This window comes from Mesocricetus auratus, unplaced genomic scaffold (genome assembly GCF_017639785.1).
Source record: "Mesocricetus auratus isolate SY011 unplaced genomic scaffold, BCM_Maur_2.0 Super-Scaffold_100027, whole genome shotgun sequence".
Lineage (NCBI taxonomy): Eukaryota > Metazoa > Chordata > Mammalia > Rodentia > Cricetidae > Mesocricetus > Mesocricetus auratus.
In genome coordinates this window covers 23,028,127-23,092,620 of record NW_024429208.1, presented here as the reverse complement: position 1 = coordinate 23,092,620, position 64,494 = coordinate 23,028,127, and the positions used below count along the sequence as shown (strand labels likewise).

The window sequence follows — 64,494 nt, the reverse complement described above, 5'->3', positions numbered from 1 at the left end:
TGCCTCCCGAGTGCTGGGATTAAAGGCGTGTGCCACCAATGCCCAGCCAGCCTCTAGATCTTTAATTAATTTGTATTACATATATGTATATATATTTATAGTTATATGTATAATTTCATCTTTCATGATTTCTTTGCAATCTTTTTCTCTTTCTATTGGCTTGAAGTGTATGTGTGCCAGGCGTTGGTGGCACACCCCTTTAATCCCAGCACTGGGGAGGCAAAGGCAGGTGAATCTTTGTGACTTCAAGGCCAGCCTGGTCTACAGAGCGAGTTCCAGGAAAACACAGTGAAGTGTATGTGTCTGTGTCTTTTTGTTGTTTGGGTTTTGGGTTTTGATTTTTTGTTTGTCTGTTTGTTTTTGGAGTCAGGTCAAGTAGCAATTCACTTGCCTCCCCCTGCCAAGTGCTAAGATTACAGACTTGCCCTGCCACACCCAGTTCCTTTGGGATTTCTGTTGGGAGTGTTTGAAAGCAACCACAGACCTCACAGCAGCTCACAGACCCCACATCAGGCTGTGAGGGACATGACACACACCATTCCAGAAGCAAAGCATAAGAGGGCAGCCAACATGTCCCACCAAACCTGACCTTGACCCTGGACTAAGTTCCCTAGGGTGGCATCGCCTGCTCCCTTCTTTACTGTTCCCAGCAATTCATTACCAGAAATCAAACAATCTCCCTCCCCCTCTCCCTCCCCTCCCCTCTCCCTCCCCCTCCCTCCCCCTCTCCTTCTCCCTCCCCTCCTCCTCTCCCTCCCTCTCCCTCTCCCTCTGCCTCCCCTCCCCTCTCCCTCCCTCCCCCTCTCCCTCTCCCTCCCCCTCTCCCTCTCCTTGTCTCTCTCTTTCCCTCCTTTTGAAACAGAGTCTCATGTAGCCCAACCTAACCACCCCTGGCTCCACCTCCCAAGTGCTGGGATTACAGGTGTGTACCTGTATACCTGACTTGCCCAAGTCAGTGTCTTCAGTCCAGTGGCTGGAAGCTATGTTCTTGAAGGGGTGATGCTTACAACCTTCCTTCTGCTTTGCCAGCTTGCAGACACCTAGCAGAGGCGGGGACAACTCCCAGGCCTGTCATCCCCCAAACAACCTTAACCACACTGCAGCCCCACATTCACATTCAGTGGAATCAGGACCCTGTGGGAAAGCAGACCCCTATAGGCACTCACAATCCTGCAAGCAGGAGCAGGGTTCAACCATTCTTCCCCTGTCTCAGTCATTAGTGGAAGCCATGGGTGGGTGGGGATGGTGTTGACTGATTGGGAACCACTGGGCCAAAGGACACTGAGCCCTCTTCTGGCTATATCCAGCTAATACAACTTAGCTACGCTGCACCCCAGGTGTGTAAGTCTGAATTCACTGGCAGAGATGGGGCAATGACGCCGGCTCCTCTGAGCCTAAGGCTGCCTTGGCCAAGGCTCAGACAGCTTCCCAGGCCTGAAATGACATGGCTACGATTGCACCTGCCGCCCACCTCCAGCATGGAGCAGGAACTGTGAAGTCAGGCCAGATACCCTGAAGCAGGTTAGCTCACCTCCCGAACCTCATTTTCCATGTCTACTCAAAGAAGAGAACATGGAGCAGGGCGTTGGTGGCGCACGCCTTTAATCCCAGCACTCGGGAGGCAGAGGCAGGCGGATCTCTGTGAGTTCGAGGCCAGCCTGGTCTACTGAGCGAGTTCCAGGACAGCCTCCAAAACAATACAGAGAAACCCTGTCTCGAAAAACAAAAAAAACAAAAAAAAAAAAAAAAAGAAGAGAACATGGAAGGCATGGCACAGTGAGCTCCCCATGTCTCTGCCTGTTCCTCTGCCCCCTTCTCCCCCCTCCCCACATAGCCCTCCCTCTACTGAGGGGAAGATGGGGCCAGGCTTGAAAAAGCCATATCAGGTTTCTAGAGATCCAAGTTCCAGCCCAACCCCTACCTCCCTGGGACTAGACTGGGCAGACAAGGGGAGCTGGCCTCAGTCTGCTCATCTATGCAATAGGAACGATCATGCTTGCCTGGTGCCCTTCTCCATCTATGAAGGGAGGGGTAGATACCCATTTGGAGGTAGGTGACAAACTTCAGGTGACTTAGAGGCATTGCTGGAATGGGCCCATGGGTCTACTTTCATGGAACCTTGGGCCAGGAGGACAGTTGGAGAAGATCTCCCCACTTCACCCCAGAAGCCCCATCCCCTTGAGATGCCCCGTCTTCCTTCCCTGGGTGGTAGACTGCGTAGTGGCCGTGTCAGTGCTAAGGCCGACTCTGTTAGTGTCTTCATTATACAAGTGTATAAATTGAGACGATGGAAGTTGAGGAATTTGCCCGCATCCCCCAGTCCACTGGTGCAGTTATGTTCAGCCACACAAACACTGCTTTGGTTTGTTTCCTCTTAGTGACTGGAGCTGATGTCTTTCAACGTCAGGGTGGTCTTCATTCTTCCTGTCAATGAATCTGACAGTCACTTTCAACTCTCTCTCTCTCTCTCTCTCTCTCTCTCTCTCTCTCACACACACACACACACACACACACACACACACACACACACACACCACACACACCATCATCACCACCAGCACCAGGAGTTTCAGTAGATCAGCTTTCAAATATTTGAGAAATACCACACCATATTCGGGTCCCCCAGGCCCCCCAGCTAAACACCCTGACTTTCAAAGTCTGTGGGAACTTTGGGAACCTTGAGTTCTGAGTTCTTTTCCTACATCCCCTGCAGGATTCCTTCCCAAGATGGTCAAGAAAGGGGCCTTTGTCTCTCCACCCATCCCCTCCCTCACCACTGGGCGCTGACTCCTGGCTCTAACCTCACACCTAACTGGCACTTTACATTAGGACATTGTGGCAGGACCTTGAGTCCCTCCCACCTGCCTCCCAGCCTGTCACCTGCTCCCCCCACCACACACACACACACACACACACACACACACACACACACACACACTTCTGCTCTGGGGAGGGTAGAGCACTGGGTTGTGTCAAGTGGGAAGCCTAGGAGTGCTGCTGTCTGAGGTCCTGTGGGAGAGACAGGCCAGGCCAGGTGGGAGTGGCAGTCAGAACCAGGAGGGAGGGATGGAACACCCCCCACACACACACACCCCGCAGGAAGCTCTAGGACCTTGTAGACTTGCAAAGGGTAAGTTCTGTCACTTCCTCTCCCAGGGTACCTCCCCACCCTACAAAGCCTCCTCATGTTATCACATAATGCTGTGGAGTTTCCATTTGAGGGGATGGGAGGCTTCTAGACAATGGTCACCCAGGAGCCTTAGAAATGCAGTTGGTGCTGTGTATGAATCAGTTAAAAATACTGGAAGGGCTGCAGAGACAGCAGTTAGGAAGCACTGTCTGCTCTTCCAGAGAGCCTGGGCTCAATCTCCAGCACCCACAAGGCAGCTAACAACTGTCTGTAATTCCACTCCCAGGGGATCTGATACCTTCTTCTAGGCTTTGGGGACATTTGGCACACATTTGGTGCACAGACATACGTGCCCCAAGACATACAAATAGGTAAAATATTCATATACATAAAATAATGCCAGCATTTGGGATGCAGAGGCAGGCAAATTGCTGTGAGTTCGAGGCCAGCCTGGTCTACAGAGCGAGTGCCAGGACAGGCTCCAGAGCTACGCAGAGAAACCCTATCTCAAAAAACCAAAGAAAATAAAAAAAGTATTTCCTGGAAGTCAGATGTGTAAGTGCACACCTGTAAACCCAGCAGCTCAGAGACAAAGGCAGGAGGACCAGGATTTTGAGATCACCCTCAACTAAATAGTAAGTTCGAGGTCAGCCTGAGTAATATGAGATCCTGTCTCAACAGCAAATACTTAGTTGGTGTTTGGGACTATAGCTGTAATTCAGTAGGTAGATTGCTTATCTAAGAGCTGGGTTCAATGCTCAAAACTGAATAAAAATGAGCATAGTATGAACACCTGCCTGTAATACCAGCACTTGGGAGGTAGAGGCAGAGGATCAGAAGTTCAAGGCCATCCCCAGCAAGTTTCACATAGCAAGTTTGAGGCCAGCTGGGGCTATGTGAAACCCTGTCTCAATATATATCTGGGTGATCTGGGTGTGGTGTGATATTACACACCTTTAATTCCAGCACTTGAGAGGCAAAGGCAAGCAGATCTCTGTGAATTGGAAGCCAGTCTGGTCTACAGAGTGAGTTCTAGGACAGCTAAGGCTATAAAGTGAGACCCTGTCTTAAGAGAGAGAGAGAGAGAGAGAGAGAGAGAGAGAGAGAGAGAGAGAGAGAGAGTGCAAGCACTTAGTACCACTCACCTACAAACTCAGCACTCAGAAAACTGAGGCAAGAGGATTGCAAGTTCCAGGCTAGCTAATAAGACTCAATGTCAGAAACCAGCCAACAAACAGTTATAGAAATAGACTGTATGCTTTATTTTATTGCTTTAAAATTTTTTCATTGATTTGTTTGTTTATTTACTTTACTTTAGTTCAATTCTCCCTCCAGCCCCCAACCCCACACATACAAGGGTCTCACTGTGCAGCACTGGCTGGCCTCAAAGCTCAAAGTCCCATAGCAACCACTGACTCAGGTCATGCCACTGTGCCCAGCCTAATCCCTTCCCTTCCCTTCCATTGTGTGTGTGTGTGTGTGTGTGTGTGTGTGTGTGTGTGTGTGTGTGTGTGAGAGAGAGAGAGAGAGAGAGAGAGAGAGAGAGATACATGCCTACACTTAGTTTTTGTTTGTTTTAACACATCACAGTGCTTCTCTAGTTTTCTGAGATTTTAAAATTTAACTGTAGGTGTTCTGCCTATATATATGTATGTATACCATGTGTGTGTGCGCACACTCGGTGCCCAGGGAGGACAGAAGGGGACACTGGATCCCCTGGAACTGGAAGTACAGACAGTTATGAGATGTCAAGGGAATGCTGGGAATTTAACTTGAGTCCTTTGGAAGAGCAACCAGTACTCTTAACTGCTGAACCATCCCTCCATCCCCATGTTATGAATTTTTTATGTATACATATATTTGGCCAATTTGAGGATAGCACTCATACAAAGCAAGTCTGGGGAGAGCAAGATGGTAAATGTGCTTGCTGCCAAGCCTGATGACCTGAGTTCCATTCCTGGGACCAAGAGTAGAAGAAAACCAACTCCTGCAAAGCATCCTTTGATTCCCATGTGCATGCAAGCACGCACACACACAAATAAAATTCAAGAATTAAAAATTTAAAAAAAGCATTCAGCCAGGTATGGTGTTGCACACCTTTAGTCCCAGCCTTAAGAAGGCAGAGGCAGGATCTGCCTGGATCTCTGTGAGTTCAAAGCCAGCCTGGTCTGCAGAGTGAGTTCCAAAACAGCCAGCAAGAGCTACACAGAGAAACCCTGTCTCAAAACACCAAAAAATAAAAATAGTCATTGAGCTATACCTCCAGCCCTGTTACACATCCTTTTACCACAGTTGAAACAAACAAACAAAAAAGACAACCCACAAAATGGAGGAAAATAATTGTCAAAAACCCCCAAAAACAAAAGTAGTACTCCCCCAAAAGAAGCCCCAGGGGTCCTGAGGTCTGGCTCTGAGTCAGGCAGACCAGCAGAGGTGGAGACCCCACACAGCGTGGGAAAGCAGGGGGATTCTGCAAGTTCTCCAGCTGCTCTCTTCCAGCTGCCCCCATAGCAACCCTGGGTCCGGGGTGGGGGCAGGCCAAGAAACCCTGATCTCAACTCCAACTCAAGAGACCAGAGCTGGACTGTGGGGGTGGTGTGGAGAGCAGGGTGGCTTCAAAGCCAGTGCCAGGGCCCCCAGGCTGCTCTCTGCAGAAAGTGCAGGCCGGTGGGAATCTGGCAGGGTTCCAGCATGCTCTTGACCCTCTCTCCTACAGCTCCCCAAGCCTGCAGGAGCCCCATCCTACCGGGCCCACCTCGGACTAACCCTTCTAAAGCCGGGGGCGTGGTCCTCAATCCCTCCTTCGGGTGCAGAGATGTCGCGAAAGGAGGCGTGCGTTGGAGTCTGACAGGGAACTAACTGCAGCCTGCGACTTTAGCCCGTGACTACCTACACTCAGCTGCAAAAAGGGTACAGTAATGCCCATTTCGAGTTAGGTTGAGGATCACAGCAAAAAGAAGGCTACTCATATAGCATTCATGGAGCGGCTTAACTAGCATGAATGAGACCCTAGGTTCGATCAAACCCTGGTATCAGACCTGTCCTCCCAGCCGCCGTCACTCCCTCCCCCACCTAGGCATTATTTTGTCACCCCATTACCCGCTAAGTGTCATTTCTTTTAGTCCCTTAAGCCAGCCAGGTGTACCCCTCCTTCTGGGTCTCTGCACTTGCAAGTCTCTCTTCCTAGAAGTCCTTCCTCAGATCCCTCTTCATTCCGGTGAGATGTTTGCCTAGATGTCACTTCCTTAAAAAGGTCTTCCCTGTCCCCAAAGTCATCCCTCTGCCCCTCCCTATTGCACCACACTATGGAACCCCCAGCTGTTGCCCAGTATTGTCCTTGTTTGACAGGCTCCCCTGATCTAAGTCTCCCTCGAGAAGGGTGTGAGCTTGAGGGCAAACCTTGACCGTCCAGGTTTAAGCATGTTTCCATGCAGGGCTGAGGCTACTAACTAAACATTGTGCACAAGCAGGTCGTCACCAGAGAGTCATCAGAACTGCACTCTCCTCAGGGTGACAATGAAGGAGTTCAATATTTATTTTTGTTTTCCACCTCCCCCAAAAAAACATTCAAGAGAGGCCTACTATGTGCCTGGACAATCAGAAGCCTTGAGGGGTGCACCATGGGGCAGGAGAGGAAAGGGCCAGGGACCCTGCTCAGGACATACTCAGGGCTGGCTCCACCTCTGAGTTCCTAGGGTCAATGCCCCAGTATGGACTCTAGGGGTGGTGAGGGAGGCAGCTGGGCTGCAGGAGGCTGGGCCTTAGCAGCAACCCACCCCCTTCTAAAAAAAAATCCGAGAGCTCCAGCCAAAGCCAGGCACCTGTTGCCCGGGCAATTGTTCCAAGTCATTGGGCACCGGATGCAAGAGGCACAGAGCCAGGAGGTGACAGGCATCTGTCATGCCCCCTTTGTTGTGAGGGAGGCGCCTTGGTCCATGGAAGCTGCAGGCTGCAGAGCCAAGTGTTGTGGGGTTTTTGGTGTTGTTTGTTTGTTTTGTTTTATTTTGGTTTTGAAACATAGTCTCTTGTAGCTCAGACTGGCTTCAAACTTGCTATGTAGCCAAGGGTGACTTTGAACTCCTGTTTCTCCTGTCTCCTGCCTCCCAAGTATTAAGATTCCAGGTATATCTCACCCAGTTTGTTTTTGCACCATTGTGTGTTTTCGTGTATGTGCAATTACCATACACAACTGTGTGCAATGGTGTCCAGTACAACAGGGGGCAGCTTCTCCTGGAGATGGGTTGGGGGTTACGGTAAGGGGAAGGATTGTGTGGTGACAAAAGCCCTCCTTCACTGAGCACTATGTCTATAGGTTACCCTCAATTCTTTTCAGTTATTTTGCTTTGTTTCATTGAAATGAGTCTTGTGATGTTGCCCAGGCTGGCCTTGAACTCATGGCATCCCTCTTGCCCTAGTGCTGGAATTATGGGTACAAGCTACCACACCTGGCTGCCATGGATTTCTTCATTCCGTGTCACATAAGTCCTAAGATGTATGAGCTGTTTCCATTTCACGGAAGAGGCAAACAAAAGAGGTCAGGGAAGAAACTTCCAGAAAGTCTCCTAATTAAGAAGCCATGGAGCCAAGATCAGAGCTTGGGCTCAGCACCAGGAGCTATGTCTCTGCTGCTCATGTGGCCAGAACTCTTCACAGTGCCCAGGAAGATGGACACAGGTGACAGTGACATAGGTTTCCCTGGGCTCTGCGCTAGAGATGTGCAGAAATAACCTGGGGAAAGTCCCAAGAAAGCAAGAATGGTACAGGGGGCTTTCCAGGGCAGGAGAGCAGAAGAGGGGAGCCTGGGTCAGCACCTGCTATTTGGCTCTCAGCTGGACCCTGGCCTGGGGAAGGGCTGTTTTCTGCTAAGGACTAATGTGGAGACCAGGCCTGGGAAACCACCTGGTAGACCACCTCCTCTCTTTACAAAGGTATCCTTGAGCCCACTATGAGCCTGGCACCACGCTAGGCACAGGGGATTCTGGACTATACAGATGGTAAACAGGAGTGCCCTTGTGGGACCTACGACATCATACTTAAGGGATAAGGGCTATTTAGCGCGGGGAAGGAGGAGGCAGGAAACTGCCGTGAGCTCAAGACAAAGCAAGAGCACTGAACTAAAGGTCAAGATGTGGAGGCAAACTCGGTGGCTGAGAAGCTGGGAGGGATCCAAGCCAAGGAGGACCAGAACCAGCTTAGAAACAGTTTCCACCATCTAAGCCAGGGAAGCCCTGGGTAGGCGCGGACAGGAGAATAAAATGGAGTGAGGGATAACCCTCATGAGGGAGACGGAAAGTGTGAGGAGGCAGCAGGGTCAGCCACTTGGCAACGAAGGAAAATGTAGCAGCATTCAGGGGGGCTGAGGCTCAGGCTGTGAAGCATGGGGTGCTGCCAGGGCATAGTGGTGTGTCCAACAACAGGGCTGTGGGGCCAGAGGAAGATGTGGAAGACGTGGGCGAAGCTTTCTAGAACTTTCTTTGGTCCCCTCCACATGCACTCCAGTTTCTGCCATCATCCGTGTAATTTCTACCCCTTCAGCAGATGAGGGAAACAGTGCCCCAGAGAGGCCAGGGTCACACGTACTCTTTGCCCAAGTCTGCTCCGTGCCAGCAGACTGTTTACAACAAGGCTCAGGAGCCAAGGACTATGCCAAGGTCCCAAGGGTTCCTTGGCCACCCTTTCTTCCCCTACCTGGCCTTCAATATCCAGCTCGGCAATTCCTAGGGAACAACAACAACAAAAAAAAGACAAAGCCGGCAAACAGTGCTCTGATGTGAACTCACTTCAACTTGCTCATCATCAATCGGAAAAGACCACATAAAACATGCCCCCCCCAAGCAAAGCGTTGGTGGCGCATGCCTTTAATCCCAGCACTCGGGAGGCAGAGGCAGGCGGATCTCTGTGAGTTCGAGGCCAGCCTGGTCTACAGATTGAGTTCCAGGATAGCCTCCAAAACAATACAGAGAAACCCTGTCTCGAAAAAAACCAAACCAAAACAAAACAAAACAAAACAAAAACATGCCCTCCCATAAGCAATTTGCTAGTTTTAAATTGCATATACTCTGTATGTCCTAAATAAATTACATGTACTCTGTGTGCTATGATGACATCTCCAGCTGCCCCATGCCCAGGATGTGAACTGTCCTCTCATTCAGAGTAGCCACACAGTAGAGCTAGCCTTCCCTTGGGCCGCCTAGGAGCCATCTCAGGTCAACCATCATCATTGCAGTGTTTGTGTTCATGTAACTGTTGTTAGCCATTTCCTTTTTTTTTTTTTAAGATTTATTTATTTATTTATTATGAATACAATATCCTGCCTCCATGTATGTCTGCACGCCAGGAGAGGGCACCAGGTCTCATTACAGATGGTTCTGAGCCACCATGTGGTTGCTGGGAATTGAACTCAGGACCTCTGGAAGAGCAAACAGTGCTCTTAACCTCTGAGCCATCTCTCCAGCCCTAGCCATTTCCTTTTTAAGACAGGCTATGTATCCCTGGCTGGCCTGCAACTTGTAGGGGTCCTCAGCCCTTACAAGGCAAGGATTGCAAGGGGCCCTCTCAAGGCAGGGATTGCAAGCATGTAATCAGCTCTGTGTAGGGTGTGTGTGTATACAGTTACACAGTCTCACTAGCTCAGGCTAGCCTCAAACTCATTATCCTTCTACCCCAGCCTCTTGAGTACTAGGTTTATAGGCACCTACCACCATAGCTAGCTGAAGTAACCCTCATCAAACACAGCATGTTGGCTCAGGTCTATAATCCCAGCACTAGGGATCCTGGAAGGGGGTCAGGGGGGCTGTTACCATCTAGACTACATAGTGAAATACCTGTCCAGACAAAACAAACCACAAAACCAAAATAAATAAGTAAGTAAAAATCAGGTGATACTTATTTTACTTAATGCAATTAATGCCCTATCCTTATTATTATTATGTGTACAAAATTCTGACTTCAGGTATGCATGCCTGCAAGCCAGAAGAGGACATCTGATCTCATTAGATGATGGTTGTGAGTCACCGAGGGGTGCTGGGAATTGAACTCAGGACCTTTGAAAGAGCAGTCAGTGCTCTTAACCTCTGAGCCATCTCTCCAGCCCCTTAATGTCCTGTCTTGTCACTAGTCATTCTTATGAATTGATTACTGTGCCTAATTTATGTATTTTTGGGTTTTTTGAGACAGGGTCTCACTGGCCTGGAATTTGCTATGTAGACCAGGCTGGCCTGGAACTCAGAGGTCTGCCTGGTCTGCCTCCTTAGTGCTGGGACTAAAGGTATGCACCACCAAGTACGCTTTAATTTACAATTATTTTAGCCAGGCAGTGTCGACACACACCTTTAATCCCAGCACTAGGTAGGCAGAGACAGGCAGATCTCTGTGAGTTCAAGACCAGCCTGGTCTACAGTGAGTTCCAAGACAGCCAATGCTACACAGAGAAACCCTGTGTCAATAAAAACAAACAAACAAACAAACAAAAACCTTATCATGTAAATGTATTGTTGTTATGACTTTATTATTTTGTGTGTATGGCTGTTTTGCCTGAATGCAGTGCCCCTGGAGGCCAGAAGAGGGCATTGGATCCTCTGAGACTATCACATATCCCACACTAGTCTTCAAGTTGCTGTGTAGTGGAGGATGAGCTTACACTTTGGATAGCTTCTGCCTCCAGTTCCTGAGTGCTGGGATCACAAAAGTGCGCCACTACACCCAGTCTTTCATGTAGTACCAATGTGACCTGGGGCAGGAACTGAAGCAGTGGGGTCCTCAGTGTGAGATGAGAATGAGTTCTGTTTGTTTCTGCTGAAGCAGCAGCATGCCTCTGTCGCCAAAACAGTTACATCATCGCCTGTCCCCAGGTGCCTTTCCACCGTCAGCTGTGTGACATGTGCACCCCTCAAAAGTGCCTGCCAGCTGAGCGGTGGTGGCGCACGCCTTTAATCCCAGCACTCGGGAGGCAGAGCAGAGGCAGGCGGATCTCTGTGAGTTCCAGACCAGTCTGGTCTACAAGAGCAAGTTCCAGGACAGCCTCCAAAGCCACAGAGAAACCCTGTCTCGAACTGCCCCCAAAAAAGTGCCCGCCAGGAACAGCTGGCTTGTTTGCCTCTGGCTCCTCTCTTGCTTCTTCCTCTTGTCTCTTCCCTGTTCTGTTTTCTTTGTGGCATACCTTGACAGAGCCTCCCCCCAAAGGTACCCACTTCGACTTTGGTTTTTCGTCCTTTCAAGCGCACCTCCAGAGAGCGGCATTGACTTTTACCAATGTCAGGATGAGAAAGGGACATGGGTCCCAAGCATCAGAAGCTGGCTTCATTGTGGGTTTTTTTTTTCTTTTGCTGTTGTTTTGTTTTTGATGATTTATTTTTATTTTATTTGCATTGGTGTTTTTTGGGGCACGTATGTCTCTGTGAGGGTATCAGATCCTTTGGAATTGAAGTTATAAAAACACGTTACAGCCAAACATGGGTCCTCTGGAAGAACAGTCAGTGCTCTTAACCACTGAGTCATCTCTCCAGCCCCTGGCTTCACTGTTGTTTAAGAGAATCTCACTGAGATATGGGCCCCCCACATCTGACAGCGAGGCTTCGTTGTGGTATGAGAGAGTTTGAATATGTATAGTGACTAGCCTGGAGCTCACTATGTTAGACCAGAGATCCTCCTGCCTCTGCCTCCTGAGTTCTGGGTCTAAAGGCATGTGCCACCACAGCTGGCTTCTGACAAGCTCCTCTTTAGTTGTGCTTGGAGAGGACACAGGTTTGGCACAGCCCCATCTCACCTAATCCCCAGGTATCCAGAAGCAGCTAGAAGCCCTAGAATAAAGGAAGGACGGCTGGTGTGACTGACTGGAGTGAGAATAGATTCTCACTTCCAGGGAATTAGTTCGTCTCTTAGGTACTTCCTGCCCCATCCAAAGCCCCTGGGCTAATCGCATTAGCTCTCCTGGGCTTCCCTGCATTCTCAGCCTGGTATGTGCACCTCTCCTTTGAAGTCTGGGGCCCTTTGATGTGAGTGGATGTGAATGGAGGATGCTGGAGATCCTGTGACCCCTGTGGTCACTGGCCCACAGAGCAGGAGCTCTGGGAGCCTGAGCTGCAGGTGCCCCCTCCCTGCCTGGGGTGAGCCAGCGTGGGCTTTGGAGTCAGGAAGCTGAACGCTAGCACTAGCAGCAGCAGTGCGTGACCTTTGGTCGGTCACACAGCCTCTGAGCCTGGGACCCTTCCCTTTCAAAAGAGGACCATGGAAACTATAGAAACACCTAGGGGGTGGGGGTGGGGCAAACGAGGAGGGAGAGACAGAGAGAGCTCCCAGCTCACCTGGTCAAGAAAGAGCAAGATTCTCTGAAAGATAAATCCTCCTGTGTTCCTGGCAGCCCCAAATGAGACCTCCTTCCAAAGACCTTCGATGACTTTGGAGCTTTAGTCAAAATATTCTCTTGATCATATTTTTCTTTGAGAATTATAAACAAACACACTAATAGCACCATTCTAGTTGTTTCCATTTTTGACAGCTTTAGGAACTTGTTTAATTTTTGGTTTTTGCTTTTGGGATCCTAGATGTCCTGGGACTTGCTATGTAGTCCACTGCGCTGGCCTTGAGCTTGTGAGCCCCTGCCTCTGTCTCCCAAGGGCTGGAATTATTGACATGAGCTACCATGCCCAGCTTTATTGATTTTTTTGTTTGGTTGGGGAGTTTTGTCTGTATTTAGAATAGCATCTTGCCTCGTAGCCCTGGCTGGCCTCAAATTTGCAGCAATCCTCCTGCCTCTACCTCCCAAGTTGTCTTCTGACTGCCACGCTTGGACCTTAGCACACACATGTCCTAACACATATACATACAAATATAAATAAATTAAAAAACAAAATTACTGGGCTGGAGTGGTAGTTCCGCAGTAATGTGCTTCAGTAGCACTCGTGAGGCACAGGTTCAATCCCCAGGACTGGTTTTACAAAAAAAAAAAAAAATCAGCCAGGTGGTGGCGGTGGCCACGCTCCCCTTTAATCCCAGCACTCTGACAGGCAGAGGCAGGTGGATCTCTGTGAGTTTGAGGATAGCCTGGTCTAGATAGTGAGCTCCAGGATAGCCTGAGCTACACAGTGAGACTCTATTCCCCCACCCCCCCAAAAAAAACAGGGTCTTGCTTCATAGATCTGAATGGCCTGGAACCCCCTACATAGCGCAGGCTAGGCTTAAACCCATGACAATCCTCCTGCCTCAGCCCCTAAGTGATGAGATTTTAGGCACCGGCCATCATATGACTCTGTCTTTTCTCTTTCTGTTTGTGTTTTGGTTTAGGTTTTGAGACAAGGTCTTGTGGCTCAGTCTAGTCCTAATCTTACTATGTAACAAAGGATGGGCTTCAATCCCCGATCCTCCCGCCTCCACTTTGAAGTGCTGGAGTTGTAGGTGTGGGCCACCATGCCTGGTTTGCCTCTGCTCTTAGTAGGTGCCTTAACTGATCCTTATCATAAAGCAATTTGGGGGACAGTCAGCACCTTTGACCCAGAAACAGTTCTGATGTTATTACACCCCTCCACAGACACCAGAGAGAGACGGGAGGAAAGCATTGCTCAGCCCAGGGCTCGGAGCTGAATCATCAAACCTCACCTCACCTTCTTCACTGTGACTTCCTCCCAGGGACCAGGGGAGGTGGGAGGCAGGAGACAGAGGCTGTGGGAATCTCAGTAGCTTCAGGGTGGGAGGAGAAGTCCTCCTGGTGGTCTGGGTGTTTGTTTCACAAAATCCTCACACCCCCTGGGGGTTCCCGGGGCCAAGGGAGCCTTCACCTCCTGACCCTGTGGGAAGCACTCAGCTGGGCTCCTGCTGGAGAGGGCCCAGGTTGAGTAGTTACACGGGAACTTAAGGTCTGCCTGGGCCCTGGGGCTGGACCAGCTCAATCCAATCACTCAGGTCAAGATGACGTCAGCCCAGTTCAGAAACAGCAGCCATCAGCCTCCTGGAAAGTGGGCATTGAATGAGCTGTGCATGAGGAAGGCATAGTAATGGGCCATGAGTCCAGATACAGTCACATCTAGACAGATGTCCCCTGCTGTGTACCTACAAGAGTGAGGAGAGTGGTGACCTGGGGCTTGTGTCGATTTGGCAGCCACAGCACCAAGAAGCACCTTCCCAGTCTTCACCCCTTCCCACTTTGAGTCCCACGGCCACGCCCAGTGCAGGCATTGGGTAACAAGTATTCATTCAACAAACACACCCTGAATCCTTTTATGTATCAGAAATAGGCCAGGGGCTATTGATGCGCTGGGCTGGGGGCTGGGGGGGGGGAGGCAGCCAAAGAGGAACAAATGGCAACATACAAAATGAGTTTGTTACTGCTGTGGAGTGCCCTGAAGACAATGAAGAGAATGCTACCAACCAGGAAGTTCCTTAGTTGGAGTGTATGAATGAAGGCCTCCTCGGGACTGTGTGGGGACATGCTAGCTCCTGGCCTGTGTTTACAACACCGGAGGACTCAGGGCCCATCCCAGCATCCTTAAGTGACCTGCCTTGGTTTCTCTGTCTGTAACATGGCAGTCAACACCCATCACTTCCTAGGACTAATACAGGAGAGGTCGACACTTAGCATGCTTCTAGTGCAGCCAACCAGGGCCATGGACATACAACCTAGGTGGTAGCCACCACGGGGGACATGAATAGTGCCACGGGCCATCCAAACCCTCCTGAATCTCCACTTCCTGATTCCGGATCTTTCTCAAATCTAATATGCACCAGAGTTTAACATCGTTTGTCTTTTTTTGTTTGTTTGTTTTTTCTAGACAAGGTTTCTCTGTGTTATTTTGGAGGCTGTCCTGGAACTCGCTCTGTAGACCAGGCTGGCCTCGAACTCATAGAGATCCGCCTGCCTCTGCCTCCTGAGTGCTGGGATTAAAAGGGTGAGCCACCAACACCGGCATCTTTTTTTTTAAACAATTTATTTAACTTTTATTTTATGTGCATTGGCGTCAGATCCCCTAGAACTGGAGTTATAGACAGCTGTGAGCTGCCATATGGGTGCTGGGAATTGAACCCAGGTCCATCAGGATGAACAAGCAGTGCTCTTAACCACTGAACTATATCTCCAGCTCCATCATTTGTCTTTTTTAAAAGATTTTTTATTTGTTTGTTTGTTCATTTTTTTTTTCAAGACAGCATTTCTTTGTGCAGTCTTGGCTATCCTTGAATTCGCTCTGTAGACCAGGCTGGACTCAAAATCAGAGATTCGCTTGCCTCTAATCTCGAGTGCTGGGATTAAAGGTGTGCAGCGTCACCGCCACTGCCGCCTATGGCTTCTTTGTCATTTTTGATCACGTGCATCACATGTGTTTGTATGGGGATCTGTGCGGGTTAGTGCAGCACCCTTGGAAGCCAGAAGAGTGAGGCAGATCCCTGCAACTGGAGTTACAGGTAAGCTGCCTGACCTGACCTGGGTGCTTGGAACCGAACTTAGGGACTCCATAAAAGTAGTGCATGGCCTTCACCGCTGAGCCCTCTCTCCAGTCCCAAGTCCTTTGTCTTGAGGGACAAGCAAATAGTTTTTTTTTAATTTTTATTTGTCTATTTATTTTTATTGACCTATACATTTTCCCCACTCCCTTTCCCTCCTCCCCTCTCCTCTTCTATCCTCCCCCACCCCCTGTGCTCCTAATTTACTTAGGAGATTTTGTCTTTTCCCCCTTCCTAGGTGAATCCATGTATGTCTCTCTTAGGGTCCTCTTTGTTACCTAGGTTCTCTGGGGTTGTGTCCTGTAGGCTGATTTATGTCCAATATCCACTTATGAGTGAGTACATACTATATTTGTCTTTCTGGGTCTGAGTTACCTCACTCAGGATAGCTTTTTCTAGTTCTGCCCATTTGCCTGCAAATTTCAAGATGTCATTGTTTTTTTACCGTTGACCGTTGAGTACTACTCCATTGTGTAAATGTACCAGGGTAAATAGGTTTAGTCGGTTAGGAAGGGAAGGGACTTAGGCACACTGACTAAACAGACCAACAGTGACCGGTCAGCTACAGGGAATTTTGCCACGGTGAAATGAGGGTTCAGATCTTCCCATTTCTCCACTGAAGCAAAACAGAAATCTACCTTCTGCAAAATTTCAGTGATTTTCAGCCCGATGCTATGGCTCACACCTAGGATCTCAGCACTCGAGAAGTTGAGGCAGGAGGATTGTGGATGAACTATGACCCCAGGTACACAGTGAGTTCCAGAACAGACTGCTTTGTATATATAGTCCCAGGCCCTGTCTCAAAAAGGAAAAGAAAGAAGAGGAAGGATTTTCTTCCTTTACTGACTTAGTAAAGACACTTTGAAACATAACTGGAGCATGGCAGATAAAACACTGCTCTCGGCCAGCTAGCTTCAGGCACAGTTTGCCATCTCCACTCACCAAGTGCCAGGTCCTTTGTTCTGCATTCACACCATGTGCCAGGCCCTGCCATCAGAAGCTGCTGCCATCTCAAGGACTTGCCTCCTGAACAAAGACACAGGGTCTAGTGCTGAAGGACAGGGTATGTGGAGGAAGGAGTAGGGGACAGTGACTCTGCAGCTGGATTCTGAGAAACAAATAAGAATGCATTCATATGTTTTACATACCACTTGGTTTTTTGAGGTAGAATCTTGCTAGGTTTCTCAGGCTAGCCTTGAACTCATAACAATCCTTCAGTTTCAAGCCCCCAAGAACCGGAATTACAGGTGTAACCCATTACACCTATTTATTCAACGAACTAACTATAACTAGTAAAGACAGGTCTTACCAGAGCCTAGGCTGGTTTCAAAGTTCCTTTGTAAGCTGAGGATGACCTTGAACTTCTCATTCTCCCACTTGTACCTCCTGAGTGCTGTGATTATACCAAACCTGGCTTCTGTGGTCTTGGGAATCAAATTCAGGGCTTCACGTATGATAGGCAAGCCTACGAATTCGTTTTGACAAGAGGTCCCACCATGTCACCCGGGCTTGTCTCCTACGCAGATCACCTCCGCCTTTTGCCAGCCTTCTAAGTAGTAGAGACTATTGCTGGGAGCCCCTATGAACTGATAATAGCAGTGTTTTGTGTAGCTAAAGAGGCAAAATTACTTCAGGGGAAACAAAACAAAACAAAAAGAAGCTGTGAGCATCAGGGAAGGGCGGCTGTTTCTGAGGGGCTGGAGCACACTTCGGGAGAGGTGGGAGGCTGGAGGGGAGGACTGTGAGCTACAGCTTCAGAGAAGGAGCTGTCAGTACCTCAAGAACTCAGAGAACCACCTGAGCGCAGCAGGGGCCTGGAGCTCTCAGTTCTGGGTATCAGGCTCACAGAGCAGCGGTACAGGAAACAGACGAGTGGGACATACTTAAAGTGCAAGCGAGAAACAACGTTGGGACCCCTGCCCCCAGCACCCCAGTCCTCCCCCAAAGCTCCCCAACCACCCAGCCCACTGCCATTCGTGGAGCTCATTCATTTCAGGTCACTGAAAGTCATGAATGGACGGGGGCTACAGCAGGGCATCGGAAAGTGTCCTGCTTCTTGAGAACGCCATCTGGTGGCTGCCATGGATACATGGAGAACTGATGGAAGATGCTTGCTTGCTGGCTTGCCTCATTTATTTATTTTTTGAGATAGGGCCTTACTATGTAGACCTGGAAGGCCTGGGACTCAGCGCCGCCTGTGGCAGCCTCCTGAATGCTGGGGTCAAAGGCACCTGCCACCAGGCTGGCTGGATGACGCTTTATTTAGGAGCTTTATTGTATAGCTGGAAACTGTATTTTGAAGAGGATTTCCCCCTTGCACACACCAAGCAAGCACTCTAGTGTTGATCCACAACCCCGATCCATTTTCTATTTAAATTTTGAGACAGGGTCTCTCACTAAGCTGCCCAAGCAGGCCTTGAACTCATGATCCTCCAGTAGTTGGTGTTACAGGCTTTAATCCCCAACTCCTGGAGAGGATTTTCAGTCTGTGTTGTTAGAAGTGTTGGAGTTTACTGAGGAGATGCAGTGAAAACAACAGAAAGGCGAGTGTTCTAGGACTCACTTTGTAAGTCTGAATCTACTGAATCTGTTGGCAAACATGGTAACTGAATGTTAGAAGCTGTGCCTAGCCCTGGAGTAATGCAAGAAGGCAAATGCTCTCCATTTTCACAAAGAACGTGCTCTTGAGTTCTTCCTCCATGGCTTCTGTGTGCTAATACATACAGTTGTCCAGAAGTATGTCCAGAGCCATGAAGAGTTCTAGGCTCTCCCAAGGACCAAAATCTACAGAGGCTCAAGTTAAATAGCACAATGTCTGCATATAAATTATATACCATCCCAGTCTTTTCCTTTTTAGACAAAGCCTCACGTAGCCCAGGCTGACCTTGAACTATGTAGCTGAGGATGGCATTGAACTTCTGATCCTCCTGCTTTTGCCTCCCAAAGGCTGGGATTACAGGTGTGAGGTGTGCACCACCATACTGAGTTTCTAAAGTGCTGGGGATCAAACCCAGGGCCTCAGGCATGCTAGCAAAGCACTCCATTGGTAAACTGAGCTATATGTGCAGCCCTTCCCATACACTTTAGAGCATCTCCCAGGGACTTATAAGATTCAATACAATGGCCGGGCGGTGGTGGTGCACGCCTTTAATCCCAGCACTCGGGAGGCAGAGGCAGGTAGATCTCTGTGAGTTCGAGACCAAGCCTGGTCTACCAAGCGAGTTCCAGGAAAGGCTCCAAAACAATACAGAGAAACCCTGTCTTGAAAAACCAAAAAAAAAAAAAAAAAAAAAAGATTCAATACAATGGAAAGGCCGGATGAATGGCTATTATACTCTATATAATGATAAACTGTTTTTTTGGTTTTTCTAGAATGTTTTTCTAGCCAAAACAGTTGAATCTACTGATTAAGAACCTGCAGACAGGGCTGGAGAGATGGCTCAGAGGTTAAGAGCACTGGCTGATCTTCCAGAGGTCCTGAGTTCAATTCCCAGCAACCACATGATGGCTCACAACCATTCGTAATGAGATCTGGTGCCCTCTTCTGACCTGCAGGGATACATGTAGACACAATACTATATACATAATAAATAAAATTAAAAAAAAAAGAACCTGCATACAGAAAACCAACTGCATATGAAGGCAGTCAGTGTCAAGCCTGGCATGAGGTAGTACACACGTTTAGTTATAGAACTCTGGAGGTGGAGGCAGATGGATCTATGTGAGTTTGAGGCCAGCCTGGTCTACAGAGTGATTTCCAGGACAGCCGGGGATATGTGATGAAATCCTGGTGAAACCCTGTCTCAAAACAAAACAAATACAACAACCTGACAGATAAGTAAAGCCCACTAATATTTTTGTTGTTGTTGTTATGTGCCTGTGATCCCAACACTTGGGAGGTGGGGGCAGGGGAATCAGGAATCTAAGGTCAACCTCAACTACACGGTGAGTTTGGGACCAGCCTGCGGTAAAAGAACTGTGTCAAAAAAACGAAACCAGAGCAGGAGAGATGGCTCAGAGGTTAAGAGCACTGGATGCTCTTTACAGAGGACCTGGGTTCAATCCCCAGCACCCTTGTAGCAGCTCACAACTGTCAGTAACTCCAATTCCAAGGAATCTTATCCCTTTCTTCTGGCCTCTGAAGACACCAGACACACATAAGATATATAAGCAGGCAAAGCACCTATACTCATAAAGTAAAAACACATCTTAAAAACAAACAAACATGTATGAGTTAACAGGTTGTGAACTCATGGGATGACCAGATTTCTTCAACGAGTTGCCAAATGCTACACACATCATATGTACCTGCATTTACTATCTATAGTTCTCGTGTTATTTAGATGTTATTATTTATCTTCATTCTATGATCAGGCAGGCAGAAGCATCAAAATGGATCTGGAGAGATGGCTCAACAGGTAAAGGAACTTTCAGCTAAACCTGAAGACCAGAAACGACATGAAAAAAAGAGAGAAAACACACCCCCAATTTCCTTTGACCTCCACATACAGGGCACATGTATGATCCTCCATACACATAAATGAATAAATAGATCAGTGTTTCGCTTTGTTTTTGTTTTGCTTTGTTTTGTTGTTTTTTGGTTTTTCGAGACAGGGTTTCTCTGTATTATTTTGGAGGCTGTCCAGGAACTCGCTCTGTAGACCAGCCTCGAACTCACAGAGATCCGCCTGTCTCTGCCTCCCAGAGTGCTGGGATTAAAGGTATGCACCACCAACGCCTGGCCAGTGTTTCGTTTTTTTAAGATAGTAAACAATTAAGCCAGGTGGTGGTGGCACATAGCTTTAATCCTAACATTTGGGAGGCAGAGGCAGGCAGATCTCTGAGTTCAAAGCCTGCCTGGTCTACAATGTGAGTTCTAAGACAGCCAGGCTTACACTGAGAAACCCTGTGTGGAAAAACAAACAAACAAACAAACAAAAAGAAGAAGAAGAAGAAGAAGAAGAAGAAGAAGAAGAAGAAGAAGAAGAAGAAGAAGAAGAAGAAGAAGAAGAAGAAGAAGAGAAAAAGGAAGGGAGGAAGGGAGGTAGTAAACAATTGACTCAATACTATGAATTGGTGAGAGAAGAATGCAGATTTGCTTTTAAAACCTGACTTCAGGGGCCTAGAGCAATCACACTGCCGGGCACTAAGGCTCAAGTCAGGAGAGAGCCAGAGCAGCCTGCTAACCGGGAGCCTCTGCAACCACAAGAGACTTTGCCCCCACCCCCAGCAGCTGTGTGGCCTCTGGGGTTATCATTCAGGTCAGACTGTCTGGGGACGTGAGAAAGTGTCACTCTCCGCCTCAGGAAACAACCCTGGGACTAACTAATGCCCTTAATTAAGGGAGAAGGGTGATGGTTGGCCTGTGTCCTGAAGAGGCTGCCAAGATTTGGGTCCTCTTCCCTAGGAGCGAGAGAATGCTGGAGATGGATGAGCTTTGTCAGACAGTCCAGGGAGAAACCCCAGATCCCCAGGCAGCTGGGAGCCAATACACACAAGAAAAGAGCTCTGTCTGCAGCCCAGGTCACATGAGGGCAAGACTTGGGAAGTCTAAAAAAACTTCTGCTACAAGACGCTTGCACAACTGTATTAGTCAGGGTTCTCTAGAGTGTCAGAACTTATGGAATGAATCTCTCTAGATATGTATGTGTGTGTATGGGAATTTATTGGAATGACTTACAGGTTGCAGTCCACCAATGGCTATTGTGAATGGAAAGTCCAAGGATCTGGTAGATGTTCAGTACCACGAGGCTGGTGTCTCAGCTGGAATAGATGTGCTGACAAGGCGAGGGCTAGCAGGGGAAGAAAGAACCCTTCCTTCTTCCATTGTCCCTGCATAGGCTTCCAGCAGAAGGCGTGGCCCGGATTAAGGTGTGTCTTCCTGCCTCAAGATCTGGATCACAAGCTGCCTGCCCTCCATTTCTGGATTGTAGTTCATTCCAGATGTAGTTAAATTGACAACCAAGAATAGCCATCACAGAAACTTTTGTGAGGAGTTGTTTGTTTGTTTGGACACAGGGTCTCTTTTCCTGCCTCCATCTCCTGGGATTATAAATATTGCCTGTTCTTTCTTTTTCCCTTTTCCCCTTTAATTTTTTTTAAAAAATACAGCTGGACATGGTGGTGCACAAACTTTGGAGGCAGAGGTAGGTGGACCTCTGTGAGTTCAAGACCAAACTGGACTACGTAGTGAGTTCCAGGACAACCAGAACTTACACAGAGAAACTCTGTCTTGGAAAAACCAGAGAGGGAGAGAAGGGGAGGGAGGGAGAGAGAGAGGGATTTATAAACAATGGGGGAGGGGTTAAGACTTGGTTTCTCTGTAGCTTTTGGAGCCTGTCCTGGAACTTGTAGACCAGGCTAGCCTTGAACTCACAGAGATCCACCTGTCTCCACCTTCTGAGTGCCACCATTGCCCAACTATAAATAATTTTTAAAAACATTTATTTATATATTTATGTGTTGTGCTAGGGCAGTGAACAGCCTTCAGGAGTCAAACTCCCTTCACTGTATGAGTCACAGGGATTGAACTCAGGTCATCAGGTTTGGTGGCAAGTGCTTTTACCCACTGAGTCATCTCACCAGCTCTTTCTTGTTTTGTTTTGTTTTTTTAAGACTTATTTCTTTATTATGTATACAGTGTTCCGCCTGCATGTATGCCTGCAAGCCAGAAGAGGGCACCAGATCTCATTATAGATGGTTGTGAGCCACCATGTGGTTGCTGGGAATTGAATTTAGGACCTCTGGAGAAAGCGCAGCCAGGCCTCTTAACCTCTGAGCCACCTCTTCAGCCTCCACCAGCTCCTCCTCCTCCCCCTCCTCCTTTTCTCACCTCTTTTATGGGAAAGCACCTCTCCTGCAGGCTGTTTCTTGTGTATCTTGGGGCCAGCACATCACCGCCTCACGAACTTCCGTTTTGCCCTACCATCGTGTCTTGGGCATGGGGTAGATAATGAACTCAATGGAAACCTAGCAGAATGCACAATGCACATGCCCCTCAATAATTAGCCATTGTTGTTATCCTTAACTTCAGCTCATTTTGTTTGTTTGTTTGCTTGGTTGGTTCCTCTGTGTAGCCCTGGTTGTCCTGGAACTCACTCTATAGACCAGGCTGACGTCAAACTCAGAGATCTGCTTTCCTCTCCCTCCTGAGTGCTGGATTTAAAGGCATACATCACCACTGTCTGGCACTCAACTCAGTTCCTGGGCGTCCTATGTGCCACACAGTGCAAGAGACAGATGCCAAAAGCTTAACCACTGACTGAGAGACGCTTCTAACTGAAAGCAGAAAAAACATAAAATCATCTTCTTGGCTCTTGGTGGATAAGTCTACCCTTAGCCACCTGGATCCCAGGAGTCCTACTCTGGCAGCCCCGGGTTCTGGAATTCCCATCTCTTCAGCATCCCTCTGCAATGCCATACTTGATGCTCATATTTTTGTTTGTCAGGATCTCACTCTGTAGTCTTGCTGGCCTGGCACAGCAGCTGGAAGTCACCTCGGAAACTTGCTATGCAGATCAAACTAGTCTGGAACTCACAGATATCCTCCTGCCTCAAAGATCTTCCTGCCTCTGCCCCCCAGAGTGCTGGGATTAAAGGCACATCCCACCATGCCTAGCAATCTGTCATTGTTTAATTTCTCTCTGCTAGGTAGAATCCAGGTGCTGTCTGCCTCTGGGAAGAGGTCTGCTACAGGGAAGCTCCTAACACCACCAAGAACACTGATCAGGAGCTCAGGTACCCATCCAGGTGTATAATCCCTTCAAAGGGGTTCAGAGCCTTTCAAGCTCTTAGTTTTAAGTGCTTAGAGGAGATCTCTCCAGCTGTTTTACTCGGCACACATCCTACAAACTGTAACCTGGCCCACCCAGGTTTCCAAAGCCTTCAGATAAGAACCACTGGGGTGCTTGCTGAATATGCAGATCACCGCACCCTCTCTCGGAATTCTAATTCTGAGGTCGGCTTTAACAAACAGCCCAGGAGACTGGCATCCTCAGGCAAGTCCAGACATGGTGCTCCACACTGTGGGTCTGAACCTGGACCAGAACTGAAGCTCAGTTCCTATTGAGTTCACCTAGCAGGCATGAGGCCATAGGTTCAGCCCCAATACTACACAAACCAGGGCACCTGCAGTATGCCTGGGCCAGACTAGGATATCAGGATAAGCCAGCTGGTGCGCAGACCATCAGGACCTTTGGTGGCCTGTAACCTGAGGCTCCTTCCAGCCGGTTAGAACAGCTTCTACAAGATCATGCAGGTCTGCAGGCCCCAGGGAGTCTCTGGCCCCTCCTAACACCTGCTCACAACCCAGCCTGTGAAAAAGCCCAAGTGTGTCAAGTGCCCAGCACATAGTAGGTGTTCAGTCAATGTTAGCCAGCTGCTAATGTGCTAGTTGGAGGTTTGAAAAGGACAGGATGGGGGTGGGGAGCAGCTAAGGAGAAAACCAGCAATAGCTGAGGAAAACATGGGGGCGGACATCGGGACAGGAATTTACATTTCTTTAAAAGGTAATTCCAATCCTGCCTTCCCTTTTGAGAACACAAAGCCTAGGATCTTAACATTTCCAAGATCCTCTTCTTAATGACTCCATTCCTATGAACTTAATCATTTGTTCGGTGTGAAGAATGTTCACCCCTTAACATAAAAAACACCCCTTACAAACCCTTACGAATAAGATTTATTTATTTATTTATTTATTTATTTATTTTGGTTTTACGAGACAGGGTTTCTCTGGCCCGGCCTCGAACTCACAGAGATCCACCTGCCTCTGCCTCCCGAGTGCTGGGATTAAAGGCATGCACCACCACTGCCCGGCTGATTTATTTATTATACTGAGTCCCGCACAAACAAATTGATGAGAGTTACTTTGGGAAAATAGAAGTCTTAAATTCCGTCATTGGCAGACAAGGTGAGCAGGCCTCAGGGAGATGGAGCAGTGGTTTTGAGAGTAAGTGGGCCCAGCCCCGGCCGGCAGGAGATGCAACCAGCAGGCCCGAGTGCTCTCTCTGTCTGTCTCTGTCTCTGTCTCTCTCTCTTTCTCTGTCTCTCTCTCTCTTCGAAAACTTCTGTAGCAAGCAGGGAAGAGCCTGTCACCACCCAAAACACCTGGGTTGGCTATAGCTGGGCCTCCCTCTGCTCCCCAGGAGGGCGCTTTGGTATTTGAAGCTGACATTTGTCACCAAGGGCCTTCCTCTGTTCTTGCAAATTTCCAATACCCAGTACTTGCCAATGAAGGCTGTACCCCAGGCTGGCCTGGAGCTACCCAGAACAGAGCACCGCCCCCACCCCAGCACTCCCTACCTGCTTTTGGATGAGCTGGAAGGAGAAGACCACCAGGAGTCCCGGAGAGGCAGAGTAAGGAAGCCCTTGTTGTGGTTCTGGGATTGAAGCCAGGCCTCCAACACACCTCTAGCTCCGCGAAGCACAATCCGTAGCAGGTATCAGCCCGCTATCTCAGCAATAAGACTTTCCGAGGTAGAGGGGCAAGGTGCGGGGGTAACCCGGACCCACCCAGTCTCTGTACCCTAGACCCCCATCACTTATCAGTCACATCTCATCACAATCACACCATCCCCCAGCAGGGGCTCCCCTGCCCTACTCCTCCAGGGGGGTTATAGGTTCTTAAGGCCTCTCAGGAGGGAGGACGGGAGGGGGCGGGGCGGCGGTAGCTCAGATATAAGGGACCCAGCCGCTGTTTTCGGGTTCAGCCAGCCAACCATGAGTGCCCACCGCCTCCCCATCCTTCTTCTCCACGCCTGGTGGGCCCTACTCCAGCCGCGAACCGCGACGGTGGCCGCCTTTCCTCTGTGGACACGGGGGCAGCCCTCATCACCATCCTCTCTCGCGTACATGATGAGCCTCTACCGAGACCCGCTGCCTCGGGCGGACATCATCCGCAGCCTCCAGGCGCAAGGTAGGCTGCAAGCCTGGCCTCACAAACACCCAAGGGTGCACGACCCGGGAGGGGCGCGGTGGCTGAGGCGCGGACTGGGCACCAAGGGACGTCCAGAGTCTGGTCTTAACGATGGTTCCGCGTGGGCAGGCTCAGGGCACAGCGCTGGTGGCCAGGTCGGAGAGGAACCCAGCGTCCCGGGGACACCGCCTTTCGGGTTCTAGCTTAAATGGCAGAGAATAAGGGGGTAGGGCGAGGCCCCGATCGCACCACTGAGCACCTGGGACCCTCAGCTTGCCCATCTGTAGTTTAGAAATTGCAGGGCTTCCTTCACCGACTTACGTTCAGGACTAGGTGACAACACCCCCCACCGTCCCCAGAAAAGCTCTGCCCTAACCAGACGTGCAATAAAACAGGTCGTTACTGAGTTTTGTCCCGGCTGCCGGATTTCAAGGGTCGGAAATTAGGGATCGGGTGCCGCAAGTCCAGAATTCAGGCAGCTCTCATTGCTGGGCGGTGTCAGGTGTCCTGGGTGACCCCAGGCTCTGAACCTATTTGGATCGAGGTGTGTGTGTGTGTAGTTGGCTCAGTGACCCGAGTGTCGCTCACCAGAGTAGACCGACAGGTGGGTGCCCAGAAGAGGGAGTACAGACTCGGGACTCTCTTCCCGGGCGCAATCCACATCCCGTCGCCTGGGCAGCTTGGCCAGTCCGCACCTCTGTCCTGCGAGGCCAGACGACCCTCCGCGGGACCCGGACGCAATCCACATCTGCTAATCCGGTCTGACCCGTCGCCCGCCGGCCCTGGAGGCGGAGCCCCTGGTCCCTGCAAGCAGCGTCTGGGGTGAGAGTGCCGGTGACCCTCTCCAGAGGGGTCATCTGGGGACTACTGGTCAGGACACCCCGGAGGGCCAGGCAATGAGAAACTGGTGAAGTGCTCGGCCCCTCCGCCTAGGGTGGGACGGAGGCAAAGAGGAAAAAAAACATACCTTTCCAGTTCACTTCACTTTTAGAAAGTTCTTGAATGCCTATATAAGAGATGGGACAATGTGGGATTCAGGAAAACTGCTCACTCCTGTCCTTCCAATTCTGTTTCACAGTCGCCTAGTCCCGCGGCACCATCTACTTCTTGTTTGCTTTGGTAAATCGGAGGACTTTAGCTTTTTAACTATTTGCCAGTGGTGTCAACTGCCTCCATCCATTTCAGCAAAATGGCTCTGCCTAGAGGGAGTCTAGGGGAAGGTCAGCATTCCAGGTCACGCCTTCCCTCTTGAGGCAGTATGTAATCTGCCCCAGTGGTAGTGGGGTCTGTCAGCTGGAATCTGAGGAGGGGCCTGTCTGTACCTCAGTTGTTCAGTTTATTCCTGTGCAAACGGCAGGACCAGTGAGGACTGTGGGTGGAGGTGGGAAGACAGTTCTTGTAAAGCTTTGGCTTACCGACAGCAAAAGATGCCTCCCTGGCTGAGAACCCAGACAAACGACCCGAGTTACAACTCTTTCCTTTAGAATTGGAGGTGGTCAAACGTGCTAATGATCCTTGTCAAATCCACAGGCAGCACACAAGTGGGTTTCAGGGTGGCCATGAACACTTTCCTTGTGCTCACCCCATTCACATTTACTGTATCACTTGTTTAATGAGCTAGAGCTACCTCTACCCCAAGAAACCCTGGGAGTGGCCCCCGGGAGGAAGCAGTTTCTTCCTGCCCTGCCCACACACTGGTCATCAGTTAGGAGAGACCACGCCTCAGTGCAGGGCCTTACACCTAGCTACCTGACTGCCACATTTCATTCCTGAGTTTTGTTTAGCACACAACATTCCTTCTTTCTGCTAAGGCAACTGAGGCCCAGAGAAGGAAAACCACCTGAGCATATCCAACGGGAACCACCACAGGAGAATTCCTCAAGTCCTGGGGGACTCAGGCTGCTGTTCTTAGCTAATGAAGCAGGAGCACCTGCTCTGGGAGGTCATTTGCAGACACTTAAGATAAAGTTTCAGATCACAGGCAGGCTGCTAGTACAGGGGCAGGAGTAATCAGAGAATGGGGGATAGAGCCTACCTAGCTCCCAGGGTCTAGGGAGAGTCTCTAGGCAAGGGCTAGTTACTATCTCCTGAAGTTGCTAATGAGGAGGGAAAGTGGAAAATAACTGTAAAGGCAGCTAGAGATGGGCGGGGAATGGCCGCCAGAGGCAGACGCTAGAAATTTCCTTGGGCAACTCCCCTAAGCCCAAAGATGTCCTGGGGATGATTAAAAGCTAGGAGCTACACTGGAACATCCGAGATCCCAGCTGCCTCCAGGACTACTCAGAGTCCTTGTTTTGTTCTATCTCTAATGAAATAGACACCAAAACAAAACAAAAACACCAGATAAATGTAAAAAAAAAATTAAGCCTAGATTTCCCCAAGTCCTTACTTACATGCATTATTTTGTTGTCGTGGGTGCCTGTGTGTGTGTGTGTGTGTGTGTGTGTGTGTGTGTGTGTGTGTGCGTGTTTGAAACAGGGTCTCATGCTGCTGGCTCTGGCCTCAAATTCCTGATCCTCCAGTTTCTATGTGTCCCCAGTGCTGGGATTATAGGCATGTGCCACCGCACATGGCTGTAATGCAAAGGAGAGGAAAGTAGGCTTGCAAAAGGTAAAAGATCACTTTTTTTTTCCAGACAGGGTTTCTCTGTGTAGCTTTGGACCCTGTACTGGCACTCACTCTGTAGACCAGACTGGCCTTGAACGCATGGAGATCTACCTCCCTCTGCCTCCCAAGTGCTGGGATTAAAAGTGTGTGTCACCAAAGCCCGGGTCACACTTTCTTTTTCTTTTTTTAAAGGCAGCAGAGTGTCTCATTCTGTAGGCCAGATTGGCCACAAACCCACACTATTTGAGTGCTGGGATTGCAAGCATAAATTACCATACCCACTCACTTAATCACTTTTTTTTCTTTTTTCTTTCTTTCTTTTTTTTTTTTGAGACCGGGTTTCTCTGTGGCTTTGGAGCCTGTCCTGGAACTAGCTTTTGTTAGACCAGCTTGGTCTCTAACTCACAGAGATCTGCCTGCCTCTGCCTCCCGAGTGCTGGGATTATAGGCATTCGCCACCACCACCCAGCCTTAATCACCTTTTTAAAAAAATTTTTTAAAGATTTATTTATTGTGTATACCGTATTCTGTCTGCATGTATGCTTGCAGGCCAGAAGAGGGTGCCAGATCTCATTACAGATGATTGTGAGCCACCATGTGGTTGCTGGGAATTGAACTCAGGACCTCTGAAAGAGCAACCAGTGCTCTTAACCACTGAGCTGTCTCTCTAGCCCCTTAATCACTTTTTTAAAAAAAAATCCATTAATGCACAATAGTTCCAGACATCTACTACTCCAGTGTATATCTCATTGAGTGAGGGCCGCCATCTTGGGTTCTTGCCATGGGGCTGTGTGTCTGTCCCACCTATGTGACGGATCAGGCACAGGAGGGCAGTGTGGGTAGATAGGAAACGCTGGATGAAAACCATCTTCTGCCACTGGAGGAGCAGGTGGGGAGAGGGTGGCCAGTGTGTGGCCTCTGCTACTTGCTCTGGGGTTTCTGTGACATTTATGTCTATCCAGCGTGTCTGGAGCAAGCTGCTCCGTCCACTGAGGAAAAGCACAGGTCTGAGAGGGTGGCTCGCTCAAGGCTCAACAGGGCAAGTAGAAGCCTAGAGTCAGGAAAGAAGGTCCCAGCTTTAGACTGGAGGGTGAGGGGCAGCTGAGCCATACAGTCCTTTGTGTGTGTGTGTGTGTGTGTGTGTGTGTGTGTGTGTGTGTTTCTTCTCTCTCTCTTTTCTTTTTTTTTTTTTTTTTCTGGTTTTTTGAGACAGGGTTTCTCTGTATTGTTTTGGAGGCTGTCCTGGAACTCACTCTATAGACCAGGCTGGGCTCAAACTCACAGAGATCCACCTGCCTCTGTCTCTAGAGTGCTGGGACTAAATGCATGCGCCACCAACACCCAGCCTCTCTCTCTTTTTGAAAATATTCATTTCTTAAGTACATTGTGTTCTGCCTGTGTGTATGTCTGCACACCAGAAGAGGGCACCAGATCTCATTACAGAGGGTTGTGAGCCACTATGTTGATGCTGGGAATTGAACTCAGGTCCTCTGGAAGAGCAGCCAGTGCTCTTAACCTCTGAGCCATCTCTCCATCCCATGTGTGTGTTTTCCAAGACAGGGCTTTTCTGAGTAGCCTTGGCTGCCCTGGAACTTGCTCTATAGATCAGACTGACCTTAAATTCAGAACTCAGAGATCTCTCTGCCTCTGCCTCTGCCTCTGCCTCCTAAGTGCTGGGATTAAAGGTGGGAACCACTGCCACCCAGTGCCATTCAGTTTTTACCCACTGTTCTCTGACTGCCCAGGATGTGTTAAAAAGAGATGGGCTAGAACAGAGATTTCAAGCTTACTCCTAACTCTTCCTTCCTTCCTTCCTTCCTTCCTTCCTTCCTTCCTTCCTTCCTTCCTTCCTTCCTTCCTCTCTCTTCCTTTTCCCTGGCCATGCTCCCCCACCCCCCAGTCTCAAGCCCAGGTTGGCCCTGCCTGAACTCTCAATGAAGTTGGGATGACATTGAATTTTTGACACTCCAATTCTGCTCTGGAGAGCAGTTTACGCAGTGCTGGGGTCAAATCTGGGTCTTTGTACTTTCTGGGCAAGAGGTCCACCAGCTCAGCTACATCTCCAGCTCTGTGGTTACTTTGTTTTCTTTAATAACCTTTATTTATTTGTGGTGTTTTCCCCCTTCATCTTTAAAATATCAGGTTCCAATTCTGCCTGAGTTAGTACGAAACTCGTATCAAAAAGCCAAAAATAAACTGGGCGTTGGTGGCACACGTCTTTAATCCCAGCACTCCGGAGGCAGAGGCAGGCAGATCTCTGTGAGTTTGAGGCCAGCCTGGTCTACCGAGAGAGGTCCAGGACAGTCTCCAAAGCAATATAGAGAAACCCAGTCTCGAAAAACAAAAAACAAAAAAGCCAAAATAAATAAAATGGACTAGACGATCTTACAAGCTGTGAGGGGTGGGTGAGGGTGAGCAGGGGTGACAAGCAGCCTACCCAGCTGGTAGTTGACAAGCTGACAGAACTCTTACCCTGTTTCCTCCTCCAGATGTGGAAGTGAGTGAGCAGAACTGGACCTTCGCTTTTGACTTCTCCTTTCTGAGCCAAGAAGAGGATCTGGCGTGGGCGGAGCTCCGGCTGCAGCTGCCCAGCCCCATGGCCCTCCCCTCTGAGGGCCCACTCACCATTGAAATTTCCCACCAGGCCAAGCTGGACCCGGAACAGGCCCCAGCCGACTGCCTGGAGCGAGTTCGGATGGAGCGGTTTACTGTCACTCCGTCTCAGGTCACTTTTTCCTCGGGCAGCACTGTCGTGGAGGTGACCAGGCCACTCTCCAAGTGGCTAAAGGACCCTAGGGCACTGGAGAGGCAAATGTCCAGTCTGAAAGGAAAGTGCTGGCATCAGCCCCGCAACCCGCCTGTCGCTCTCACCGGCACAAATGTGCTCATGCTCTACTCCAACCGGCCTCAGGAGCAGAGGCAGCTGGGTGGTGCCACTCTGCTCTGGGAAGCTGAAAGCTCCTGGCGGGCCCAGGAGGGACAGCAGTCTGGAGAGAGGGGCCGATGGGGCAGAAGGCACCGGAGGCATCACTTGCCAGACAGGAGTCAACTCTGTAGGAGGGTCAAGTTCCAGGTGGACTTCAACCTGATTGGCTGGGGTTCCTGGATCATCTACCCCAAACAGTACAACGCCTATCGCTGTGAGGGCGAATGTCCTAACCCTGTCGGGGAGGAGTTTCACCCTACCAACCACGCCTATATACAGGTAGGATGTCTGGAATGGAACAGGCTGCTAGACAGGCAATGAGGCTCAAGGATTGCCATGAGATAACTGGGTTTGGTCATTCAAGCACCTCCATGTTTGCTCCTGTGAGAATGTAGATTGTCACAGCACTGCGTCCTGTTCTGTGGGGTTACCCTGGGAGCTCTCTCCCCCACACGCACATGCACGCACACATCAGGCCTCATTACAAGGCCCAGGATGACCTTGAACTCCTGACCCTCTTGCCTTCACTCCCCTATTGCTGGGATGCATTACCACACGCAGTCATTACAATACTGGGCATCAGATCCAGGACCTCGTGCATGCTAGGCAAACATGCTACCAACTAAGCCACATCCCCAGCTTTTCCTTGTTCCTATCAGGTGATGGGAATAGAAGAAAAGATCTCTGCTCCTCCAGCTCTGACACTCTGGGAAAGGATATTCAAAATTGGATTTGAGGACTAGACCAACCTTCCTACTCCTGCTCATTGATTGTGTGACATTAAGTTGCTGCTTCTCCAAAATCTGTCTATTTCAAAGCCAATAGCACATTTCACAGGCGGGGGGGGGGGTTCATGAGTTGGTTGCACATGCAGCATTCTATTATTTATGAAAATAATTTTCTATTTTTGTACCAGACCTGATTCTTCACTTTGGCCAGAAATACTAATTCTGCCTCTGCCCCAGCGGTGTGAGCTCACTGACCCTCCCTCCTTCCTCCCTTTCAGAGCCTGCTAAAACGCTACCAGCCCCACCGGGTCCCTTCCACGTGCTGTGTTCCTGTGAAGACCAAGCCTCTGAGCATGCTCTATGTGGACAATGGCAGGGTCCTCCTGGAACACCACAAGGACATGATTGTGGAGGAATGTGGATGCCTCTGACAGAGCCAGGGGGAGTGCTGAGTCAGCTTGCTCTCCACAATGCTAGCGAACTCAGGGGAGACACCACAGTGTCTATCCAGGGAGCAGAAACGGAATAAGGGCTCTGCCTGCCGGAGCTGAAGAGGAAGGTCTGCTCCATGTGCACAGTGGGGCCTTAGACCTGCCAGGCCAGAAGCTACTGCAGGGAGGCAGGAATGGAGAAGCCTTGCAGGGGCTGGCTGGGCTCCCTGGAAACGGGGGTTATGAACTGTGCAAGTGCTTCTTAAACTTTGAAGCCCTTGAAATGGTTTGTAAAGACTGGGGTATGTTATGTATTTATTTTTGATGCTATCTGTAGCTTTCCTGTATTCTTCAAGATGGTCTGTGACCCACTGTCTCTCCTTAAAGATCAGTATAATTTTATTAGATTAAAACTATCCATTTGGCTCTCCCTGCTTCAAGATGGGCTAGGGGGAGCCCCACAACTTTCTGGCTTGCTGACATTAATGTGATGTCTTCCTCAGGGGCTCCCTGATCTCTGCTAATGAGTTCTCTAACAATAAAGCCACTGTCCAGTTCTATCAGGGCCAGTTGATGCCTTTGACCAGAGAGGTGGGCACTTGTCCAAGAGGGACTGGTCATGGTAGATTGCAGAAGCCAGAGCTGTCAGACGTCTGCTTGGCAGACAGAACCCAAGTCTATTAAAAGTCAGTGAGAATTCACCTCAGGTTCTCAATGTGTGTTTTGGGGTCCTAAGGTTCTGATCCAGCAGGGGTTGTTGGGTTGTGGTCACAGCTTGTGCAGAGTGGCTCTGTGATACGTGGGGGGTGGGGGGGGTGGGAGGGTGGGGCATTCACTGCATGACCTCCCCTTATGAAAAAAGTGGCTTTGTAGGGTGTGCCTCTAAGGGCCCAGGAATGATTGTGGCTCAGTCGGGGCTGTCAGAGCTACATAGAGAGACCCTGTCTCAAAACAAAAACCAACATGAAAGGGAGGACCCTGGGTCCCCAACTGGATTGCCCTCTGAGTCCTTATGCCTTAAGGTAGACCTGCTATGCTGGGGTCAGAGAGACAGTTTAGTGGTTAAAAGCACTGGCTGCTTTTCCAGAGGTCCTGAGTTCAATTCACAGCAACCACATGGTGGCTCACAACCATCTGTAATGAGATCTGGTGTCCTCTTCTGGCCTGCATCTTTAAAAAAAAAAAAAAAAAAAAGACCTGCTATGCCCTGTTGAAATGATTTTCTTAGGGGAGCCTAACTGTATGCATGGCAGCACAGCAGAAGGAAACTCAGTTTTCTAAAGAAACTTATATGACAACCCCCCCCCAAATAAAACCTTTAATCCCAGCACTGGGGAAGCAGAAGCAGGCAGATCTCTAAATTTGAGTCCAGCTTGGTCTACAAAGAGTTCTAGGACAATCAGAGCTGTTACACAGAGAAATCCTGGGGGTTGGGGGCATTAAGTTATGTCACTAAAGATATGAATAACTGCTTGTTCTTTTGACTGGGGGATGGGGCTGCTTTGGATGAAGGGCATGCAGGCATTCTCCCTCCTGCTTGCTTCCCAGGGTGCCCATCCACTTTACTCCAGTCTTGACTGAATCAAGGCAGTGAGACTGGGTTGGCTATAACCTAGCCTGGGCTTGACAAAGCCGAAGGCCCACGGCTCAGCAGCAAGGCTGGGTCCAAGCAAGCTCTGAGCTGAGCAGTTCATCAGTGTTCAGCATTGGGGTTGGAATCAGGATCTCACGCTAGCTTCGACTGGCTTCAAACTCCAGGCACTTCTGCTTTAGATTCTCAACACTAGGAGTACTCACCTCTACCACCGTGCCAAACCAAATTTTACTTTTGAAAACGGCTTCATGAGGTTCATTTGTCCCAGCTGCTTTCCTGAATGCTACCCCAGAAAGGCCTCTTGGATGCCACAGCAGCGCTGAGATCCAGGGCACCTGGATGACATCTAGAGGACTAGGCTAACCTAGCTTAGACCAAAGACTTCCAGGACTCAAGCCCTCTATGGAGCTTAAGTTCTTGGAGTGAAGTGGCCTCTGGAGGCTTTAGGAAACAGATGCCTGCAGTTCTTACTCATCCAGACGGCATGGCCAGCAGAGCCAAAGGCCAAGCTATTTGTGGCTCCAGCTTGTATTTATAATTGGCTGTCCAGTGAACTTGTGACGAAACTCCTTGGTGACAAGGTATTGCCTACGTCAAGTTGGGATGTGGGCACGAAGTGATCAACTACATGTGCTGACCTTGCTTGGAGTGCTAGCTGCAGGACCACTGTGCTGCCCTGGCTGGGGGTTTCTAGGCGCCATCGTCTAACAATGGCTCTGGATCTGGTCCATAACTTGGCAGGATGCCTTGGACATCCCAAAGGAATGTCTCTGAGGACTGTCCTACCTGAATGTGGGGGCTTTAATAGTTATTTGCTCTGAGGACAAAGGTCCGGTGTTCTGCAACTGTAAGCAGGGCCAAGAGCAGAAACAATACCTGCCTCACACACACACACACACACACCCCGACAAGCAGATGGGTCTGGCAGTAGTAGACGTAAGATACTACAGAGGAGAGCTGTGACCCTCTGCACAGTAACCTGGGTTTATCTCTACCTTAAGAGCCCCCACCTTTTTTTTTCCAAGACAGGGTTTCTCTGTATTATTTTGGAGCCTTTCCTGGACCTCGCTCAGTAGACTAGGCTGGCCTCAAACCCACAGAGATCCGTCTGCCTCTGCCTCCCCAGTGCTGGGATTAAAGGCATGGGCCACCAACTCCTGGCCTGCCTTAAAGAGCCCTTTTACAGCAGGAAGATCCCAACCCCCCATCCCCAGGAAAAGCTCTGCAGGTTATCCCAGCTCCAACTTCCGATTAGTCCTAGGTCCATACGGTTGCATCCATGCACATCAGATACTTACAATTCCTAACAGCAGAATTACTGTTACAAAATATCCATGAAAATAATTAAAATGGTTTGGTCACAACATGAGGAACTATATTAAAGGGTTGCAGGATCAGGAAGGTCAAGAACAACTGGCCTAGAGCAAGACGCATATGCCAGGGTGACCCTCTCAGAGTAGGGAGAGACCATCAAGCTCCTGTGTTTACTCACAGGACCAGAGTATCAGTGGTCCATGGCTTATTCTCCCTGGTTCCTTTGAGCTAAGACTTGCCACATGTGAATAATCACTGGACACTGGTGTGTCCCAGGCTGGCTTCCAACTTTTAAGATTTATTTATTTATTATATATAGTGTTCCGTCTGCATGTTTGCCTGCAGGCCAGAAGAGAGCACCAGATCTCATTACAGATGGTTATGAGTCACCATGTAGTTGCTGGGAACTGAACTCAGAACCTCTGGAAGAACAGCCAGTGCTTTTAACCTCTGAGACAGCTCTCCAGCCCAGCTTCCAACTTTTTGAGGTCAGCCTGGTCTACAGAGACAGCCAGAGCTATTACACAGAGAAATCCTGTCTTGATACAAGCCTTTGATCTTAGTTAGCACTTGGGAGGCTGAGGCTTGTGGATCTCTGTATCCAAGGGCAGTCTGGTAAATATGAGAAGTTCGAGGCCAGCCTGGTCTACAGAGTGAGTTCCAGGACAGCCTCCAAAGCCACAGAGAAACCTTGTCTCGAAAAACCAAAAAAAAAAAAAAAAAAAAAGAGCTACACAGCGAGAAGACCCTGTCTCAAAAATAATCAAAAAGCGTAACATGCTAAAATCAGGCTGGCTGTGGTAGAGTGAGACTGTAGCCTATGTGAAATGCTGGATTTGGTGGGTGATGGTGGTGAACGCCTTCAATCTCAGCATTCAGGAGACCAGAACGGTTCCAAAGTTACAGAGAAACCCTGTCTTGAAAAACAAAAACCAAACAACGAAAACAACAACAAAAAGGCAGGGTTCAATGCTCAGCACCACAAAACACCAAGCCAATATTCAAGGTCTTTATTTAACTGTAACAGCAACCGTTGGTGAGAATTTTTCCCTTGTTCCAAACACCTGCCAGCTTGGAAGGACAGTAAGAAAACGAACTGTCATGGACTCACACAGGACTGCCTTAGGATCGCATGGAAACTGCCACTGACCATTGCTGACAGTGAATGAAGGGAGGTGAGGGGCAGCACATCAAGGGAACAAAGTGGGAGGACCAAGGAAAGCGCTGGCAGCCTCTCAAACTCCATTCCACACGGCTGAGGCTGCAGCAGTGAACAGGGGGGTCTATCAGAAAACACCAAGACTCTTAAACCGGACAACTGGGAATCGGAGTCCACGGGCTCTTCACGTTGTCTTCTTTGAGGCATTCTGGAGCTGGCCCAGGTGCCATGAAGTGGAGCAAAGGCACTGGCGTGAGCCAGTGTGGTCCTGCTGGTGTCCCCAATGTCCTATCCTCCAGTCATAACCCCCAGGCCTGGGCTGGGCAGTTTTTAAGACTGAAACGGAGAGGAAGGGGATATAGAGGCAAGAATGGGCCTTCTGTGCTGGATTCACGGAATTGTTTGCAATGCCCTGCATTTGGTCTGAAGCCCTGGTGGGAGCTTCCTCTCGCTGCCACCCTTGTACCTCAGACAGGTAAACAGGCGCTTGTATCCACTCGGAACTGGTTCAGCTCAGTAGTCTTTCCTACTTGGCACACAGTATGGCCCACTAGGGCTACAGGAAGAGCCGAGCAAGCAGAGAGAATCCACAGACCACCCGAAGACTTTGATAGTTAAGCTCTGCCAACAGGAACCAGCTTCCAGGACCTGCCTAAGGTAAAGCTACAGTTTCAGGGGGTAGGGAAGGTATCTTGATTGATCAACTGGAAAGATAAGGATCTGTAAGTCATCCTTACAGTCTTCAGTCAAGTTTCTGTGAGCTAGCTTCAATCAAGCCCACCACTAACGTGGAAACCATTACCAGAGCAGGAAGCACGCCTGGATGATACGCACCGAAGGGCTGCCCCAACTGCCGGAACCCAAATTCCCGTCACTAAAAGCCTGTCACCAGCAAGGAGCTGTGGGTAATCATGCCCTACTCACAAGTTCAGACAGAACCCTCTATTCCAAGAAGAAACGGTGTTCCTCCACTACAAATCCCACCTTCCACGGTAAGGATGGGTCAGTGATTGGGTTTTCGCGCATTAATAAATAGGTGCCGTGGGCATGGAGTCCAGAAAACACACTAAAGAACTACATGAAGACAGTGGTGCCTTTCCTCTAGAGGAAACAAAAAGGGTGCCACACCCCCTCAAGCATCCAGCACCCAAGATGGAGATGGGAAGGAGCTACCAACCCTGAAACATGGCTGCCAACACCTGAGTCTTTTATTCTTGTGCCCAACTCACAGTGGCAGTCTGTCTATACAAGCAGGCTGGATAGACTCTCAGTGGAACACAACCGAATTGTCAAGGTCTGAGAGGCCCAAGGAGACAGCAACACAGGAGCTCCCATCCCCCCCACTCCCTTCAGATTAGAAGGAAACCCACCCACCACTAGTACCTGAAGTACATACTAAACAAGTATGGCTACAGAAAAGAAAATGCTAGAAAAGACAGCACCAATTCAAACAAGAGCCTCCATCTAAGGATGGGGAGAATGGCTAGCAGGAACAAGCAGACATTCCATGAGATCTGAGCTACCTCTTAAGCTCCTCCTACAGGTGAAAACAAGACTGCTGCTTTTTAAGAGCACATGCCCAGGAGGCAATGGGCTACTTAGCATGCTGCACTGACCATGGCAATCAAGCACATATAGACATCTGCATTCTCAGGTGCCCCTGGCTTAAGGAGAAGTTGCCCTGGGTGGGACACCTTGACCAATGCACAGACTCAGGTAGCACCTGGCCATGAACTGCTTTCTGTTTTGCAGCTCAAGAACCTAACATCCAACATCCTTTGCTTCCTATCTGGCAAGCCCTGCTCCAGTTAAAAAAAAAGCTTGTGTGGCTGCACAGACATGCCCCCAATTCCTTTTGTCAATTCTGGACTAAAGACAGAGGGGTAAATGACGCTTAAAGAGGCAACCTCAGAACCTTGCAAATGCAAGCATTCTTGAGAAGACAGGCAGACAGGATGCAATGGATCTGGTAATCTTCATTTCCTGCCACTTCTCTTAAGACAAACGGGTAGCTTTGGGGGAAAGAGAAGTCTGTCTTTTATCTCAGTTTGGTCCTTACAGGGCTGTTTTGATAGCAATGTGCACCCAGCTTATGGCTGTGGCTGTCCTCACTTTCCTGAGGACTACTTTCCTCCTGTTACGGGCATGGTGGTTTAAAGGCACTGCAACTTTCTTATCTACCCCCTTCTCTGGGGTCAGTCACTCAGGAGGAAGCCAGGTGCTATGGCATGATACCTACCCAACAGAAACCCATCTGGGGAGTGACCAAGATGCGTCTTCATGAGACCCTATGCTAAAGCCCCATGCTAAGCAGTCCCCAACCCTGTTTCAGAGACACCAACAGGTCGTGTTCACTTCTCTAAGACATTAGGCTTGCAGGTAATTTGTTACACAGCAGTAGACAACTCATATAAACTTTTGCTTAGAAGCCAGCTTTTCCACTCCAGTGCCCTGGAGAAGGCAAGGAAACTCCTACTTCAGCAGAACATGAGGGCTGGGAACTCAGAAGGAAGGGCACTGCTGGTGTGTCCCCTGCTAGGGCTGGAGGTTCTTCCTCATGGAGGTTGACTGTCCCAAGCGCAGACACATATCCTTCATAGAAATGGCACAGACCCTTACTAAGATAGCTGTCCCACTCAGGTAGGTGGGAGGCTGGTAGATGTCCTCCACTTAGGTCTCCAGCTGTGAGATTCTCTGAACACCCAGAGGTAACCCCCACTGGACCCTGCTTACTAGAAAATGGCTCATGAGGCATGGCACAAAGATGCCTTCTGTTGGAAGCTTATTTCTTGTCTTGTGCAATCATCTTATAATGCTGATTTATGGAGGTCAAAGAATGGGTAGTGGTGACCTTCATATAAGGCCTGCACCAAGCAGTGAGGGGTCCTGGCAGAGGACATAAGGCTAAAAGCCTCCTGTACCATACAGGTGACACTTCAAGGAATACTAGATATGTCTTCTGATTGAGGGGAAGGGGTGCACATGCAGGCTCCCCAAGATGGCAAGAAAAGGGTAAGTTTCTCGATCCTACTCAACAGCCTTCCCAGTTGTGGGCCCAGGAGGCCACTCTGCTGCAAACCCCCATTCAATGAGGGAGCAGGTGCTCTGCACACTCACACCTCCTCACTGCAGCTGGGGCCAAGAGTCCACAGGGTGCCACCACCAGTGTGCGAAGAACCATGAGCCTTGCTCCTGAAGAATGAAGCTCCAGGGTACAGAGGTCCTGAGCAAGCCGCTCATGCCACTGGCAGCACAACTTTTCCCAAGACTCCAGGAAATAAAATTTGGAGTTTAATTGAAAACATAACAGATACATTTAACAAAGAAATAAAACTCTTCTGATTATCAACTTGGAGACTCCAAGAATTCCCAAACATTGGAGACCCAGCTTATTCCTGAGACAGCGACCGTCACAGAGGGTTGCAGTCCGAGCTATTCACATTGTGTAGCAGAAAACAAAACCAAGTTCTGCAGATGTCCTTCCTTCCTTTTTCCTAAAGTCTTCACAAAATAGGGTCTTTCCATGGTTCAAAGGAAAAACAAATGGTTTTCTTTCCCAGTCAATGGGATCTGAAATCTTACTAAGAGGGCTTAGATAGACATCCAATACAACCAGAAACTCCCAGGACACCAGTGGCTGCTGTACTGTCTTCCTTTAGGAGGACGGATGCAGAAACCTGTCTATCAGGGTCTCTCTCCTGGGATCACTGTGTCAGTCCACAGTACCAGGAGAGTGGGTTGGGGAGGAGAAGCAAGAGAGCAAACAGGTAAAGGAAAGGAATGCAGTTTTTGTCAACAACTCATAGCAGGGCAGACTGGTCCAGTTTCACAAACCACCCATTCTACACTCCAAAGAGCCCCCAAACCTGAGCACAGGAAGGCGCTCAGAAGAAACTATGAGACACAAAGGACAGTGAAGACAGCAGACTTGCCTAGGGATATGTTTTTTTAAAATAACCTTCCTAATACTGGAAGATGTTTTGTTAAAAAAGTTGTAGTTCAAAATTGTACTGAAAACTTATCTAAAAATAGGTCTGTAGTCATCTTAAAAATAAAAGGTCTCTCCTCTGGTAAGAGAAGAGACAGATATTATCAGATACCAACATGTGAGGTACCTTTGATGTAGATTTGGAAAATGGTCTGGTGGAAGAACCAGAAGGAAAGAGAGTGAGGTTTGAAAAGGGAAGGAGGAGGATGAAGGAGGGAAGCAGGAAGGATGGAAGAGGGAAGCAGGAAGGATGGAGGAGGGAAGCAGGAAGGATGGAAGAGGGAAGCAGGAAGGATGGAGGAGGGAAGCAGGAAGGATGGAGGAGGGAAGCAGGAAGGATGGACTACACTGAAAAGGGCAAGGAAGGGGGAGGAACACACTTTTTTCAGCCCATGCTTCTCTCTCGGCAGCCAAGTACAAAGCAGATTCAAAGGAGGGTGTGTGTGTGGGTCAACTTTAAACTCAAAATATAAAACTGCAGTATAGCAAACCTGCTAAGGTCTACCAGGTTTAAACCATGACTACTGAAGCTGGCCACCTGTGTGGCTCAGTCCTCTTCAGAGGCCACAGCACTGGCACTTCAAGTGACTGCTCTGGGAGCAGACAAAAGTCACAGGTTTCTCAGAGTGAAGAGAACTCTCGCCTGCAAGATGCAGGAGGAAGAGTGGCAGACAGGCAAAGACCAGCTGGTCACCCAAGGGTCTCTTCAGGAGAAGGCTTAAGAATACCCATGCCAATGAATTAGGTAAGGGAACAGGGAGATGAACAATCACATCCAAGACAGAAGCCTTCTTCCCAGAGAAAAGGAAGGCTGATGCCATGTGTCCCAGGAATGCAGTTGGAGCTGCAGTAGGTACAAGAGCTGAGCTCCAGTACTGAAGACAAACACCTCCAGGGGTAGGACAAGCAGCTCATTGTTTATCATTCCCCCAAATGGTTTAAAGATCCCACATCCAGCACTGAATCACCAATGGGATGTAGGGAGGGAAGACAGAGAGCACAGGCAGAGCAGCGGGCACCAAACCTTCCCTCCCCAGATACCCCAAGCAGAGGTGCTTCTTAGAGAGTCCCTGGATTTGGGGCGAATCTGAAGGGGGCAGGAACAATCTTGGGAAACGACCAGGGAAGCTATAGGGACTGCTTTCCTCTGTGGACCAGCTGCTCAGTTCCACAGAGTAATCCAAGGGCTTTCATCCTAAACTTAACTGGGCAGGGGCAGGAGACAAGGGAAGATGTGGTCAAATGCAGCACATCTTCCACCATTCGGCACCTACAGGGAGGGGAGAGGGAACAGCCACTTCTTGGTTCACTGCGTTCCTACTGGCCCAGTTAGGTCGCATGGGCTGCGCGCTGCAGCCTCCTTTGACTCTGCAGCAATCAGATGTCCATTTCAAACTGAGCTTCATCTCCTGGTTAGAGGGAAAGAAATGGGAAGTTTAGGACAAAAAGAAATAGCAAAGCTGTTTTCAACAAATTTTTCTACCTGCAAAGGGCAAAATTAATAGAAACTGTCCCATTCTCTGGGGCCTCACAACACCTACTCCTAAGTGTAACACTATCACTCAAATTCAATACTTAAATTTTGGGTGAGCCTGAGATACATAGCAAGACCCTGTCTTAGCAACAAAACGTCATTTATTTTGTTTGGCTGATCAATCTCAACTGGGGGTAGGTGTGGAGAGGGGAGTGGTCACACCAGGAAAGGTACAAGGGGATGTTTCCAGTTGCTTTTCCACAGACCAACCACACAGCAGCTCCTGGTCACTCAAGTGAGCACTATTCTAGAGGCTCTGCATGGACACTTGCAGTGGGGGACATCAACTTACACCCATAATTCAGGCACTCAGGAAGCTGAGGCAGGAAGACTGCTGTAGCAAGTCTGAGGCCAATCTAAGCTTCATGGTGAATTCTTTGTAGCCTTGGCTAAGAGCAAGACCATGCTCCCCAATCCGAAACAAAATGAAAGCAAAAAACTTCAACTGGAGCAGCAGAGAACATAAAACCTTCCCTCTTCCCATCCGTCTTTCCCTCCCTCTCCGAGACAGGGTTTCTCTGTGTAGCCCTGGGTAGCCTCAAACTCAGAGATCCACCTGGGATTAAAAGTGTGTTCCACCACCAGCTGGCCAGGTTTATTTTCTGAGCTTGCTGGAAACAGGAGGTCTAAGATTCTGCTTTGGAGTATATGTGTGCATGTGCACATTTGTTCATGCAAGGAGTTTGCAGGGGCAGCATGTGTGTGCATTGTGTCTATGTGAGGGTGATCCCTAGCAAATAAAGACTCCTCCAGGCATGGTTCTAATTCACTTTTGCGTTACCATCCTCTTTTAAAAGACTGGGCCCTGGCTGGACTCCAATTCACAGAGATCTGCCTGTCTCTGCTTCCTGAGTGTTGGGACTGAAGTCATAAACCACTACATCTGGCTCCCATCCCGATTTGTTTTCCCCCAAGCAACTATGTGGAAACTGAAAGCATCTTAGTAGATGTTTAGGAGGAGAGGAAACACACAACTGAAATAGCTGTGCTCTGATGAAGCAACATTTCCCAGTCTGCAGTAAACTGACAGTCCACCCCAGCACCACTCCCCAGCCCAGCCCCTCACCAACTGCATGCTTCCTGTCGTGATTGTTCAGGTTGTTCAAGTTGTTCACTTCTACTTTGGAGTCTTCAATTAAGGTGCCAGGGCTGGTGACTCCAGGGATATTGGGCAGATGGCAAGGCGGGGTCTGTGCCATGGGAGAATTACGCCGATCCAACAGAAACTTTCGGTCATAAATGATTCGAGTTCCTAAAACACATGATTGAAGAATTTCAAATAAATTAAGGCACCACCAACACAATGACTATTGAAGCTGGCTACTTGTGAGGCTCAGTCCTCTTCAGAGGCCACAGTTGGGCATTCTCAGGCAGATCCACCAGGTGGAGGCCACAGCACTGACACTTCAAATGACTTCTCTGGGAGCATACAAAAGTCACGGAGTATCTCAGAGTGAAGAGAACAGGTAGGAAGAATGGCAGACAGGCCAAGATCACCCAGAATCCCTTCAAATGCCACCTAACCCTTAAAGGCATCAATTCAGACAAGAGGGGAGCCTACCCTCTCCCCATGAAGAGGGTAAGGTGCTCTGTCCCCTGGAAACTCCTGTTGGTTCTTCAACACTCAGCTCCAATGCCACCTCTTCTAGGAAGTCACCTTCCCTCCCTCCCCTTCACGTGTTCTCTTCACATCACTCAACATAGCACCTTGTGAGGGACGCCTGTCTACAACGGACTTCAAGCTCTATATGCCAGCTGGGTCTTATTTATTTATGTTTCAATTTCAAATCACGCCGCCCCTCCCCACCACCACCTCTTTTCCTTTCTCCTCCTTCCCTTAAAGAAATTTAACCTGGGTTGGGGTTTTGAATCTAAATCTTGTCTCAGCCTTTACCTACTAGACTAGACCAACAACTTAACTGCCAAAGAGGTTTTTCTTTTTAAATTTATTATTTTATGTGCACTGGTATTTTACTTGAATATATATCTGTGTGAGGGTGCTGGGAATTGAACCCAGGTCCTATGAAAGAGCTTTTAACTGCTGGTCCATCAAAATATTTTCTTTTTTATCCCCCCGTCCATTTTTTTGAGATATGGTTTCTCTATGAAATAGTCCTAGAACTTATTCTGTAGACCAGGCTGGACTCGAACTCACAGAGATCCTCCTGCCTCTGTCTCCCAACTACTGGGATTAAAGGCATGCACCACCACCCAGTTTAAGATAAAATTCTTAATGAAAGAATAATTGAAATAAAAAAATGAAAAAAAGGGAATAACTGAATATAAGTATGTGAAAAGACAGATAACCACCTTCTATTAAAGGCTACTCAAAGCAGCGTGGAGGCTGTCTTCCTCCCCAGTGAGACAGAACACTGTATTTCTTTAAACCCGGCCCTAAGGATGGCTTAGCAGGTAGAGGCACTTGCTGCCAAGTCTGGCCATCTGAGTTCAATCCTGGGTCTCACATGGTGGAAGGAGACAGTCTGTCCTTTTGTAAAACAAGATTTAAGCCTGGTGTTGGGTAGCACACACCTTAATCCCAGCATTTGGAAGGCAGAGGAGGTGGATCTCTGTGAGTTCGAGGTCAGCCTTGTCTACAGAGTGAGTTCCAGGACAGGCTCCAAAGCTACACAGAGAAACCCTGTCTCAAAAAAAAAAAAAAACAAAAAAAAACAACAACAAAAAAAAAACCCACAAACCAAGATTTATTATTGTTAACTTACATAGACTATTTCACCAGCATGTATATGTGTACTGAATGCACCAAGAGGCCAGGAAGCAATGGATCCCTGGAACTGTAGTTACTGATGCTATGAGCCACGTTACAGGTACTGGGAACAGAACCAGGTCCTCTTGAAGAGCATTCAGTGCTCTTAAAACACCAAGCCATCTCTTCAGCCCCAAAAGTTGTCCTTTGACCTCTGCACACACTATGGCAAATATAAGCCCATGACACACACATAAATAAAATATAGTAAAACAAACACACCACTTCCAGTCAGAGTCAGCTGAGGTTACCTTAGTCAGCTGAGCATCCTTTACCTGGCAGACTCAGGAAAGCCTGTTGCTTACAAGTTGCCTTATAGGCAGTGTTCATAATCTCTGAACTTGAGACTGAGCAGGGGACTGCTAAGAGTTCCGAGCCAGGCTGGACTACAGCATGAGACCCTACCTCAAGGCTCCCAGCTAAGCAAACAAGTAAGTGCACATCTGAAGCTCCCAACTCAAGTTGCCAACAAGTGCATATTATCAGGGGGCTGGAGAGATGGCTCAGTGGTTAAGAGCAAGGGCTGCTCTTCCAGCGGTCCTGAGTTCAATTCCCAGAAACCACATAGTGGCTCATAGCCACCTAGAGTGGAATATGATGCCCTCTTCTGGTGTGCAGGTGTACATGGAGATAGAACAGTCATATACATAAAATAAGTATTTAAAGAAAAAAAAGGGTGCATAACATCACAAAATCTTCAGAAAAACACAAAGCAAAGCCACAAGAAGAGATCACCTTATACCTAGTAGGATGTCCATTGTCAAAACCACAAGAGATAAGTGCTGACCAGGATATGAAAAGGGGTATGTTGAAGGCACAGTTCATTGGGCACAGGCACTTTGGAAAATGGGATGGATGGATTCCCAGAAATTAAAAACATCATTTCTACAGGGTTTACCAATCTCACCTAGGGTGTAGCTCCAAGGAAATGAAACTGGTAGCACAAAAAGACAGAGTCACTCATAAAGGCAATTCACTGTCTATCAGAATATTGGGGGGGGGGGGGCAGGCAGGAGAACTGCTACCTGTATGAGGTCAACCTGGGCAACAGGAAGTGAGACTTTGTTTCAAAAAGTCAGCAAAACAAGCCGTGTATAGTGGCTCATGTCTTTAATCCCAGCACTCTGGAGGCAAAGCAATAAACAAACAAACAAAGCAAGCCAGTTATCCAAAAGACAACAACAAAAATAGGACAGGGAGAAGTAAAATACTTGCATTCCCTGCTTGAAAAATAAACTAGAGTAATAATTCTGACAGACATCTGGATTATGAGCAATAAGGCATCTAGATTACAGAAGACTTTGACTATGAAATTTGAGAGTAGCTGACATGGGACATATCTGTCATCGCTGCATCCAGCATGGTTACCTGGTGCATTTGACAACGAAAACAACAATAAGAACAAAACTCTCAGTCAGCCACACTCTGTGCAGCTGACACTGCTACACCAACTCACTGTGCCAAGGTTGGCCCTGTGCTCCTCCAAGTTCCTCTAAGGTGTTCCCATGACACAATACCACAGATAGCCTGAAGGTTTCTTAGTGATGGGGTAGTCTGATAGGAGAGACTAGGTGGGAGAGAAGCTTACAATCATCCCTATTTAGGAGGACACTAATCTTGGCATCAGAGGCCAACCCCTCATGCTCTCATCTGTACTTGAGCTCCCCACCATTTAGTCCAATCATCCCGCATGTGCATCAGAGCTGCTACACAGGAATTGTGGTCATAACGGATTCTTCTCTAGTCATCCCAACTGGATACTTCTAACCTGTTTGGAAACCCATGTCTGGTCATTATTGCACTATGTAGTAGAGTAGGTGCCAAAGGCTGAAAAGGGTTGCAATGGTCTTTTGTAACAACGGAAGAGAGCTTCAGTGTGATTAACTCTACACATTTGTTTCACAGCCCTATTTGGAGGGGTGAGGGGGCTTTTGACAGGGTTTCTCTGTGGCTTTGGAGGCTGTCCTGGAACCAGCTCTTACAGACCAGGCTGGCCTCGAACTCAGAGATCCACCTGCCTCTGCCTCCCGAGTGCTGGGATTAAAGGCGTGCGCCACCAACGCCCGGCTAAGAAAACAAATTTTTAAAATCCCTGGTTGGGGGCTGGAGAGATGGCTCAGAGGTTAAGAGCACTGACTGCTCTTCCAGAGGTCCTGAGTTCAATTCCCAGCAACCACATGATGGCTCACAGCCATCTGTAATGAGATCTGGTGTCCTCTTCTGGCCTGCAGACAGACATGGAGACAGGATTATTCATAATAAATAACTATTTAAAAAGACAATGGGATGGCAGTGGGGGCTTTGGGTGGGGTGCTCAGGAGCTGGAACAAAACTTTAAAAAAAAAATCCCTGGTTGATCTGGAACTTGTAGTAAACGCCACCCCCCCCCCAAAAGACACAAAAATCGAGTTCTAAATGCTGGGCTCATATGTGCCATCACTTCAGGCCTAGTGTTCAATGAGATCCAATATGAGTTTGTTGTTACTGCTTGTGTCAAATCTAAGAAATTACTTGGTTTATGAGTTCTGTTGTCTGTTTTTCTCTAGGAACTCTATCTGTGAACTGTGGATCCAAATTGTATTTCTGTGTGTGGACAGCCAGTTGTATAGGCACTGTCTGCTGAAGAGAGGTTCCACATGAATGGCTATGGCACCTCTACTGAAGATGGGTGGGGCACTGAGAAGGCACATTACTTCTGGCTTCTCAGTTCTTCCCACTGATCCACATACAAATGCAAACCACACATCTGAAACCAGATGAGAGTCCTCCAAGTTTGGCCTTTCATTTTCTACAGCTGTGTGGCTACTTTAGGTCCCTAGAGTTCTACATGAACTTCAAGGCTGCTCCCAAAGATGCAAGCAAGCTTGGACTGACTGCCCCCACTGTGTGCATCATCTCCTAATGTGCCAACAGCAAGAGCCTCTTTTTTTTTTTTTTTACGAGACAGGAGGCAGAGGCAGGCAGATCTCTGTGAGTTTGAGTCCAGCCTGATCTACAGAGTGAGTTCCAGGACAGCCAGAGTTGCACAGGGAAATGGTTAAAAAAAAAAAGAAAAAGAAAATTACTATTTTGTAGTTACATCCCACATGGGACACATAAAAATAGCAATTAACAACCAGCATGTTAGTGATTAACAAGCACCTGACCATTCCAAACAACCAAACTATTCAAAGAAAAATGTTAATTACCAGGAAAAAATTCCTTTAATTCCTAAACGGATATTTGTGTTTATGGTAAAGAATCAAAGACAATCTATTAAAACTTAAAATATTTCATATCTTTGACACACATGAACTTACAGACATACTTTCTAAAATTTTTTGTGTGTGGGGACAACAGCCCCCATTCTGCTCAGCATAGCCTTGAACTCACAGCAATCTGCCTACCACCCTTAGGAATTCAGTGTGTGGACTACAGAGTAACTAGGTGTAGAGTACTTGATTAGCTTATGCAAGGCTCTGAATTTGAACTCCAGCACATCAGAAACACACAGAAAGAGCCGTGCTTGTGTTCCCCAATCGACACAGAAGAGGACTAACCAGGGCAGCAGAGCCCACAGAGAAAGGGGTCTTTCAAACCAAAGGGTGGTTAGGTGGTGAAGTCAAGAGCACTTGAGAGCATGCTCAAAGTTCATACAGATCCAGCACTGGGAAAGCAGGCAGGCAAACTGAATTTCAAAAGAAACAAGACCCAGGCCATTGTGGCTCTCACCTTCAATCCCAGTACTTGGGAGGCAGAGGCAAGCCTGGTCTAAAGAGTGAGTTCCAGGGCAGTCAGGGCTGTTACACAGAGAAACCCTGTCTTGAAAAACTAAAATAAATTAGCTATAAATGGCGGTGGTGGCGCACGCCTTTAATCCCAGCACTCGGGAGGCAGAGGCAGGCGGATCTCTGTGAGTTCGAGGCCGGGCTGGACCGATAGCCTCCAAAACAATACAGAGAAACCCTGTCTCATAAAAACAAAAAAACAACAAATAAAGAAAGAAAGGAAGGAAGAAAGAAAGAAACAAGAGCCAACAAGATGGCTCAGTGGGCAAAAGCACTGGGTGCACAAACCTGAAGCCCAGAGTTCAATCCCTGGACCCCACAGCAGGAGAAGTAACTTCTAAAAGCCATCCTTTGATGTCCACAGTCACCTCAGCACACATACCAGTAATACAGTTAAAAAGAAATAAACAGGTTGAGATTGATGGCACATGCTTTTAATCCCAGCACCAGGTCTACATAGTGAATTTCAGGCCAGTCAGGACCACACAGACGATCATGAAATAAAAACAGAACAGACAACAACCACCACAACAAAAAAACAGCAGCACTTGGCAAGCAACCTTGGCGATCTGTGGGAATTCTTTCTAAAATTTATTTTTAGCCCACTGGTGATGGCACCTTTAATCCCAGCAGAGGCAGGTGGATCTCCGTGAGTTCAAGGTCAGCTTGGTCTACAAAGTTAAGTTCCAAGACAGCCAGAATGTTACATGGAGAAACCCTGTTCTGAAAAACCAAAAATAAAACTTTTAAAAATTACTTTTAGTCTTTAATTATGAATACTGTGTTTAGGTATGTTTGCAAGAGTGCATGTGTCCAAGGAGGCGTTGCTCTCTTGGAGCTGGAGTCACAGGAAGCCTGATGCGGGTGCTGGGAACAAAACTCCAGTCCTCTGCAAGAGCAGTACATGTTCTGAACCACTCCCCCTCTCTGCCCTAACATATCTTTAGCTGTAAGGGTGATCAAGAAATCAGAAACAAGATACCTATCTAGCAGCCAGTGACTAATGCATTCAGAAGAAGGCTGGGCCTCCCCTACCCCTTAATAACACAGAAGGAAGATGCAGAAACATGTGAAGGATTATACAGAGTTTATTCTTTGAGCTTGGGAAGGTCTGTCTGCCTGCACCAGAATCCAGGGAAAAAAGCTTTAGCAAACATTTGTTCTTCACAGAGGCCCTCGATGAATAATAGACTGTTAAAAAGTTCTGTGGCTGGTAATCCGAAGAAAACTAAAAGCTGCCTAAGCCAGAGGCCCCCTAGGAGAATGGTGGTGGCCAAACCACATTTACTTTGCTTAGTCACTAAATCCCTGAAGTACTAATAAAACCAAAAAAACGAGACTGTTTTTATGACAACTAGAGGCACAACTGGAGTGTGAGGCCTTGATAGTAGAAGGTGACTAAGTGTTGTGGCAAATGGAGACCTCCAAAGTTCTGTGGATGGTCTACCAAATCCTTTAAGCCCATGCCCCAGTAACAGGGAGCAAAGGTTACCAAATCCAAGTACTCAAGGATGGACCCCATCTCATCACTGCCTTGAAGAGCAGCTGACAGAAGACCTCTTTACAGATAAAGAAATCAATTGACACAGGAGACAGGGACAACAATTAACACAGGCACTCAGGCAAATCAGGCAAAGCCTGGGTTGCATAATGAGCTGAATCAGGTGTTCTCTAACGTTAATGACAGGGGGCTGGGGATGTAAATTGGTAGAATGCTTGCCTAGCATTCACAAAGCCTTGGTGCAATCGCTGCACAAACATAAACAGGGCATGGTAGTACATGCCTGTAATCCCAGCACTCGGGAGCAGAGGCAGGATCTTAAATTCAAGGTCATCAAAGGCTAGTTAGTTCTGGCCAGACTAGGCTACTACAGACCTTGTCTCAAATCAAAAAAGAAAAAAACAAAACCACCTAATAGCAATTCCAAACAAATGGTGCATGGCCTATAATCCAACCCACCCCACCTAGTGAGTTTCTGGAAATCTGAGTCAAAATGAAGCATCTCCACTACTGTCTGCATTTAAACATTCTCCTGGAAATAAGCTTTCTCCACAGTAATACCTGGAAGAGAGTGCAGGTTGGGTCTCCCAGGCTGCGGACTGTATCCTGGATCAAGTCTCTGGATTGAATCTCATGTCCTATGTTGTCAAGTCTTGGTAATGCTAATGATTACTATCCATCATTGCTAGTGGTGTGGGGAAAACAAATTCAATTTAGGCTTCCAATCCAACTATTTCCTTCTCAAGTTCACTTCTTTTAGCCACTTCAAAACAACCTATTACCACCCTCCATTTTTCTCACAATGAGGAGTATGGATACACCCACCCATGCTACTGTTAGCTGCTGCTTATTTTAAAAGTTTTAGGAGTTGGGCATGGTTGATGGAGGCACAGAAACTTAATCAAGAAGGCAGAAGCAGGTGTATCTTTGTGAGTTTCAGACCAGCCAGGGACATCATTGAGACTCTGCCTTAAAATCTACCAGACCACGCCGGGTGGTGGTGGTTCACACTTTTAACCCCAGCACCCAGGTGGATCTCTGTTGAGTTCGAGGCCAGTCTAGTCTACAAAGCTACACAGAGAAACCCTGTCTCAAAAGACCAAAAAAAAAAAAAAAAAAAAAAGCCACCAGACACAAAAGCCACTTCACGTCAATGCACAGTGGAGCCTGCCACACTCCTGCTAAGTACCTCTGAATCCACAGAGCAACATCTATCCTAATATACAGTCAGTATGCCCACTATAAACACAAAGGCATTTCCAAAGGAATTAAAATTGAATGAGATATTATGACTTTAATTCCAAAACCTGGCAAAGAAGACACAAGAAAAGTAGACTAACGTCCTTTGTAAGTATACAAAAGTCCTCAACCAAACCAACAAACCAAATTCAGCAACATCTAATGAGGATTATTACTAGAACCAAGGGAGATTTAGCCAGAGTGTGAGGCTGATTTGACATCTGAAAAGTCAATTTATGGAAGAGATCTTTTTTGTTTTGTTGCTGTTGTTGTTTGAGACAGGGTTTCTCTGTGTAACAGCCCTGGCTGTCCTGAATTCTTTCTAGGCTAGGCTGTCCTCAAACTCACAGAGCTCTGCCTGCCTGTCTGTCAACTGCAGGGAATAAAGGTGTGCACACCACTACCCAGCTATGGAATATATCCAAAAGAATAGTTGAGTCACATGATCACCTCACGAAAAGAAAAAACTCTGGATCTAAGAGGATCACTCAAATGGCAGAGCTTCCCCAAACCACATCCCCCAAAAGACCCCTAACATTTTTTTTCATGATTATATCCAGCAAACTAGGAATAGAATTCTTAGTGAATTTCCTCACCTTCTAGTAAAAGGTACCTGTAAGAATCCACAGCTAAGATTTTACTTCATGGTGAAGACTGCTTTCTCCCAAAGATCAATGTGCCACACACCACCACGCTGAAGGTCCTACCCAGGAGAATCGGTCAAGAAACCAAATACGCATCCAGAAAAGGATGGAGACCTTCATCTGCAAATAACAGGAAGCCACATGACCAGAATTGTTATTTCCCGGTTTATTGTTGCTTGATGAGATTTTTACTTTCTCAAACTACTCAGTGAAATGAACAAATTGTATTTGTCATGACATCTGCCACAGAAATCAAAACAATCATTTATTGAAATGAAAACATGCAAAGATTTCTGAGCTTTTGGTTTGAAGCTATAGCCTAGGAACCAGATGAGGCAGTCTTTAAAACTAGGCTCTTGGCATGGGCTGGTGGCAAAGACCTGAAATCTACCTTGGTTGCTGAGTCAAGGGAGAAAGAAAGTTCAAAGTCAGCCTAGGCTACAAAGTGCCTTCAAGGCTGACCTGGGCAACTTAGCAAGATCCTGTCGTCATCCCCCCCCCCCCCAAAAGGTAACAGCCTAGATAGAAAGCCACTGAAAGAGAGCTCTTAGGAATTGTAATATGGATGCTGAAGTATAGCTCGGCACAGCTGAGGCTTCTGTGGAGGGTACAGCCCTTCCTTACAGGGCTGGCCACCGGGAGCATGGTCACGATGCTCCAGTGAGTACTACACATGCAACACAAAGTGGATTTCCTTCTCCCGCTTTTGGGAGGAGGTCTTCACAAAGGTGGGTGGGATGGCTGGGAGGACTGGGGAGTCAGTGAGATTTGGAAGCATGATACGAAATTCCCAAATAATGAATGAAAATATTATGTTGGAGGGGGAAAAAAGAACCTTAAAAAAAAAAATCAAAAGCTCACCAGTTAGTCAATCAGTGAGTTCCATTCAGTGAGAGATCCTGTCTCTAAAACTAAGGCAGAGCATATCAAAACACAAACAACACAATGATGCATGTATGCACACATACACACAAAACCAAACTAGGAACACTCAGGATGGACACCCCTTGACAACTGACAAACGAGGCTTTTGCTTCATTGTTTGTGAGCTGCCAACCTCAGACCCCAAGTGCTAGAATTACAAGAAAGCACCATGAGCTCAGGTAAAGAATACAGGTTGTTTTTTTTTTTTTTTTTTTTTTTTCGAGACAGGGTTTCTCTGTATTGTTTTGGAGGCTGTCCTGGAACTCGCTCTGTAGACCAGGCTGGCCTCTAGCTCACAGAGATCCACCTGCCTCTGCCTCCCAAGTGCTGGGATTAAAGGCGTGCGCCACCAACGCCCGGCCATAAGAATACAGGTTTTTAAGTGGCTTCAAAAAACAAAGTAAGGTCAGGTATGGCAGGCAGCACACAGGGGGCAGAGGCAAGCAGACCTCTCTCAGTTTGGCATACTTCGTGAGTTCCAGGATAGCCAGGACTACAAAGAAAGACCTCATCTCAAACACAAACACACACACACACACACACACACACACACACACACACACACACACACACACACACACGAAATCTGACAAAGTTGGAAATGGCAGCCTATGTCTTACCTACAAGTCTCAACAGATCTTAGGTCCTATAAATAGAGAGTCAAAAAATCCCCACAAACATTTGCTCACCCTGAAGACTTAGAACTAGGAAGCCCTGCAACTAACTCACCAACAAACTCACCAAGGGCCCAGGTCCTTTCCCCTCCTGCTCATCAGATGGAACAGCTTCCAGCACATAACTGTCTTTACTGTGTGATTCAAAAGTCTTTACATACACAAACTACTATATGCAAACTAACTTAACAGAATCCACAACCATGCAAAAATCCCTCGGTGACACTGCCTTTAAGACTCCAGGCCTGGAAAGGTTCTGCTGAATGACTTTGGGTGCAGATGTCAGTTTCCCTATTCCTTCTGAGGGATGGTGGGTAGAAGACAGCGCTGCACCAGAGACAGCAGCACTACCTTCGCTGTCACCCCACATCTGACCCGATCCCCTCTCCCAGTGCTGCCTTGACAAGAAATGTCCTTAGCCTTTACCAGGCTTGCAAAGCCAGTCCCTCCAAATCCAGTACAAAAACTGAAGGGCAGACACCCTGGCAGAATGCCATTCATCCCACGGCAGTCTCTAACATTGAGGCAAGCAGCTGCCTCACTTTCCTGGCATAACAAGGCAAAGTGTGCGAAGTGCATCTCTCACTTACAATAATGAAGTGCTGTGGCTAAAAACTGAAGTTAACAGGCTGGGGAGATGGCTCCGTTATATAAGAGGCACATAAGCGTGAGGATCTGAGTTCAGATCCCTGGCACCCACGTAAAGAATGTGACTCTGGGCGGCCTGTATTCCCAGGGTGAGCTAGTGTGTGGGGTGGGGAGGTGTGGGGAGGTGTGGAGAGGTTTGCTGGAACCTGCTAGCTAGTTAGCCTTAGCTTAGGTTCAGCAAACCCAGGCTGGGTAACAGACCCTGTCTAAAAGGAGAGTAAGCAAGCAATGTTTTCCTCTGGTCTCTGCATGGGTCCACAGAGGCACACACAAGAAACAGAAGAGATCGGAATGAAGTTAAAGAAAGTCATTTTGTTGGCTCAGAATAAACAGGCTAAACTCACTGAGAAACTAAACCATCCCTGAAGCTCCAGAGCACAGCTCATTCCTCCAAGAAAGGATCAGTAGAAAAAGAAGGTCCTCCAACACACCCCCCCTTTTTGATACAGTTCACTTTAATCTAAAGGGGATTATTTTTCCTTTTTCATGTCTTCTCATTTATTTCCAGATTCTTCCAATGGTTCGTAGGTAACTCTGCCCTAGGAAACCAATAGCAGCAGACAGGCAGGAGCCAGTTGGCAGGGAAGAGACAGAGAACACACAATTTCAGGCCACAGTGATTAGTGGCCCTCTGCTGCGCCTGTGTCCACTGTTCTTTTCCATAAATGAGAACGTGATTGAGGAGAGGAGCAGAGAGGAAGGCTAAAATAGGTCACTATACTTCTGCTGACCCCAGAGCGTTTGTCTCAGGAAAAAACTGAGGAGACAGATGTTGCTAGCTAACATTCCAAAGGTAGAAATGTCTTGAAAGGTCCGCCAACTTCCTTTCCCTGGAAGGTAAGCATCTAAGATGGTGGCGGAAGACACTGGGTAGTGATGAGACTACTACTATTCAAGGCTACCCACTGACATGAATTGGCTGTACAATACTAATCAGTTAATTTCTTTGGGTCTCGGGCCATTTGATTCTAAAGTGAACACATTAGGGTCCTCCAACTAACAGGACTAGTATACAAGAAAGCTCAACTACTGGAACAAGCTTACCTTCCACGAAGGCAGAAGCAGCTTGTACTGGAAGAAGTGATGTCCACCCATTGCTCCATGGGTAGACAGGAGAAAATGAAACAAACTTTCCTCTCCCTGAGTAATGAGCAGAGTCTCTCACACCAGCAAAAGCAACTCAAGATGTCACAGCAAGTATGCTTTTAGCTCAGCTCTCATTTCCAAACCACAGAGGAGAGTTTTAAGAAACCCTCCAGCTATCTGGGTGGTGGTGGCAGCAGCAGTAGTACCACACACCTTTAATCCCAGCACTTGGGAGGCAAAGGCAGGTGGATCTCTGTGAGTTCGAGGCCAGTCTGGTTTAGAGTGAGTACCTGGACAGGCTCCAAAGCTACACTACAGAGAAACCCTGTCTTGAAAAACAAAAACAAAAAAGTTGCTCTCTGACCTTCACTGGCAAGACCCCCCCCCCATAATAAGTTTTTTTTTTAAATGAGTATGTGTCTGTGAGATATATGCCATGTATGCAGATGCCGGCGAAGACAAGATGAAAGCAAGACATCTCCAAGCTGGAGTTACAGGTGGCCCATTGTGGGAGCTGGGAACTGAACTCAGGTCTTTTGCAAAATTGGCAGGCACACTCTTAACTGCTAAGCCCTCTCTCTAGCCCTAATAAAGACCACCTTAAAATCATTCCAGCTAGACAATGGTGACACGTGCCTTTAATCCTAGTACTCAGGAAGCAGAGGCAGGCCAATCTTGGTGAGTTCAAGGCCAGCCTGGTCTACAGGAGTTCTAGAAAGCCAGAGCTAAAACACAAAGAAACCCTGTCTCAAAACCACTCCAACCTCCAAATCATTCTAAAGGGGAAAAAGTCAGTAAGCATTGTCTAACTGAACACCACTGAGCTACCTGCTATAAAAGACTGCTTAGCCAGTCATGGTGGCTCATACTCTTAATCCCTAGCATTGGAGGCTGAGGCAGGTGGATTGCTCAACTTGAAGCTGGCCTGGCCTGGTCTACCACCAGCCAAACAGAAAGCAAGCCCTCCTGAATCAAAATCCTAAGACTGCTGGGCATAGTGGCCTTTAATGCCACTACCTGTGAGGCAGAGGCAGGCACATCTCTTGTGAGTTCCAGGCCAGCTGGGGATATATAGTGAGACCCTACCTCCAAACAAACAACTATGTGCAGAAGCTCTGTAGACGCAGGCTGAGTGATGACACTGTCACGGAAGAGTAAATGAATGCTTATGGCAGACCTTCCCAAGCTTTTTAGAACTACTCCAAGCTTCGAACTTTAAAGCAAGGCTTAAAGATGACGTGCCTTTTCCTCTTTTGAAAGAAGAGCAGCAAGGTGTTTGAAATATGACCATAGGGTTTTCCCTCTGGATCTTCCCTCAAGAGAGCAAGATTAACACAGTTAAAAGTGTGGTTCCTCCCAAAGTCAATTAGAACTGAGTGCACCTGTTAGTGTGGCATGTGCTCTGAACTTCTGGGAGCATGTGCATTTTACTGACCAATACCACAAAGAACTCGAGTAAATTACAGATCTCTCTCCACCACCTTGGAAATATTTTTTGTTGTTGTTTTGAGACAGGTCTCACTAGGTAGCCTTGGGAAAGCAGTGTATAAAATGGGCTAGCTTTGAACTCACAGAGATCAACCTGCCTCTGTCTGCCAAGTGCTGGTCACTAATCTCTTTATTTCTTGAAAGTTATCAGTTCAAATTAAGACAATTCCATCTGGGTCTGACCAAGATTTTTCCTGATTTTTGGTTCCACCAGGTATGGAGGGGCACACACACCAACAAACCCAGCCCTCAGGAGGCTAAGGCAAGAAGAACATCATGGGTCTGAGGCCAGCCTGGATCACATAAAGAGGGATAAGTAGTATGATGGACCATATGGTGAAACACCACCTCCAGAAAGAAAGAAAGCAAAGAAAGACTAAAACCTGCTGGTCTTGAATAGACCAAATTAAAAAGGTTTTTTTGAGCAACTTAAGCCACTGCCCCTTCACCAGGATCTCCACTGTTCTACAGTGGACTTGTCTTATGGATTCTTAAACCTGTCTATCCATAAGGAATGTCTTCCTTTGCCTGGGTCATTTTGAAGGTCTTTCAGGACATTCATTCCTTTCTCTAGACTGCCCTGGCTGGATCCTCTGCCAGGTTTTCTCCTAGATTTGTTTGCTTTCCTTTCCCCTTCCTTGTTGGGTTGGTTTTTTGTTTGTTTTTTTGAGACAGGGTCTTACACAGTAGCACAGGCTGTCCTGGAACTCATTATGTGGCTGGGGCTGGCCTTAAATCGCAATTCTCCTGCCTCTTCTAGCAGGAGTAATGGGACCACAGCCTCAAACTACCACGCACAGCCCCTGGATTGCTATCTCTTGGTGTTGGCAAGGCGGTTCTTTATTCTGTGCCCTCCTATTGCACAAGATTCCCGGAGGGCCAGGCCCAGTTGCAAGTGATTGGTTGAAGAGAACTTAGGAGCCCTGCCCCATGGTCAAGACTACCAACCCCATAGACTGCAAAAGCTGCCAACCAAATCTTCGCCGGCTAACCAAAGGCCAACCCGCTGGGTCACCAAAAGAAGGCAAAGTTCTGAGATTAGAAAAGGAAGGCTAGTTCCCTTCATTAAGACCCTGAAGATCCCTTTCCAAGCTCCTCCCTCTAGAGAACAGCCCAGAAATGGGACAAACAACCTTTGTGCTTCCTTCTCCCGTGACCAATACAACATGTTTCACCTCTTCTCTAGTGTTGAGGGTAAATAGTTCCGGGCCATCTTTTGAAAAGCAACCCCAGGAACCTCCTTTTTCACTGCCTCTTTCTACAAGCCCCTTCCCTAGGATCACGCAACCTAACCCGCCTAGTGTGCGCTGTTTGACAAAGCCCCCTTCCACAATCTCAAAGATGCTCTCCCAAAAGCCCTGGGCTGAAAGCTGACAGCGCCTCTACCAGAGCCAACAACTTCGGGGCTACCACAGGAGGCATTTTATCCCCCAGTTCTCCCAGCCTGGGGCTCCCCCACCCTATGATGACTCCTCCAGCAAAGTAAACAATGCTGTCAAAGGAGGATAACACTGGGCGAGGCAAGCCAAGTGCATGCCAGCCTCGTCCCGGGGGCTCTCAGCACGGTCAGCTAAGTCATCGTACCGTTCCGCGCCGGACCTCCCTTCTCGTTTTCCCTCCCTCGAAACCCGTAGGGCAGCTCCAGAGACGAGCCCCACTTCGCAGAGTGCACGCTCTGCAGCACACAGCCCGCCCGAGCGGCGGACGTCCCCGGGAAAGGAGAGGAAGCTGTAGTTCGAGTATACAGTGCCACGCGCCAGCCGCGATGGCGGGCAGGCCCGGACGGCTCACCTCCCGGCGTGGTGGAGAAGAGCGTCCCCCCCGGGCGTGGTACAGTAGTCCTGAGGTAGCTGCGCGGCGTCGCTGATGGCCACGGTGCGCGTGGGGATGGCGCGGCTCTGGCTGGGCTGGTGGCCGCCGCCTGTCGACGCGGACATGGCTCAGGCGCGGGCTCGCGGCTTTGTGCGGCGGCGGCGGCGGGACCCGGGAGGCTCTGGCTCCTCGAGCGGGCGGAAGAGCGCGCTGGGCTCTCAGCTCGCCGGCTCACGCTCGCTTGGTCCGCTGCACTTCCGCTCCCGCCGCCGCCGCCGCCGCCGCCGCCGCCGCCCGGTCCTCCGGCCTCCGCCCGCAACCTCAGCAGCACCAGGAGCAGCAGCGGCAGCAGCGGCAAACGGTGATTACCGGAAGCGAGCGAAGGCGGGAGCAAGAGGGAGGGGAGGGCAATATGGAGGGCGGACGTGACGTAAGGGGGGCGTGCCGAGGGAAGGGGAGACGGGGACCTGAAGGCGGGGCTGAGCCGAGGAAGGCTTGAGCCTGAGGGTGATCCCGGAAATCTGAAAACAGGAAGTAAGCGTGAAGGGTGGGGCCTTCAGGGTGTGCTGGGCGGGACTTGGAGGGGCGGGACTGAGTTCAGTGGAACCAAATGGAAGTGAATCTGAGTGTGAGTGACTAAGGAAGGCGAGGAAAGCTTTTGTTTGTGGTGTGGCGAGTAGGTGTCAACTAACAGTACTTTCCTGGTGCTTACTTCAGTTTCCCATTTATATCTAATAATTAAAAGTATAATTTGGGGAGGTCCCGCGGATGGTTCAGCGGATAAAGAACGGCATTTGCCACCAAGCCTGCCGATCCGAGTTCCATCCCCAGAAATCACAAAGTAGGAGCGGTCGCAGGACGCAGCCCGTAGGCACACACACATACATAAATAAATGTAATGAGAATTGTTTTTAAAATTATAATTTTAGTTTTAATTGTTCATTATTGAATAAAGGCAATGCGTGCATGATGAACTAAAGGTTAAAAATCGAGGACTGGGGAAATGGCTCAGCGGTTAAGAGCACTAGGGTTCAGTTCCTAGTACCCACATGGTGGCTCAGAACTGTCCATGACTACAGTTTCGGGTACCCGACCTCATCTTCTGACCTCTGCAATACCAGGCACACACACCTATTGCACATACATACATGCAGACAAAGCACTCATACAGTAAAATAGAAGCCGGAAGGTTACAAGCTTAAGGCCCATCTATGCTGCATAGCTAGCTTGAGGTCAGACAAGAGTACAAGAGACTGTCTGAAAAAGTGATGGAGAGTGGGGGTGAGGAGATGGGTCCACCTTTAAGATTGTTTTCTGTGCAAACATAAGGACTCGAGTTCAAACCCCATCATCCACATTTTAAAAGAATTTCTTTTATAGGCCAAACATAAGCCTGGCAGTGGTGGGCTGGTACATGGCTTTAATCCCAGCACTCAGGAAGCAGAGTCAGGCAGATCTGAGTTTGAGGCCAGCCTGGTCTACCAAGTGGGTTTCAGAACTGGTAGGACTACACAGTGAAACCCTGTCTCAAAACAAAACAAAACCAAAAAGGTCAGACATGAAGTAATACCTCTCCCACCACCCCTCCACCCCCACCACCCCTCCACCCCACCCCGTGCTGTGGAGGGCAGAGGACAGGGTTACAGCTGAGGCTTGCGGGCTTCCATCCCTGCTCAAAGCTCAGTGACACCCTGCCTCAACATGTCCTGGTTAGTTTTTTGTGAACATGGCATACACTACAGTCATCTGGGAAGGGGAACCTCTATTGAGAGGGTGTCTTCAGCAGATTGGAGCCTGTAGAGAATCCTGTGAGGCATTTACTGAATAATGATTTATGTGGGAGGGTCCAGACCACTGTGGGCAGTGTCACCTCTGTTCATGTTGTCCCAGATGGTATAAGAAAGCAGGCAACAAGCTTAACTAGACAGAGGAGGAATAGGAGATGCTGGCAGACAGAGAAGGAGGATAGAATGAGGGAGACGCCTGGGGAAAGAAGTCAGGCAGCCACTAACCAGCAGACACAAGAAGCAGTAAAAGTAAGATATACAGAAGAAAAGAAACGTAAAGAGCCCCGAGATAAAAGGTATATAAAGAGAAACAAGTTAATTTAAGTTAAAAGAATAAAAGAGCTGGCCAGAGCCTGGTGGTGGTGGTGCACACCTTTAATCCCAACACTTGGGAGGCAGAGGCAGGTGGATCTCTGTGAGTTGGAGGCCAGCCTGGTCTACAGAGTGAGTTCCAGGACTGGCTCCAAAGCTACACCGAGAAACCCTGTCTGGACAAACAAAACAAAACAAAACAGAAAGAATAGATAATAGAGTGATTTTCCCCAAATTTGCCAAATGCAAATAGACTGGATATTGTAAATGTAATCCTTACTTGGTAATTTTTCTTATTATATGTAGCTTTACTATGTTAAAGTCAAAACCCTTTGTTTTTAGATAAAAATGGAAAATGTTGTGGAATATTCTTCTACAGTTTCTATGGCTGTAAAGAGACACCATGACCTTGGCAACTCTTTATAAGGCAAAACATTTAATTGGATGGCTAACATTTTCAGAGGTTTAGTCCATTATCATCATGGCAGGACATGGCAGTGTGCAGGCAGTCATGGTGCTGGAGAAGGAGCTGAGAGTGAAGAAGGAACTACATCTTGATCCCAAAGGCAAGAGGAAGTGGTCTGAGAGTCACACTGAGTGAAGCTTGAGCAAGGGAGACCTCAAAGCTCACCCCCACAATGACACCCATCTATCAACAAGGCCACCTTACTCCAACAAAGCCACACCTCCTAATCATGCCACACCCTCTGAGCTTATGGGTGATAATTACATTCAAACTACCACACACCCCAAAACCAAAGTAAAGACAAAAAGGGGAGAGGGGCAGAAGGAATGTAACTCATTGGGTGGGTATTTGCCTACCTGGTGTGAAGACCTGGGTTCAGTCTCCAGTATCACATAAAAATGGCTGTGGTGCCACACAACTGTAATCTCAGCACTGGGGAGATAGAGGAGGGAGGATTAAAAGTTCAAGGTCACCCTTAGCTGCAGAGTGAGTTTAGGCTACTCTGAGATACAGGAAACCTTATCTCAAAACTAATAAATTATAGAGAATCCCCAAAAGCTTTTGTTAGTGTTGATTGCCAGTATTGCTAATTACTGCACTGCAAATTAAAATCATGATGGCTTTAACATTTCCATTGATTCATTAAATAATAACCCATTATGTCCTGATTCATAGTAATTAGCGTCATTGGAGCTGTAATTTTAATTTGCTTGGTTTTGTTTGGCTTTTTTCAAGAGACAGGCTTTCTCTGTTTAGCCCTGGCTGTCCTGGAACTCATTCTTTTTTCTTTTTTTGTTTTTTTTTTTCAAGGTAGGGTTTCTCTGTGTAGTTTTGGAGTCTCTCCTGACACTCTTTCTGTAGACCAGGCTGGCCTCAAACTCACGGAGATCCTCCTGCCTCTGCCTGCCATGTACTGGGATTAAAGGCATGCACCACCATGATTGGCTTCATAATTTTAATTTTTCTTTGTTAAAAAAACATTTTCCAAAATTAAATAATCATAGAATGTTGTTTTATTTTTTGCGAAAACCCTAGCACCTGACCAAACAGAGGCAGCTGGATTGGTGTAGCTGTTTGTGTGTTCACCGTTGCAATGCCCCTTCATCCAAGTGTATGATGCGACTCAGCTCCCACGGGCATGTGCTGTAATTGAAGATGCCCGTGAAGACCACACCTTGAGTGGGCAGGGAGAGAATGATAGTGAGGCCCAGCACTGCTGCTTCATTCCCAGTTTGCAAATGAGGAAATTATGGCTAAGAGAAATAAGGGCTTAGCCTAAGTAATGGACTTCTATTTCCCAATTCAAGGGGCAGGCAGGTGCTTACGATGAACAGAAGGACTTTGGGGCTAGCCTACATAAATTCTGTCTTTGCCTACCCAAAAAAATGGGATTACAAGTGTCTGCCTTTCTTCATGGTTTCTGGGGATTTGAACTCAGGCCTTTGAACTTGTACAGTAAACACTTTACTGATGAGTCATTTTCTCAGCCCCAGGTTTTCTTTTCTTTTGCTCCCCATTTCCTCCAGGAAGGACCTCCAATCTCCTGTCTGGGCACCTGGGGCTGAATACGAGGGCTTTCAAACCATGTTGGAGTTGGGCCAGAGAGGAGGACCCTTGCCAGTCAGAACAGGCACTTTCTCAGACCCTTACAGTGTAGCTTCCCCAGGTCACAACTAAGTCTCCAAAGACACGGGTGTCTCAAAGGCGTATTGTATCTATTGTTCAGCCTCTATCAAGGGAGACCTCTCAGCCTCTGTGGCTCTGGGGATGGAGAGGTGCCTCTGTGCAAGATGACAAGGACAGCCTGCCCCTCTTAGCCATACTAGCCATACAGGACAGCTCCTCTTCCTCTCTGGAGCCCTACCTTGCTCTGCTGACTACAGACACACCTGAAGGGCTAGGGTGTGGTCCAGTGGTGGAGTGCTTGCTGCCATGAATGAGGCAGCCCTGAGACACATCCCCCGACACTTTGCCCATGCACACAGTCACACACACCTCTTTGTTTTTGGTTTTGCTGCTGGGGATCAAACCTGAGACTGGACAGTGCTAGGCAGGGGCTCTCCCACCTACCTATACCCGGTCCTGATACTTAGTCCTTGAAATGTTATGTCTTCTCTCTCCCTGTTTTTTTGTTGTTTGTTTGTTTGTCTGTAGTTCTAAGATGAGTCTAGCTGCTGGGTGGTAGTGGCAGAGGCAGACAGATCTCTGAGTTTGAGTCTACCTTGGTCTACATAGTGAGTTTCAGAACAGTCAGAGCTACATGATAAAACCCTGTCTTTAAAAAAAACCAGACCAAACCAAACAAAAACAAAACCCCAAAAAGATGGATCTTGCTATGTGTTATGGGCTGGCTTTGAATTTGTAATTTTCCCACCTCTGACTCTAGAGTATTGAAATCACAGGCATGTTCTATCATGTCTGAGTAAAAATACTACCCTACCTCTCAAAAAAACAAATCAGAAGAAAAACCTATTTCTTTCCTTTCCTAGAGTCAGTCATGGATCTCTCTTGGCCTCCAGTTGGTTAACACGCCTGAATGATGCTGTCCTGACAGCTTGAGGTTAGGGACTCCACAGCCACAGAACTCTCTGGATCCACATCTGGTGTTTTGCCAAAACGCAACATGGAAACACTATCACATATAGGCAACTGTGTCCTGCAAGTTCTAAATTTTATTCGTATAACTAAAGTTTTATTAGCCGACAGTGGCTGAGTTGTCCCCAAGGCAGTGATTTGACGGTTTGGCCTCCCCAGATTCACCCCTTCACACACACTTGCTCCAGGTTTGCTCTGTGTCTGACTTCCTGAGGGCAGGGACAATTCTGTAGCCCACGCCAGATCTGTATCACGGAAGGATGATGGTCCCTCATCCTGGAAAACACTTTTCCACTTTACAAAGCAGTTTTGTAATCATTATCTCGGGAACCAGAGGCTGTGATGGAGACCGGCTGTTTGCTTTTCTTATCTATCATTTATGGATGAGGAAACCGAGGCTCTGAGAAGATAACTGATTTCTCAGAGGAGGTGAGGGATGCATGATCTGATGGAGCTGGAAAGGAGCTCTGGCTTCCATCAGATAGACCTCTGCACCCTCCCCGTCTGTACCCCATACCTCTGCACCCCCTCTGTACTCCCTGCCTCTGCACCCTCTCCCTCTGCACCCCCTCCCTCTGCACTCCCTCCCTCTGCACCCCTCCCTTGGCATCCCTCCCTGTGCACTCCCCCTCTGCAAACTCTGTCTTGCCTGCTGCTGGCTGCTTTCTTAAAGAGAGCATGATGGTGTCCCTAAGTGTCCAATCCTCACCAGCACTCCTGCAGACCTCACTGCATCTTGAGCAAAAAGTAAGGGGCTGGCTGCTGAGAAATTGATGATGATATCACGGTGTCCAGTCACTGAGCGTCGGCATGCCTTTAAGAGATCTTATCTGACAACCTAGGAGCTGACTAGTTTTTATGTCAACTTGACACAGGCTAGACTCATTTTGGAAGAGGAACCCTCAACTGAAAAAGAAAAACATGTCCCCACCAACTTGACCTACGGGCAAGTCTCTTAAGTAGTGATTGATATGGGAGGGTCCAGCGTTGCCATCCCTGGACAAGTGGTCTTGGCTGATATAAGAGGGCAA

The 64,494-nt window shown here is 48.2% G+C and overlaps 2 protein-coding genes across 2 annotated transcripts; one reads left to right on the top strand and one right to left on the bottom strand.

Moving 5' to 3' along the window:
- Positions 1–25,190: 25,190 nt before the first annotated feature.
- Nodal (nodal growth differentiation factor) lies at positions 25,191–32,865 on the top strand. Its single transcript, XM_005070837.3, has 3 exons — positions 25,191–25,472; positions 30,569–31,284; positions 32,012–32,865. The coding sequence occupies exons 1-3, from the start codon at positions 25,277–25,279 to the stop codon at positions 32,162–32,164; spliced, it is 1,065 nt and encodes a 354-aa protein (XP_005070894.1). The 5' UTR covers positions 25,191–25,276; the 3' UTR covers positions 32,165–32,865.
- Positions 32,866–36,067: 3,202 nt separating this feature from the next.
- Positions 36,068–58,695, bottom strand: Eif4ebp2 (eukaryotic translation initiation factor 4E binding protein 2). Its single transcript, XM_005070836.4, is given in 4 exon segments — positions 36,068–41,628; positions 42,820–43,005; positions 58,283–58,316; positions 58,318–58,695. Coding segments are annotated over 4 exon segments (363 nt in total). The 5' UTR covers positions 58,429–58,695; the 3' UTR covers positions 36,068–41,596.
- Positions 58,696–64,494: the final 5,799 nt, after the last annotated feature.

Excerpts from the sequence above, each read along its gene's own strand:
- Nodal (XM_005070837.3), top strand. The coding sequence starts at position 25,277 with ATGAGTGCCCACCGCCTCCCCATCCTTCTTCTCCACGCCTGGTGGGCC. Across the intron at positions 25,473-30,568 it reads CCGCAGCCTCCAGGCGCAAG|ATGTGGAAGTGAGTGAGCAG; the intron begins GTAGGCTGCAAG and ends TTCCTCCTCCAG. Across the intron at positions 31,285-32,011 it reads CCAACCACGCCTATATACAG|AGCCTGCTAAAACGCTACCA; the intron begins GTAGGATGTCTG and ends CCTCCCTTTCAG.